Source organism: Diuraphis noxia, unplaced genomic scaffold, assembly GCF_037042655.1.
Source record: "Diuraphis noxia isolate RWA-SAM2 unplaced genomic scaffold, SU_Dnox_SAM2 contig0003, whole genome shotgun sequence".
Taxonomy (NCBI): Eukaryota; Metazoa; Arthropoda; class Insecta; order Hemiptera; family Aphididae; genus Diuraphis; species Diuraphis noxia.
Genome location: NW_028301713.1, coordinates 10,177,757 through 10,240,285, shown reverse-complemented (window position 1 = coordinate 10,240,285; position 62,529 = coordinate 10,177,757). Strand labels below are relative to the sequence as shown.

Sequence of the window (62,529 nt, the reverse complement as noted above, 5' to 3'; positions counted from 1 at the left end):
TATTAACCTTCGAGACTCGACTTTTGAGTTTTGTTTTATTTTATTTTTAGTGTTTTACTATACTCTTACTGTTTTTACAGTAAATTATTCTATTATCATTATGTTTAATGATCTGTTGAATTTATCTGGTAAATATAATTGTTGATAATATATCTGTGCATGTTTTTAGTGTTCTATTAGACAATTAAACACCAACACAAAACGCATGTGAAGTATAAGTGGACAGAAAATGACACATGCTCAGTGTTTATAATTGTTTTCATTGTTTTTATTTTTTATTACGATAATCTGTATCATAATACATGTGAAGACAAGAAAAGGTATAGTACATACATACGTATTACCCAAGATATAATATAATATGTTAAGTAGGTAAGTAAGTATATCTATACCTAATGCACTTACTATTTTGCCAAGCGCAAGGTCTGTTTAAATTGCCGTTCGTAGCAACGGGTGAGATCTCATTTTCAAACTGTATCGTTGATATTTGCTCAGGTGTCTGATAGATGTAATTTTTGACAGGACTGGTATTTTCTAAAAAAAATACATACTATTAATTTCATCCGATAAATAAATATGTATTGTATAGATTGTGTAAGTATTGAGTACGTAAATAGCCATATTTAACTAAAATATAGTTTTTTTTTCTAAATTCATGTATATTATACAATATTCATAAATGTTGCTTATTATAATATATATTATAGGTATTAGATTATGATTTAGGAGAAATTTGGCTTTCAAAATTACATTGTTAATTTATTAAGCATGGTAATGACCAATGATATTAATTAACTAAATATTAATATAATCCAAATATTAAAGTAACAATATAAAAATATTAATTTAAATTAAATTAAATTATTTTCAAAAAGTATTTATTTTCATCCTAGGTAGTCAAAAAATAAGAATGTTATTTTATATTGCAATATGTGTATTTAAAAAGATAAAAGTAATTTCATTCATTATAGTTATTTAAGTATCTACTATTCACGGGCATTTAAATTTTTAAGCAGCGAATATTTTACATATTTAAGTACTGACACACATTGCATTTATTATAATTTATACATAATAATATACGCTTGAGTTATTGAACTTAACATTAATTTTTAACACGTATAAGGTTTATAATATTTTATGCGTCATGTTATTTTTACTTTCGAATACTCTATAAGTGTGAGTTACGCAAAAGTATAATCAATTATCATTTATGAACACGTATAATATAGATATATTGTATTTTATAGTTAGATTTTTATAAAATGATTAATGACATTTATTGATATTTTTTCTTTAACATTTAAATGTTATTTTACTTAGTTATTAAAATACTATCTTCTACATTATACAGCGAGGATATATGGAAACGTTTAACATTAAGTAATTTATAATCTATAATTATATTGTAGACAGTTTATAGCCTTATAAGGTGATAATTAATATATGTACAATACATATGTATAGTATAGATGGGAATATATTTTAGCAAATGGCAATAGGTAATTAATTAAGATAGATTAAACTAGCGAAGCTAGATGTGCTTAGGTGACACTAATTTACAACGGGTTAAGTATAATAGATCCTTTTTAACATTAAATCCACCATCCAGTGGCGTAGCCAGGGGGGGCACAGGGGCCATGCCCCCCATTGGCCGTAACATATTTTATATAATATATAAAAAATAATAGTAAATTAATTAATTTTGGAAATGTAGTATGTACCGGTTTGGAGTTTAAATTTAATATTTTCATGGTATATAAAAGTCAATGCAAAATTATTAAATTCCATTTTATTAAAGATGATTTAGACTTTGAAGATATCGAAAAATACATTTTACCAGCTTTTATAAAGAGATCTCCAAGAAGGGTACAAATATTGGACTGGACAAAATAAAAATATTTAAAAAATAAAAAACAGTGTTATTTAAATGTTATTTGTTTATTATTTTTTTTTTGCCCCCCCCCCTTGTAGAAATCCTGGCTACGCCACTGCCACCATCCGTTATTGTATGTGAGCATGTGTGTCGTGTGTTTAATGTTTATATTGCATTTTATTGGTTGAACCTATATATATACAACGTTATCAAAAATTGGGAGAAAATGTGCGTTTCATAGGTGGGGAAGAGAGGGAGGATAAAAATCAAATTAAAAATCATGCGACGATAATGAGTGCTTGTGGGTTGGTACTTCTAAGAGTACATATACATAAATACCTACACCTAAGCTACAACTGCTACAACTAGGCACGAGTATATTTGATAATAATAATAATAATAATGATGATGATGATAATAATAATAAAGCTGGTGTGTATATTATACGAGGAAAAGTCACGGAGTTAATTGTCCGACATCACGCGTCGTATATATTGTTATTATGATATAAACGTGCGCCGAGCAGGATAAACTTATATATATATATATAATATAGTTAAACAGGAAACGACGTATTATTGTAGAAGGTAGTTGTTTTAATTTACACTGCCACCAAATTACGTGTTACATTGTCATCAGAAAATAAACAACCACACGGGGTGGCGCACCAATCATTATGATACATATTATTATTGTGTATACCATAAGTACACAAGTTCAACGTATTGTGCATGTGGTAATTACTTAGTTTAGACTTGTTGAAATAGCGCTACGTAGTGTTTAATAGTACAATATTTATATACATTTAATTTATAAGTATGTTATATCTGATATTATATCAATTAATATTTGTTTATACAATATCTAATATACATAAAGCATATATTTTAATTAAACCTTTTATTTTGCATCTATATATCATGTTTATACTGTAAATATAACTTAACTTAATAGTATGGTTTACGATGGTTGAAAGCTAAATAATATCATTAAAATAATACTAACGATAAGACATTATAAATAATAAAGGTGTACTTAGCCTTGGCCCATGTATTGCACATAATGATTATAAATTATTTAAAAACATAATAATTCGTTGAAATGTAGGTACCAAAACTCCAATTGATATGAGTAATTGTAATCTTAAGTCTAAGCGATTATTAAATATTTAAGGGTCTCTATGATGCTATAAATTGTGTGACCTGACACGGTATAGTGTTTTAATGTGAGCCAGTTAATTAAAAATTATATCAAACTTTACCATCCATGCGCTTATAACTCTGCTTCTCCTATAAGTTTAATGTAAAAGTGTGTTTATTGTCGAGGGTACGATACGTACAAATAGACATTTCGAGCGCCACGTAAACATTACTGTATAATTACTTATGATAATTGCTATTTTCATCACCTAAAGCTTATAATTGATAATTCACATTGCAATGCATTTCTCTGAACTGCAAGATATGATTATTGACTTATTGTTTATTAAAATACACTCATGATAGTCCATTTAAATTTAAGAGAGTTTTTTATTTATAATATTTTAAATAACCGTTCTTGAGTTATACTGCGTACGCAATATAATATCCAAGATAATATCTAATATATATAGAACTTTCATCAACAATAATTATTATAAGACTATTTTTTGTTAGTTTTCGTAGCTCAAGTTATTTGTTGTAAAATATTTATTTTAATATCGAAAAACACAAATTAAATTAAAATTGGTAGTGATTTATCTTCATTTCTCCACTATAATAACAACTTTAACTAGTTATAAAACATAACTAATTAATAACTAATTTAAAATTTTATATTTATGTATTGAAATTCTTAGAAAAATATTCTGCTTCGATGCTTCGAAGTATAAAACTAAAAATGTATACCTTAATAGAAGTAAAAACTTTAAAAATTATAAAGTTAAAAAAGTATATAGATACAAGAGTGAGTCTTTATTTTATTTATAGACTTCTTAATTATTCAACCTCAAGCTTTTAATTTCATCTTATCATTAATCATTATTGTCACAAACGTATAACGATACCGCAGTATCAAAGCACACATTATATATAAGACAGTATTTATTTAAATTAAAAATTTAAAGCTTTTGTACTTTACTTTGAATATTAATAATATATACGACGGGTGATTTATGCGTAGACAACAAATATTATTTCTCTATAGGCCAAGAAAGACAAAAATGCAAGACATTTATTATACCTATACAATTTTTATCGATGTAATAAACATTACCTTGACACGTCAACAAAAGTATACCACCTACGAGCTACATGTTAAACCAAAGTTATTATATAATCATTTTGAATAAAAGAAATCTAATAATATAAACATTTGCAATAAATTGGAACGAAACAGCGTTTTGCATTTGAATGGCTACTAACCAACACAAAACGACTGTTTGAAAAATATTTTTGCTCGTCCCCAAGTATTATTTAACATGTTGGAGGATAGCCATCAGGATTAGGACTATATATATAATTATACATGTTATTCATCGATTAGAACATTTTTTTTTTGGCTAAAAAGCTTCTAATAATATTTACAATTTAATAAAGTAGAACAAAAATCCCTTGACATAACGAGATGGCTCAAGAACGATTGAATGAACAATGTTTTTTGACTACGTCTTCGGGTTTGTGTGTGGATTATCGACGTCGGACGAATATTTTACAATCAGTGGCGTACTATATTAGGGGGGGGGGGGCTAGTGGGCCGTAGCCTCTCTTCGAAATTACAGTCGTCGTAACTGTTAAAAATCCTCTATATAGGTGCTAGATCATTTTTTAGTTGTTATTATATTATATACTACAGCCCACCCCAAAAATTATTTCTATTTACGCCACTGCGGTCTACAACAATCTAACTAATGCTTATCATTATTGGCCTCACCTCGATTGACTGTCGTCAGCTCCGCCAGCCGCTGCGGCGACGGTGTCGTTGGAACATTGTCGTCGCCGACCGTTTTTGGCGGCGGTAGCGTCGGCGCCGCTGTTTCTTCGGACATTTTATTTTTTGCGCGGTCGTATGCTGTATTATTATTATTGCGCTCAGATGAGATTACCTATACGACGAAACTTTGCGGCGGCGGGTAGGCGGGCAAGGACTGCGGTCGTCAACGCGACGACGAAAACACTCGTCGGACGATTCGCTCTCGTAAAACAGAGCCGCTAATAGACACGGTGCGCTTCCATCTGCATTCCTGCGTGCGTGCGTGTGTATTACCGGGTACGGCCGGCGGCTATTTTATTATTACCTAATATTATTGTTATTTAAACATGGTACAAAATATCGTTGCGGATTAGTGCGATTTTATGATAGCGACGACTGCACATATATTATATACATGCCTATAGGTATTATTACGACGCCGGCGTAGTTGTATGTAGACCGATAAACGCTCTGTATATACTGCACGTGCGTACGGTTGTGTGCGTGCGTAAGTATACCACGGTCGATGGGCGGCACGCAGAATCTCGCAAACGACAAGGACTGCATATATTCGGCCAGCCGCCGTAGGTGCGCGCGCGAGTGTCGCCGGCTTAGCGTTCGTTCTATAGGCACGCGCAAACTCGCCGCCACCGCGTTGACCGCGCGCGCGATCAATTTCAAAGACCCTCTAGGCGCATTTGGGGCACTGCGAGGGGAGGGAGTCCGCGAGCCACCCGCGCCTCTCCGGCTCGTGATGGCGAGTAAGGGGGAAGTGAGTACTCGGTAGATGGGTGCATAGATTATATATATATATATATATATATGTTTTTATTTTTCAAAATGATAAGAAATGGACGAGATGAAAAATGTTTACGCAATCTGCAGTCCATCATAATCTGCATGATATGCTACAGCTTAAAACTATAATGATATGTCATAAACGTATATTATAGGCTTACGGATACTCGTGATATGTTGAATCATGTTATTGTGTGTGTTCGCATCCGCACGAAATGTTCCACTAAAGCCACCGATATTATACAATATATTATATTCATTATACGGGTATCTTAACTTCAACCAGTTCTCGTTCTTTAAATTAATTTGTAAAAATCGATTGGCTTTGATACAAATTTTTAACTAAAAGAAAAAAAATATACTTTTTTCAAGTTTTGCGGCCTAATTGTGGGTGCCTAGTGTAAAATAAATTTAATTTTTCATGGAAGTTTTTTTCTTTCCTATACAAAATCAGTCCACAACACTATATTATAATAGCCCTCTAGGTTAAAAGTAGTCGCCTGCAGAGGTAAATGTTGGTAGTATGTAATTGTAGACCACGCAGTCACCTTAGGGCTTAGGGTGTCGTGAAATTATTTCTAGTGTAAAGCAATCATCTATATTATATTTAAAAATGTTAAAAAAAAATTTATAAAAAATATAACCTGTATATGTTTAATGTAATAACATAGATTATAGGGTATCTCCAGATTTTAGAAATTACTTTAGGTTATCGTAAGTTAAAAAAAAGTTGAGAACCAAACGATGTTGCAGATCCTCGTGCGATAAGCGTTCAGTCGTCAAAAAAATATCACATTCGATTGAGCAATAATGTATGTTTCGATTCAAAACGTTTTACCTTCGTAATTTTGGTTTTTTTTTATACATATATATGTATATTATAAATGAGTAGCGCCCTAGTTCTTAAAACGGAGACAGTAACATATATTCCAAAAAATCAATGAACAAATTTTAATTTAGTATACCTACAGATTTTTAGCAGTATTTATGATACAATATAAACGCTGTGGGAAAAGCGACAAAATATCTTGAGCGTACACATCGCAGGTATATTATATAACAACGGTTGGCCACTGGCCGGCCCTGAAATGCAGATAACTGGACCGTCAACATATTATTATTATCTTAAAATCTGTTCGATTTCATATTACTATTATAGAGTCATAGAGATATAAAGATTTGGCGACAATTTTTTTTCTCTGAACCTCGTTTACCTTTTAATTATTTTAATCTTCCGGACTCTAACGGAAATCACTTGCCCACCCCTGTTATATATATATGTATATATATATATACATATATAGAATAATGAAGGTGGAGTAATATGTTAAACGCGAGGCAAGGCAAACATGGGTAACCATAATATATAATACGCGTCCATTATGATGAATGCGATTAAGAATCACACGCGTGTCGACCGCGAAGTTACGACCGTATAATATATAAGTCACACGGTCACTACATATATTGTTATTTATGTTATCAAATCGCAACTGTTGCTACGCTGCTTTACGATCGCATCACACGCGCAGTATTAAATGCGATTTTCTGCAGCGGTATGAATATCGTTATTTTAATATGCATTTATTTTTGCTAGTTAATAAATCACAATAAATAGATTACAAAACTAATATACTGATAGCGTTGTTGACCTGCATATTATATTATAGTAGGTATAAAACCCATTTCAAGCAAAACTTTCATAATTATTACTGTACTTTTTGTTAACGGTTGCTTTGTATGCTATATAGATAAAATAAACTTAAGAAAACCCAATAATAAATGGACATGCGTACCTACTTATTATGTATGCAAATCACATTAAAAACTGAATTCTTTTAATACTGTGATACCGATAAAAATATTATAATTAAATGGTCCACTAAAATGTATTGGATCAATCATTAAATGATAATTATAAATTTGTATCTAATATTCTAGTCATAAAATTGTTATGGTTATATACTGTAGTCAATGTACACATAAGGAGCGATTAAAATTCCTCGTTTGAATTTTTTTAATTATATTTAAATACGTGAAAATGTTTGTATAAAATATAATGTAGGTATTTATATTAATATTACACCCACTCCATGTACCTCATATATTGGAAACGTTTATGTATCTATACATTCTATACACTGTGCTCTGGATATGTTTGAGTACAATAATTTCTTCAATTATCTAATTTTTTTTTCTTGTTAGATTTTATTTAAAGATTCGACGCGCCTGGTACCTAAATGTATTTTGTAATAATTAATTGATAAATAATAATAAAATAAAAATAATTAAAAATTTATATTATATTCTCTTATTCCTCTGAAACCAATATTAATATTTAAAAACGTACTTTCTTATATATCAGATAGTTGTCATTTGTATATATGGACAATATTTATATTGTACATCGTTTTCCTATTTTTATTTATATTTCAATTTTTATTTTTATCGTTGTCTTTACATTGATTTCAAACGTTGAATAACTGAGTTTCATATAAACATGTTGATCGAAAAATATCATAAAGGTTGCTTAGTATTATATCAATTATCTATTGAAAAAGTATTTGACAGCAAAAATAGATAATGAGCTATTCAATATAATATTTAGCTATTTATTTGCACGCCCTGGAGAATAAACATTTTTGGATGTAAATCGTGTGCAAAGCTGACATCACGATATTTTCACGACAATATAATACTCGTCACTGTGTTACTTAAATTGTACAAAAAACACAACCATATAAGTGCAGTACTTAAACTATTTTTTTCTATGCGTTCGTCGAAACATAAATAATATGAGAATAAATCTATTGTAGTATTGTCTACTTACTTAGACTGTGGCTAGTTGGTAAGCATAATATTGTTGTATAGTAGCTATACATATTGACCGTTTGTATAGTTATTAATTTTACAATAGATTTTACCTACGTATAATATGTTAATATATGTAGATATTCAGCACAGTAACAAACGCGTTGAATACGGTTACCGTAACCTCGTATTAACATGTATTGTTAAAAATGTATTATGTCAACAATCATCGTGTCATTTGTATTTATATGTAATAGTATTCGATCAATCAATCGAAACGTTCAATTATTATTAAGAAATCCACGCACGGACTTCATAATATTATTTCAGCCATAAAAATAGCCAAATTATTGCAATATGATATTGTTGATTAAGATGAATATACTTCTGAATTGTTTTGAATTTATTTTTGTGTCAGTTAGTCAATTAATATTTGAATTTTAAGCTTGCCAATGACACTGAGATTTAAATGTTGAACAATGAAAAATTTATTTTTTACTCTACAGCAATGATGCATAGCTTGTGGTCCACTTATACATCAAAGTTGTCTAGTGGCCAATTTCACTTGAAAAATAACTCTTAAGGAACTATATTATACTAAGTACACTATATGGAAAAAAAAACAATGCAGTGATTTAATACTAATCTATAAAATATGACTGATTCCAGCACGAAGACATTATTAAATATTTAACTAATATAGCTTGCTAATTAAAACTTAGAGAAACGCTACGCTCTAACTAGAGCAAAAAGCACACTTTTATAGTTTTATTCACCTTATTTTAAATATATTTAGTATGATAAGCAACCCATTATTTTGTAATTATATTTATTTGTAATTATAAAAATAATATATCATTCTGAATCATAATTCGATATTTTCACAAATTATATCCACCTCTCATATCAATAAAATGAGAATTTTGTATTGAAAAATTCAATATTCAGATTTAAAAAAAAAAAAGTACCATATGTAAAACTAGACGATTATATTCATTTTTATGTTTAGTTTGTAACAAACTACTATTAATTTTATTAGTAATATCCACAAATTGCCTAACATTGATACAATTGTACACGTTTTTTTGTATTTTAAATTTTAAATTTTATAATTTAAGTATAATATTATTGTGTTTTGTAAAAACAGTAGTGTTATAGTTTTAAAGACTAGATATGAGTATTTGACAGGTCATATTACGCACCTAATTTGTATTTCATGAAATCAGTGATTTTATAGTTTTGACTAAAATATGATAAAATGTATTAAAACTCCTATGAAATTAATTAATATCAAGACCAACTTAAATTATTAGATTGTATAAAAAATTACTTTATTCGATCTGTTTTTAAATTTTACAATGTTTATCTACATTACGTCATGTTGATTTGAAAATATTATTGATAACTTTATAGTTGTTTTGTTACTTTTTTTTTATTGCATATTTTAGCGTATTCTAAAAAAATTAAATTCATATCTTAGGGACTATTTTATACTTCATGTAAATCCTGGTTAGGATAATTTTGTAATAATAATAAATATAATTGTACGTATCATTATGTCTGTATAGCGTGACTGCGTCTTACGCTTTTGTCGGTGCGTGTGCAATACATTGATGTCTAAGAATTGCATAAACGAAGCGCCGTGTTACGAGAGAAACCTAAGCATTTGTTATACCGATGTTTCAAAATTGGCACAGCGTCAGGTCTGATGTGCGTAACCTATAGTGTTTGGCCGGCCGCGATTCTAAAACTAAATCCGTCACTGGCACCATTGCAACTATTATATGCCAGTTGGGTAAAATATGAAAATAAAAAAATACGGTTACATAAATACAAATCAAAAACGAACACGAGCTCCATCATGACACGAGTTGGATGTATCAAAATATGAGATTTCCAATGCGTTATTATTATTTTATGTTTTATTTTTTATTTTTATTATTACCATTATCATTTGTTGTCGGTATGATATATTTAAATGAAAATATAACGAATTATTTTTTTACAAAAACATCGTAATAATGTTTGTAACAATACAAATAATAAACAATGATCGAACAACGAACGGACGAGCTTGGGTGCAGAAAACAAAAAAAAACAACAATAATAATTATAATAATAATAATATAATAATAATTATAATTATATTAATAATAATAAATAAATAATAACGTGTATTTGCTTATGTCGGAGCGATGCGCGTGTAGTTTTATAGTTTTACTTGTTGAACGGGTTGTCGTCGGCCGGTACGGGCTTTCCGCAAACTTTGGCCAGAAACGCTGAAACGGAAAAATACAGACATCGCCAAGTTTAAAATACGGTTTCATCTAAAAATAGACCAGCGCGTCGCGGGCAATTGAACGCTGTGGTAAAGATAAAAAAAAAAAAAAAACCAAGCAAAAGCGGGCGGACAGCGGCGATCGCAAAATGTGTGAGAAAAAAAAATTATTTATATTTATAGAGTCGCTGTCCGTTCAGTACTAGTAACGGCGATGGCTGCAGTTCACACTATATAATATCTATGGCGGTATTATATAACGCACCATTCGTCGTAACAATTTACGACGGACGGTGGTTTAAAAATAAAAGCGTTTATATTACATCATCGTCATAATCATCCCAAGCTGTTATATTATGGCAAAATAGATTATGATATGATTTTTTTTCTTCTTCGAGAACTGTGCGGCTCCGCTCTTCTGAGGCCCGCGAGAAGTCGCACACCGATAAAATATTATCATCTTTACACGCCACCGATCGATGGGACAAAACAAAAAAAAAGCCAATAAAGCTCCTACGGATGCAGCAGTGTAGGCAGAGAGTAGTATCTCGTATAATAATTATTTTGTCAAAGCGTTTAGAGATATATTGCGTCGATATGTGTGTCCTGTGTCGAAAATAATATCCGAGCAATCGGCTCGAAACCGACGACGAAATTTAACGACTAAATTATAGACAATACAACTATTACGGAAGTGGCACGATATGTGCGTTGAACAGATAAGCACGCAATGACGTCACAAAAGCGTATCGTTTCAAAACGGTTTCTTTACACTTACGAATAAATGGTCCGGGTAATTAAAAATTTTTAATTGTTTTTTTTTTGTTTTGTTTTTTTTCTGTTTTAACGTTAAACGCTTAAAATGGAATTTATTTCATGTCGCTCAGGCGAACCATCACTTTTTTTACGAACGCTGAAAAACATTCGATCAAGGTGGTTTTTATTTTGGCGCAGGTAGGTAGGTACATGTAGGTAGGTATAAGAATAGTATATTGGTGTATGTGCGAACGTCGCCAGTGGGTGTACAAACTTTCGTCCGACACCGTACTGGAAACGCGATTCGGGTGTACATGGTATAAATCAATTATTATTCATAATATTTAATAGGTATACGCATAATATATAAAATATAATAATATCGAATACTCACGGACATAAGGGATCATACCGTCCTCGTCTTCGGGGTCCATGCAGTCCTTGACGACTTCGTCGAGTTCCGCGTCGGTCAATTTCTCTCCTGTGAACGTGAATCAGACATAAAAATAAAAATAGGACATCAGCCGCCTGCGGTCAGGGGGTCATTATTGGCGGGGCGTAATGTTATCATACAGCCTTACCCAAGGAGAGGAGGATGTGTGTCAGTTCACCGCCGATCATGTGACCGTCTTCGGCTTTGTCGTACAGTTTCAGGCACTCAATGAAATCTTCGTACACTCCTTGGTCCTTGTCTTTGATCACTTGAGCGAATATCGGGTAGAACTCGTCCACCATCAATTTCTTTTCGCCTTTTCGCGCAAAACGCACAACCACACGTAATTAGTACAATATAATTATGTACAAAAATTAATATAAACCTTTCTAAACTCACCCTTCTTTTTGGTTCCACCCAATTTTTCGATGGTGGCCAATGTTGGGTTCATTTCCAAAGCGCGGAGCAAATCTCCCAAGTAGAAAGCATCGACACCTTCGTTGGTGCTGTCGTAGATGCCCCAGACGAAGTTCACGCCTAAAATGTCGAATAATCGTTAATCAATTGACGGACGGGAATAAATCACCCCTATTCTTATTATGTGTCAACCTGTGCTACATTATTATTGCGTATTAATTTGTGATTGCTATTATTTTTGTATGTACTTACGTTCAATATCTTCTTTGGACAATTCCTGAAATGAAAAAAAACAACAAAAAACTGTTAAAGCGATTACTGTGCAAAAAGGCATGTTTTCAAATCGGTGTTAATAAGATATACCCATAGAAATTTTTTGGAAAAAGTTTATCTTACATAGGTTAGGTTATACCTTATACGAAGAAATATTTTAAACGTTCATCTTATAAGCGTTGTCGATTCATAATAAATACAATTTTTAGAAAACCGCCTAAATATGGTCCATACTTTAATACTTATACACCTGAAATTACTCAATAGGATAATATTCTGGAACGGTCTATATTCGCCCTAAACATATTGGTGTTCACATTTTGTAGTATTGTAGTCCTCACAGGTTTGATTTTTTTTTAATTATAACTATTTAGTTTTAAATCAAAAAACGATTAAATATTTCTAATTAAATTAATAACGATTATACTTTCTAATAAAATGTTTTCGATTTCGATTGAAAGAAAAGAAATTTGGAACTTGTACAAACTATAAAGCAAAGGCTGAAAAAACGTAAATATAGTTTTAAAATATTATAATAATTTAAAAAAAAAATCCCGTCTGCATTTAAATGATAATCTTCACTGTTTTCAGTGTGAAACAATAATGGATTGGATTAACAAAAGATGTATTTTTTCCTCGTAACAGTTTCGATTTTTTTCTCTTTAAGTGAATCCCATTTTTTCTGCCTACGACGATAATCAAACCGACACCATCGATTACACCGGACAAAAAACGCCATGCCCGGATCACAGTTCGAGTCTTCCGTGGACGATTTACGTATAGGATATAGTAATAAATTAGCAATAAAAATATATTAAACAAGTCGTAGTTAATAATATGTACTCACCATTTTGATGAGTGAGTGCGCGTTCGGATCGTGAATGGACTGTGTACGGTTCGCACGTGTCTCTTCGGAAAGCGATGCGAACGAATATCGACTGAAATGCACCTTAGCTGCTGACCCGCTGCTCGGCCGTTGCAGCCACCCCTCCACGATTTCGGTTCTATTTATAGACGTTTTATTTTCGAAAGCATTCGCCGCCGTTCGCCAATATCATGTTGCAACTAAAACCGTCCCGTTGTACTTTTATGGGGAAAAAAAAAGGCCGCGGCACAATGTTAGGTATTATTATTTTATGCGCTCGCGAGCACCATCAAAGTAGGTAAGTATATGACATGTCACGTCGTCATTATATATAAATATTATATAATAATATTATGTTGACATTAGTGTACATAGCTACTAGGGTATCTGGTTATAGGTATAAGGTTGGCTGAAAAATGGACTTATGAATAAATTCAAATCCTCAAATCCATCCAACACTATATAGGTATAAGGTGGTTACACAAAATACCTATCGCGATCGTCGAACTGCAATCCAAAAAACTTGAGCATTTTCATCCCCGCCCAGAAAACTTATCGCATTTGCACCGAAAGTTTTCAAAAAATTATGAAAGAGGCATATTTCGGAATTTTCGATGTATAGACATAAGTGAAATGCCTTCCTTTTAAGTATGGGTGTGACGTGTTTTTCGCTCTCTTCTCTAGATTTACCTACGAAAAAAACCTAAGTAAGACGCCTTCCTTCAGTTTTCACCTTTTGAATTAAATCAAAAACTGACACTGCATATAGCACATACTAATATAAAATAGAGGCACTATTGTATTACTATATAATAATACAATATACTATTATGTCGTTGTAAATGAGTAGTTAAGTACCTACCCTACTGCAATTTAAAAAATGGGCTCAGCCCGTTTAATCTGAATAAATAAATACATTTATATAGACACTTTTTATATGGTAACTGTATGAGAAAAAAATTTTAAAAATCGTAAATCATAATAAAATACCAATTATAGATGAGTAACTGCACGGAAAAAAAATCAGTTACTATCATCATGATGATACAAAATATTTGGGTAACTCCCCGTCCATCGTTATTTAAATCTAGGATCTATAGCTTTCTCTGTTGGATTCAAAACATGTTTTTGTTTACTTAATCATAGCCTAGGTATTTGATGGAAATACCAATGTCATAAGCGAATCTACAGGGTTTGCCTGGTGTACCAGGGCACACCCTGCGACTTGTATAAAGTTGTGTAGGGCCCATAATACTCATTTCAGCTACAATGGTATAGAGTCTAAACATTAAACAATTTGTATTTTAATTTTAATACATTTTTATGGGTACAAATATTGTTAATAAATATTATAGTGATAAGCATAGTTGATAAAAGATCAGCAATATTTTCAAGAAAAGAGAAAACATGCCTGTTTATTTATAGCACGGCTATAGTCGTAATTTATAGCCATAATCATAGTTATTTTATGTAATTTAATTTTACCAATAATTATAATTTTTATGGTTATTGACAAAATAAAAAATACTTTATTTTATTTAATCTTAACCGGTACATAGCCAAAATTAATAAATTTACGATTATTTTTTATATATTATGTGATATTATATGATACAGCCCATGGGGGGCATGACCCCTGGGCCCCCCTGGCTACGCCACTGCTAGTTAGGTACCTAATTTTTTACCATGACAAATTAGTCAGATCTTTTTTTAAAACTATGATCGAAATTCGAGCTAGTATAGGTAGTTGCTGAAGGAAATTTATCAACTCGTCTGAAACATCTGAAAATATGTATAGATAATATATTATACTAAATATTGACTCCTCCAGCTACTATTCGAAGTATAATATGTGTCTATCGAATCCGTAGTCTTAAGTTAAAAAATTGTTTTTGATAAAATAATTAATTTCAAGCCATAATGTTAATTTTTTGTAATAGGGACAATAGATTTATAAATTAGATTACCCTTGCCTATCATTAGTTATATTTATACTATACAACGATATAAGTAGATTTACAGCAAATTTAGAATTTAATTAGCAGGTAAATATTTTATTTAGAATGAAATATATAGATAGTTCAAAATACTATTATACGTTACCTAACAAACCAACACTTCATAGTTTACAATTTAAAAGATGTATACGTCATAAAATTGTAATGATAGATAGTATAGTTGATACAGAATCGGGGGAAACAATATATTCAGTTCCCAATTAATCTAAGGGCCAAGAATAAGTCCATGGTGACAGATTGTGAAAATATGAATGTTTATGATGATGTTAAATGTATTGTAATCAATATTAGTTTATAAATATTTAATATTTTTATATGTTGCTTTTGTTTTTTCGTATTTGACAGATATTGAGAGATGGAAATGATTTGAGAACTTTTTTGATAAAATAAAAATAATATAAATGTTTATAGGTACCTCAAATATTTTTAGTCTTTAAGAGAACACTACACACATATTTACTGTCTCCGTCATACAAGTGCATAACATGGAAAATTTGCGCTTAGAAGATCACGTTTAACTCTGTTAGTTTAAAAATTTAAGTAAATTGACCAATTATTATGAAACTTAATGTTAAGAACATTATCTGAGTTTTTATGAGGGTAATGAGAATTTTTAATTTACGTTTTATTTTAAACGAATGACTTGTAACAAAATTGGACAATCGTAAAAACCCACACACAAACATAGATAATGTTCTTAATATCAAGTTTCATTATAAATTGGTCGATTCGCTGTGATTGCTGAGAGTAAATTTGCTAAGGGATTTGGAGGAGAAGTAATAATAACAGAAATTCCTACTCCGGTTCTAGATACCACAGGGGAAAAAATGGGACAGGGACTAAAAATTATATGGAAATTCACAACAACTTTTTTTTTAAATTTATATAATTTTAATTTTAGTCAAAATATAAACGATGTACAATTTGTACAACACACAAGAACATATAAACTCAATACAAATAGGTACAATTAACATCAAACAATAATAATAATAATAATAAAACAAATTAAACTGCAACGACTTACTAATCTAATGAGGTACCTATAGAGTATAGATAGTTATTTTATGTATCTAACGAGTAACTGCAATCAAGAAACACAAGTATAAAACTCTTATCCAAATACTACAATGTATTAAATAATGGGATTGGTAGAATATTGAAAATATAATATACATATTACAATAAGTATTAAAAAAAAGATAACATACGCGTTAGATTCTTACAAAAAAATTTGACAGCATTATTGCTTCAGGGTGAAAAGTGTTGCAGAAACCAAACTCACATAAAAATATTTAGTTTATTTAAACGCGATAACAAATAATTACAAAATAACAAAGCTGAAAAATTTTACAACAGATTTTATTCTTAGCAAAAAAAAATTATATCAATATACATCAAAATTATATTTTTTAACAGACATTGAAAAAAAATTTGTACTATTTTTTCTCATACAAAACAGATCAATTAGAGTTGAAAAATGTGGAGCAAGTATAATATAATATACCTATGTTGACTATTGTACAAAATAATATTCCAATCAGATTTTCTTTAATTGTGGCAGTCTTCACATGTATATAATATGATACTTATATAAATATATTTTTGTATGAACACTATATTATACAAAAAAGTTATTATAATTTTAAATTGAAGCACCTTAAAATATGAGCTTTTCCATACACTTAGAACTAGTTACCATAAATTCAAAACAGTATACTTTTGACGAGCTACATAAAAAAGGCCCTGAAAATGTTTAACTTCCCTAATAGCTACCATATAAAAATACGTTTAAAATGTACCAAGATTTAATAAAAAAAATTTTGTTCGAACAAGAATATAATACGTCTATTGGTATATATATATATTTTTTTTAAACAAACATAAACTTAAATTTAAAATGCTTTAAACATCGCAATATATTTATATAATAATAAAATATTCTGACAAATTGTTGTTTGTATAGAAATAAAATTGGCCAAAAGTACCAAAAGAATATATATTTATATTGATTTTATTTTTTAAATTCCAGGTTTGTTAAAGAGCACCAAAATAGGCCATTACATATTTCACTGAAATTATAAAAAAATTGAGTTCAGCTTGTACACATTTAAACACAGCTATGCTATTATAGCCATTTATTATTGACTACCTATGATAATTAACAATAATAATCAAAAATATACAAATACCTTGGCTTATTTTTAAAATGTTTACAAATAAATTAGCATAAAAGTGTATTATTATTATTATTGATTTTTTTTATTGTGAATAGATCTCTCATAAAGATTAAACACAATTTACAAACGTATATAAGTATGAGTTATATTACATTTTTAATAAAATTATCAGGTACTTGTGAAGTATCATTATATTTTACAAAATTATAACCATCGTTGTAATGGAAACAATAGAAGGTAGTTTCATGATCACCTCTTCAGTTCACTCATAGTAATATAAATTTAATAAGTAGACATGAAAAAAACTGCTTATTTCATAATTGCTTTTTTGAATGAAAATGTTGGCAAGTATAAACTTAACAATGAAATAAATAAATAAAAACTTAAGCATTGTAACTTAAAAAAATATTTTGTACCTAATTCTTTAAAAGTAACAAAAAAAAAAACTAATAATAATAATAATAATAAAAAGTATGTATAAAATATACACTAAGTACATAAAGGTTGTAAAAATATTATCAGAGATTGAAATAAATATAATATATATATATACACATGTAATATTGTTATGCATACATACATATATTTATATATATATAAAACAAGAAAAATTAATCACAACCTGTTTGGAATGTGTTAAAGGAATGAATATCTATGATAATGTAATTGACTTGTATGTGTAAGGTTAATACAATACATAAAAGAACTTTTTCAATTGTAAGCGCCATTTGAGATCCTTTATTACATCTCTAAAGAAAACGTTCCATTATAAGTATTTCTCTTGTTCAAAATTTAAAGTATTTAGGGGAATAGGAACTACATATATAATATATATATACATAAACAATTAAACCAAAAAAAATTAAACATTAATTATAATATAAAATATACCAGCAAAACTGCTAAATTACGTTTAACTTTTGTAATGTAAGAAATTAATTTTGTTCACTTAACTTTTATAATTTATGATTATAGTAATAACATTATTATTATTATTATTATTATGAACAATGTTCCGCTTTATATTCTAAAATATACTAGTAAACATTAATGTAATCAAAGTGTTTGGCAAGCTATTGGCTTGTAATTAAAGTGATGAACTCAGTGTGTATGAATAGCTTAAATTATGCAGAAAAATTTAACAGAAAAATATACAAGAATAGTAATAATTATTTGATACCAAAATCATTGATAGAATTCAAAATATAATAAACATTAAAAATATATATTATTTGTACTATATTTGTGAGGTTCAGTGAAACCTAATAACTAAATACTCTAAAAAAAAATAAAAATAGATTTAATATTCAGGAAAACACTTACCAACTATATTAACAATATTTTAATAATGTACGTAAGTATCTCACTTTTTTGTGATTCTTAAAGAAAAAAATAATTTTAAAGTGGTAAGAGCTGCAGGCGGTATTTTATAAAATACATTACATCAAATTTAAGGGATTAAAATTTCAAAAAATCAATCTAAAATTACACATCAAAAGTTAAACATAATAGCGAACTAAATAATAATAATATAAGAAGAAGACACAAAACAATTGTTTTGAGTAGTCATACATAGTCATTCCCAATATAAAAAAAAAAATAATAATAAAAATGTTTAAATAATTAATGTAGCTTATATAAACTTTTCAGGTTGAATCCAACATAATTTATGTTATTGATATAACAGGCGTAATGTGATGTCAGTAAAAACCAGATTTTTTTTATTTATGGTGATGTTTGTTAAAATATGCATCATTTAAGTATAAAAAAATAATATCAAATTTAGTGAATTTCAGTGAATACATAAAAAATATTAATATTCTTTGGCACATCATTTATACCATTACCTATACACCAACCAACGAACATTCTGATTAGCTTACAACATGTTCGTGAAATCCATCATCAACCACACTGGAATCACCACCACCTTTATGGCTCTTAGCCAGTTGATCACTGCAACCAGACTCTTCAGTACCCGCACCACCTTCAGCTGATTCGCTTAATAGACTGTCCACATCATAACCATCAACATCAACAGTACACTAAAATATAAACATAATATAAAAATATTAATTTCTGAATAGGTATTATGATAGTTTTAAGCAATAGAATCATTGTCAAGTATTATTAAAATTATTATTTACAATAATTGTAATGCTACAAAGTAAAAAACTTACCTGCGGGTTTTCAATGATGTGGACATTTGTTATATCATGATCTCTTGGATTACTTTGGTCAAGAAGTGGCAATGCCATACCAGACATGTTATTTGAATATCGACTTCTTCCGTCAATGTGCCGAGTAATGTAATTTACATCATTTAAAGGAACACTCTCTTCATGTTGATCATGATCAATAGTAAATGGTCGTAGATGTTGGGCACAGAATGCCACATCAGTACCTATTGAGTTTTGATGGGTATCTCGTACTCGTTCAGCTTTCACACATTGACGTTTCAATACAATACTTGTAGTACATATTAGTATGCAACAAACTCCAATCACACAACCGATGACTATACCTAATAGCTGCTGATCTTCCATATACAACGCTGGTGAATCAGCGGGGTATTTTGAATTAACTGGTGGGTTAATTAGTGTAGTTAATGGAGTAATGGAAAATATTCCACTTTGTGGACCAAATCCAGCATCAGTAGCAGCACGTACCATAAAGAAGTATTCAGTGTTATTGCTTAAGCCATACAACTATTACATAATATTAAAGACAATAATAAGAATTATATATAAAAAACTAAGTTCAAACATTAAATACATACATCCAATGAATTTTTATGACGAGAGATATTTAGTTGTTCCCAGGATGTAGGTGGTATGTGAAGTTCAGACGTATATGAAACATAATAACCCATAATCACACCATTTGACTTTGTTGGCTCTACCCAAGTTATGCGAACAGTACTAGTATTTATCCATTGTAATTCTATTTGCTCTACTATACCAGGAACTGGAAAGTAAAAAATAATTAATTTTAGAAGTATAGAAATATAATAATAGATCGGCGCATTTTTATTTGTTATACCTCCTTGAAGTGTGCGTATCTGTATCTTTTGACTAAATTCGCTTTTTCTGTTATTTTGATCTTGAACTGCTATCTTGATTTCATATAAACTATACGGTTTAAGCCCTGATAATTCAAATGAATATACACCCCTAAAATACAAAAAATAAAAAATAATATTATGTTCCAGAAAATTAAAAACAAAACATTTTTTACTTACATATCAGTGAAAACAGTAGTGGAATTCTGAGAAAAATTAGATACTGGATTATAGGTAATAATAAACATCAAAGACAATGGATCAACAGAATCTGAAGGAACCCATGACAAATTCAACGTCTGGAGTGACGTAGCAACAGCTTCGATCTGAGATGGCGGTGACAATATATCCGATGCTACTGCTATAGTTTTAGATATTGATTCTCCTTCACCACTTTCGGATATACAATTTAACAATACTTCATAAATATCCAAATCACCTAAAAAACCAAAATTATTGACAATTCAAAAATGAATTATGTTTTAGAAGGTAACACCCTTAATTTGTGAGTGGCACACTTTTTGTTTTCAAACTCTCACGCACACACAATATAAAACAGATTTGCTTGCCGCAGGATAAATGTTATATTGTTGTTATTACGTTTTAAATTAATCTACATCACAAAATATTAATATTTTAAAATTTTTAAAAATTTTAGTAAATAAACTTCTCAATTTGAATGCTTTTACCATCAAAATTTTCTTTATAATCAGATTTACAAATAGACTATTTTGAAATTTTCCAAGAAATAAAAATGAAGCAAAATAGTAAATACTTTATAAATTATCTATATACAAAAAAATGTTAAGTATTGATAATAACAAATGTTATTACATTAGTCAGTTAATAATTACACACTGTATACAAAATATGTTTACATTAAAATAATAAAATACAAATTCTGTAAACTAAAATATAAATGAAAGCCTATAATAACACTTGTATGATAATACTCTTAATTTAGTATTATAATGTGTCAATTAATTCTAATATTTAAGCTAATAAGTAACAATACGAGATTCTACTGAACTCAATTTTGATGTGTGTGCGTGGGTCAGAAGAAGAAAGAAAACAAATAGTGGATCAACATCCTCTTAACAAAAAATCACTTACTTGTATAATGTATCATATGATTGTTTGTGTCTGGTCTGAGTGTGTGCAGTGACATCACTGATTGGTTTGTTTGGCTTGTAATTCGATACATTAGTTTATACGAGTCAAATTTAATTGATTGATCATTGACAAACCAAAAAAGCTGTAAATAATATTTAATAAGCAACAGATGAATAAATTGTTTTTAAATGTTTTCTCATTTCTTCAAAATTAATCGAAATTAATCATCAAAGAATAATGCAAAAATATTACAATTAGGTATTTTTTAAACATTAAAATACAACATACCTTTATAATTGATTGGTCAATGCTAAATCTTAAAATAGGTATAGGCAAGATAGGATTAATATTGGGTAACTCAACTAAATGCCATGAAAAATCAATGTTGGGTAAACCATTTTGTGTTGCACCTAATACTTGCACTTCATATTGTTCTCCTGGTTTGAGTCCTAAAAACCAAAATAAAAAATAAAATTATACATAAAAAGTATATTTATAATGTAAAAAACAAAAATATATACTACTTTTTTTAACACTTGGTTAATGATAGACTTAATTAAAAGCAACTTCATTTTTCATAAGAGATGATTTCAGTAGTTTTAAAAGTTATAAAAGTATTCTAGTTCCAACAATTAAGAGTAAATTTGTATAAGCTATTTTTAAAAGGTGTTTACAATTACAAAAATTTGACGTAAAATATGCTTTTGAGTAGTAGTACTAGAATTGAAAATATAGGGATATTGTTCAGCTCATGCATCCAATTTCTTCATTCAACGCGAAAATAAAATCATAAATTAAAATTTGTTAAAAGTTGATTACAACATTTTGAACATTCTACTTCAAAGTAAAAAAAAATTGAAAATGTCATTGTGTATAAAAAATTATATATTAAGAAACAGAATTATTTATATTATTTTGTATATTGTTTACATCATATTTATTATTTACACATTTTAACATGCATTGCTTCCTGTAGGCATAAATAATACATATTTAATAATTTTACAGTGATCGCCGCTTAAAGTCATCACTTTGGTATTGGACAAAATGAATAATATAAAGCAACCGATAATAGTAAACAAAATATTTAAAAAAAAGTAGTAGTACAGCTCGTACTTACACTTTTTGATAATAATACATGATTGATAACATTAATTGTGATAATAATAAGCCGCGACCACTGTATATTTAATTTACATTCATTCATTAATCATTTTATTTTATAGTCATAGTAGTCATACCAAATAAAATGGTGTTCATTGAGCTGAATTCTAACAATGAAAGGTAGAAAATAAATATGCAGTAACTGATAACAGTAATGTGATACCTTTTTTTCATTAATTCATTGTAATTTTAGCATAGTGTATAATTCTAAATATATGTAAACGTGGGAAACGCCCTAAACTTTTAGGTCAGCAGACTCCTTCCCCTTCCACAGGACCTAGTGCAGGTGGATGTAAATTTAGCCCCACCAACCCAGAACAGTTAGTTTTAAGGAAGAGAATCCAACACATGATGCTTTTTGTTGATTTTATGAGAGCTTGCTACTTTAGTGCATAAATATTGGATTGGATCTGTATCTCTACACACACTATAAACATAATCAATAATTCTACTCTGAGTTGAATCATAGAACTGTCGTAGTGAGGAGTTTAAGTAAAATAAGGTGTGGTAAAATAAAGTAAAGTATAAACATAAGTCATAAATTGTAAACACATGTAAATACTTGTAATAATTATAATGTTCACTTATTTATATTAATTTCATGCAGGCTAAAGACCTTTGATGTTGAAGCCTTAATAAATTTATAAAAAAAAAAAAAAAAGTAAATTTGAATTCAGTATAAACATTATCTACTACTCATTTGTTTCTAGAAAAATGTGTATCTTTAATATTAATTGATAAAAATCATGAATTACCTGTTATTGTGTATTGTCTGGCATCATTGTACAACAAATGTATGTAATTAGAAGAACTATGTAATCGTTTCCACATAACTTGATAATGAGTAACAGCCCCACTAACCAAATTTATGTTAATTGCAGCCCATTCTACATGTAATGATATTGGGCTAAGAGGAGTAACTGTTAATTCTGGAACTGTTTGTGGTGCTATAAAAAACAAATACATTTTTAATTAAATGAGTTTAAAATGTTCAAATATTAAGATTGTTACAATAAATATACAAACCTCCATCTTGAGTTTTACAAGTAACTTTTTCAGATTGATCAGATCCAGATTTGCCATTGTAGACTCGTACATAAAAAGTGTAGTTTTTGTATGGTTTCAATTTTTCTACAATAATAGAATGGTTTACACTAACTTGTTGAGTTTCTTCTCCACCATCTGCAATTTAAAAAAAGATTATATTCTGTATTTACAGAAATATTTAAAAAATTAAAATAAAATAAAATACCTGTAGGCATGTAATGTATAGAATATGCCCTGGATACTTTATTTGCAATATCTGTAGACACAGTATCAGATGATGATGATAGCACACCACCGTGAGAAGAACCAAGTTGTGTAGAATCATCGCGAATAAGGATAGGTGGATCATCAGGGATATCAGTAGGGGACTTTCGCCAAGATACTTGAATTTGAGTAGGAGATAATGTACGGCAGCTGATATTAATAGGCGGTGCTGGTTCAAACGGGGATGAGCTAATATTAAGCATTGCTCCTGCCCATACAGTCCCATATTGGTTAGAGGCAAAACATTGATAGAAACCAGAGTCATTTGATACTGTATTACTAACTAATAAAAGTTGTTTGCTCTTGGCCTTTATACGACCTGATGTAAAATAAAACAATTTATTGACTGAGCCAATTTACTATCAAATCTTTATTTACTTACCATTTAACTTCAAACGTTGACCATTGTGATACCATGTTATGTTAGGAGTGGGATTACCTTCAGCCACACACCTAAAGCGAATAGTATTTGCAATAGGCATAGTTTGTGTTTCTGGTGGAATACTGATGTAAGGAGGTGTCATAACTTCTAATCGAAAATACTATAAAACAAATAAGGAGCAAACACATAATAATTCACCTATGTAAATATTAAATAAATTCAAAAAGCTATTAAATATAAAATATATTACTTGAGAATGTGGCAAATCTGGCCATCCTGTTACAGATTGTAATGCATGACATGTATATGTTCCTGAATCCTTAGAACTTACTTTAGTCAAACTTAATATATTGACAGAAGTTCCTTCATCACTAAGCATAGTATTGTGTTGGTGTCCTAAACATAATAGCCAAAATTGTAATAATACATATTTGATGAAATTGTTTTTTTTTTTTTTAGTTCACCTGTAGAGTTTATAAATGACCAGTATAACTGAGGAGCCGGAACACCAGAAGCAGCACATTCAAATGTCACATTTTCACCTTCAGTCACATACTTAACATTCAGGTTCAAGACATTTGGAGGAATGAATGCTAATTTTTGGATATTAGATTGTGATCCAGAATATCCTTTAGTGTTTATCTTGTTGACGGTCAAATGACCAATTTCACTGTATTTTGTTTTGTTCAATAGATGGTTTTTTCCCACACATCTATGTTAAAAATTTATAAATTTAATTGAGCGATTTCATAAAACTTTTGATTAATATTTTTTAATTTACCTATACTCTCCAGCATCATTCTCGTTAACTTGTTTAATATATAGTACACCAGGAACTTTAGTTACAAACCTATGGAAACAAATACATTTAAGAATAAAAGTCAATTTATTAATATCATTATTTCTTACTTTTTATTGTTACTGGACAAGACAACTCCATTTTTTTGCCACGTTATAGTAGCTAAAGGAACAGAATTCACATGGCAGTTAAATCGAATAACAGAACGACTAGCTTCTGAACTAACTGTTACATTGGAAGGTTGTACATCAAAGTCATAAATAACTGAAAAAACATATTAATTATTTAAATAAGGTGATATATTAAATTATATTGTAGTATATCATATTTTTACGATGGTAAATAGATTCATTTATAGTTACTAATAAAAATTATAGATAAATTATCTTATATTTATAACATTCTTATTCAAACAGATAAATTGACATGTAAACTCGTTTTATATTATAAATAAAAAATAAATTCTAGAGTTTGGACCATAAAGACTTGACACAACATTTCCAAAATATTTTAGATTATTCCTCATGTAATTTGTGCAATAAAAGAAATAATAGGTGTGTAAATTGTAATGTAGTTTATATTTTTATAAAACAAAAACAATATATTCCATCGGACATTGCAGATTATTATTTATCACTGTCGTTTTTTTAACTCAATAGTGTGTCAATGGGTTAAAAAAATTCAGAACACCTTACACTCGTAAAAAATATTAAATAAGAATAAAAAACGTTAAGAATTCAGAAAATTCCATAAACGGTAATTATAAACAAATGCATAGTCCATTACATTAATCTGTAATTAGAATTCAATTAGAACAGCCATATACCGCAAAACAGCATACGTCTCATTATAATACACGTTCCTACTCATATACAAACTGTCACCGTGTCACGTACATTAAAATAATCAAGCGAGACTAAGAAAAATTGTTATTTGTCGAAAATGGGAATTTATTGAATTATATTTTTACGTGACTAAATATTTAGCACTGAGAGTCCGCAAGTTGAACGTGAAAAATAATTGGAAACATACATAATGCGTCAATCACCAACATCGTATTATTACGAGTCACGTAAAACAGCGAGGAAAATTAAATTCGAATTTTCTTGTCGCATTCCAAGAATTGCTTTGTTCAGCAGCGCTGCACATGCGCTTCAACTACCAAGAATTCAATAATAATAATGAAACCTATGCAATCAAAATTTCAAAATGTATTTCCACGTACAGTAATAAATTAAATCAAAATTTAAAAATCATCCAATATCGTACTATTTAGTACTACATTATATAGCACATAGTAACAACACCACCTCATGGGTTTGGACTGGAGTTCAGTGTCTCGGCTTATTTAAGGGTCCGTTAAAATAAATTTGTGATTTTTTAAATTTTTAAATTATGATAGGAATATTTATTATAAATATATATATATATGTATATCAGACGCGGATCTACAATAGATTTACGGTGAGAGGAGGCATCTTGGATACAATTTCGCAATCGGTTAGGTTTGTTTACAATGTATTTTATCAGGCCGTTGAAAACAGACATTTTAGAATTAGCTAGAGTCTACGAAGGGAGAGGGCATCAACCCTTGGATCCGGGCCTGATGTATATTATTATAGGGCCCACCGCCCACAATAATATTTAGTATAGACTATATAGAAACAAAATTTGATGAGGGAGGGGGGCTTGTGTAGTAATAGCATAACACATAATACCATATAGTGACATACTATATAATATCTTACTATCTAGGTACCTAAATACATAGCATAATATAGCCACATACGTCGCGATAGAGTTAAGCCAACGAGCATAATAAAATTGAAGCAAAAAGCAAACAATCGTGTATAAATTAAAAAAAAAAAAAATTTAAATATTTACCTGCAGTGAGCAATGTAACTGTTTTTGAGGAAACTGCACCGAGGGGCGTTTGTACTATACATCTATAGGATCCCGCATCGCCCCCTTTTTTGTTCTTCACCTATAAATTATAATATTATATTATATAAACATAGACAACTCGTTTATGGCTTATAACGAATTCCAATTATTAAGCTAAATATGAACAATGTACAATAATATAATATCTGCATAAAATAATAAAATAAACAATCTATGCTAGAAGGGGGGAATTAAATTATGTACAATTAATGTTTTATCGAAATGCATTACCCAACACAATAACTTATATCACAGACCATATTAAAAAACGTTATACTTGTATATAGTTAATTTTAACCATTTCAAAACTGAAATTTTTAAATTTAGTCCATGCCCTTCCACCACATTAACCATGCAGTTGAAAATGTGTATAATAATATTTTAATATAGCAAAAATAAAATTTTTGGTAGGAATTAAAAAAATATTTTATTTGCAAATTGATTTTTTTAAATATTATTCAGTGTTTAATGTTCATGGTTAGTTTGTTATGACTTGTCTTTTATGTGGTATCGACAAATTGAAGTGGCCAATTGTGTTCAGTTATACAAAGCGGATAGGGTTGTAATGATTGTATATATATATATTATATATATATTATTTATTTTCCGTACTATGCGTCAGATACTCAGATAGCATAGTTATAATTATTACTATTACATATTATACATTATTATTTATTATGAATCATTAAACAATATATTTTAAGTAATTGACCAAGTGTACTACTGCCTTTATACCAGTAAGTACTTACCTCCTACATAGGTAATGGATATATATTAATCTATAATTAAATACAGAGTGATTCATTAACATCCTGTACTCATATAGCCATATAGTTCTATATATCCTAATATTGACATGGTTAAAGAATATAGATTATGGAATATAATATAAAATATTTAATTATAATTACAAATTATTTTATTATTTTATAACGTTTACAACCTCATATTTTAGTAAATTTATAAATCCTCCATAGGAAAACGCGTAAATAGAAGCTAAATCAAGCATTCAAGCCCATAATCTCCCAAACAAAAAACGTTGGATCACTTACGGTTTTGAAAAACAGAGAGCCGTTGGGAAGAATCTGACGGTGCGAGTCGTTGACTAGATCCAAGGTGCGATTATTATACATCCATAAATACGTAGCATTCGGCAGGGATGAATGACATTGTAACGTGTAAGGCTTACTGCGGACCGCAATGCCAGCATCTGGTGGATCGGTGATCCAAGTTGAGTCTGGTCCAATGTCGGTCGTCATGTCCGCTCGTGCTGTTCAATAAATAAAAACATAAATTATACAGATATAGATCATGGTATTTTGTTCAATATACGGTATAATATATACACACACTGACCTATCATGAAATTTCCAATAATTATCAAAACACAATACAATTATTTTTTAGCAAATAGAAATAATTAATTTTTTTATTATAAATCTAAAAAATAAGTATGAAGCTTATTTCGTTCATTGCCAATTGTTCACACATTTCATTGATAAAAATACAGTTTTAATTAGCACCACAGAATAACGTAGAAGTTCATACATATCAACGAATATATAAAAAAAGAGCAGTTATAATTGACTACAATAGGTAAAAAAAATCGAATTTAATGACTATAGTATTATTATAATAAACATTGTTTAAAACAAAAACTTTCAATTTTTAATACAGTATTATCATTTTTAAGAACACCCTTAGAAAAAACAAAAAACCGTTCCCAACCTTTAATTTATATAAACGTATAGCATGTAAAATATTATTTTTATTGACTAACCTATTAATAGATTCCTTGTCTTTTATTATGTATAAGCTAAGTAGTTTTTGAGGGACAAAGCCCAATAAAATCCACTTTGTTTAACATATAGTAATATACCTACTAATATGTCATAGATGTAAACTGGATGAGTTTTTAAACTATCAATAATTTTTAAATAAAACATGATTATATAACAGGTCAATTAATTTGACCTATTATACAGAAATAGGTACACGAATAATACACAATCAATGGTTTACGAATGGGACACATATACCTATATTATATTTGATATATACCTAGTCTACTAGTAGCATCCAAAAAAATATATATGTTTACACTTTTACAGTGCAAAATAACTGCAAATAAAATAATAAATTCTTCTGATGATGCATAGAAAAAAATCATCATCACTGTTTTAATTATAGTACCTACCTACCAAGTCATATAGTTCCAGAAAAAAAATGTAGGTGCAATTTATTGAAAAATAATTTTTAGTGACAAATTTTTAGGTACCTATTACAACTTAAATTAAACCATTAAACAATGATTTTTCTTTGTCGCAACACTCATACCTTTACCTATATAATAATGATAGGTACAACTAATAAAGTTGAAAAACATCTTTACAATGGACATAAAAACTAACGAAATAAAATTATACGTTTTTTAGATGATTCCGTTACCGAAAGACTTCAATAAATAGAAAAATGCAGTTTATTATTAATTTCAGATTCATTATTGACAAAACGCGTTCAAATTTCAGTTAGAAATTCATAAAAAATTTTCTTTTCGTACTTACATACGAGATATTTTTAATTATTTTTTAAAATTGTTATGCTTGTATGCTAAGATGATACAACGCCTCCATCCAGAATCGTTTTTAATATGCAATTATTTAAAATGCAATTCAAATATAACACATCCAATTCAACAACATGCTCAACAACTACTGTATAGCAGAATCGTATACCCACCACCCACTCATCTACATTCTTATATTTATAAATAATAAATATATTTTTAAATTTTAAAGTAGGAGTAACTTGTATAGTGACTATATAGATCTTTAAATATTAATTTTATATTATATAACTAATTTAGGAGTCGAGTAAAGTAGGTAATTAGTGGAAGCTACCTAAGTATATATGTATCTACTAGATTTTCATAAATCGAGAAATACCGAATGAAAGGAACAAGTTAAATATACAATAAAGGGAGATATTTTAACAAAAAATTTACAACGTTGAATATTTAGTTAATTTAAATAAATTAAAATCGAATAAAACTTATTGATCGTTAAACCGCTTTTAATGCACATATTTAATTTTAGTATATAGGTAACTATATCATTATACTGTATGGGCACTGTTCACGTGGTACGGGCGTACAAAAATTATGATTAAAAATAATATTTTATTAAGATGTAAAAATTTATAAACAACAGAGAACAATGCAGAGGTGTCAATGATAGTTTATATGCCATGAACTAGAAACTATTAAGTATACTAAATAATATAAAAACCTAGTAATTCGAAAACGATGAACTCACAAGTCCGGTGCTAGTTTTTAATTGAACAAACAGTTACGACTTGCAATACAGGAAGTACACTGCTTTGCTATATTTTTATTTTTATCTTTAAGGTTATAATCAATACGAATTGTATACGGTCTTTATTTTTTTTTTTTTAGATTTATTTCAGTCCCACGTTTTATTTCGTTTTAATAGATACTACTACGCAGTTGCCCCTGACATGGAAAAACAAGCGTCATGCGTTAAAATACGTACAATTTTTATTTGACTTAAGGCAAATACATTCAGAACAAAGATTCAATGCTGATTACTGAATATCCGCAGTTACAAAAATTATAAACCAAACAATATTTACCAGTACATATATGATCGCAAAACAGTTACGTAACCAGAGTTTTGGAATGGTTTGTTTGGAATGGGGGGGGGGGGGAGGATCAAAACCAACAACAGTTATAACATCAATATTATTAATATCAAACAAATTAAAGAGATCAACACTACGGCAAATAATTTTCAACAGCTTTATGCTGATTATTATATGTAAAAATAATACAGCCAATACGGGGGTAGACAATCGCCACCTGATGGATACGCTGTCGTTAAAAATACGTTGATTTATACATCATCTAAAAATAAAATAAAACGAAGAACCCTGTGGCTTATATAGGTTACGATAGTGGTGAATCATAAAAAGTTCTTAGGAAATCAAAGGGGCAAATATGAACTAGGCCGGATCAATGAAAGCACATTAGCGGGAGAAGTGCGACGGTGGCGACCCTACGACGTCCCGATCCAAAAACATCAACTACGACGACATTGTTTAGAAGTATATAATATACATATTGTGCACAGTAAGCCACGTGCGTTTGATTTGGCCTTCTTCCATATTATATTCACCAACCTTATCTCAGTCCATATGTCATCAACGACATCGTAGAATAATAACAATATGATACTGATGAATGATAACATTCATATACATACCTACTCGATGCTATACTTCGAGTCAAAATCACTACATGTATTTTAAAATAAAGTTTATTATAGGTAATATAATAATTAATAATACATCGAATCATATTATGTAATGCGTCCTGAAAGTTGAGAATTCTGGTATCTCCGAGGAAAATCAATATATCTTATTACAGATTTTCAACAGTTATTTATTAAAATAATGAAATTTAATAGGTAGCGGTTTTTAAAAAATATATTATATTTGTGGAAATTATTTTTTTTTTTTTAGAAATGGATATTTTTAATCTTATTTTCCATATAATTAAAAAATGATTGTAGATAATTGAGTTAACATTTACAAATATTACTAAGTTTTTTATAATTACGAGAATAACATTATTAGAAAAAAAACTGATCGCATTCGTTTAATTAAACCTCAAGAGGCATAAGTAATGAGTAGATTTGTTAGTACGATTTAAAATTAGGCCAAGTTGAAAACCTGTAGTTATATGTATTTATAAAGACTATCATAATAATACTAAAATAATTTGTTAGTAAGAAATTAAATTTTAAATATATATTTAACTAATTAATTAAATTCTTTAAATACGTTGATTACATATTACAAATAAATTAAGATTGGAAAATGGCTTTCAAAGATTGCACCACAAAAATATTTATTTTTAAATTTATGGCATTAAAATGGAATTTCCTTAAATTAGTACTTAGGTACTGTTAAGAAACCTTTAATAATAAATAATGAATAATATACATATTAAATTAATACTACAGAGATCAAGCGCGTATACATACAGTGGTTAGGTTAGGACCCCCCCCCCCCCCCGTACTTTTATTCTGTGTACGTGCCTGTAACAGAGATTATAAGCTTGAACATTAAAAATAGGTACAGGACTTTTGCGACATTACAGCTGCAGGTTGGGTTAGACATAATATGTTAGCATATTATGCTGCAGTATAATATGGGCTAACCTCAATTAAACCGCTCTACTTATCATCATTAATATAATAATATTCCATAACCCCTTCATATTTTTACAATTTTTAACTTAACTGAATACATCCCATACCACCAATTCCCTAGGGAGCGATTCTTTGTATCGTTGTTGTCTGCACTCTTCACTCTGTAGTACGTGTCCCGACCGACCAACTATCTATTTATCTATATATCTATTCCAATAGATATATACTAGTATTATAAATATTAATTAATAGATATACCTACTATATATCACATTACATCGTAAAATAAAAACCGTTTTAACTCTAATTCTTGTAAAAAAAAATAATTTTCTGTTCATTGCGAGCTTGTTTAATTAGAACGGAAATTACGAATTGGGATGCGTCATCATCGAGATTTGTTGAACATTTTAAATTACCTATATTTTTATTTATTAAATTATTATAAATACTATATTTTATTTAAGCCTCATTATTCATTAATCAGATAGTGAAACAAAGTTAGAACATAGGAATTTTTTTTGGTCCTGACACCTTGGACCCTCCCCGTAAGTACGCTACCTACTGATGTAACACGCTTAGTATACATTTAAAGTAACTAATGGCTAAAAATAACTAATACCTATATCAACTATTAATATCAAATAAAATTAATAAATAAAAAATTGATAATTTATCTTAGAAACTATATTAATATACACCCCCCCCCCCCCCATTGATAGGTCCACAAAAACAAACAAAAACCGTACTAATAATCCGTCTGACGATGACCTCGAGTGCGCGCAGCATCAGTAAGTTGTTTTCGAGTGGACTATTACGTATTTTATCGTATCAACCGCGTGTTAGTGTGTACCATCGCTGATGGATATTTTCGAACTCTCTTCGTCGTCCTGTTCAAGGCCAATGCCATCATCATTGTGGAGTTTTTATTATTTCTTTACAAACAGGCGTTAGCCTTTTGTCAGCGTTATATTATAACACCCCTTCTACTCAACTACACACTACCAAAAAAAAAATAATAATAATAATAATAATAAAAATCCCTAACGGCCAAACATGTAACGGGTATATTAACGTAAAATAATATTATTTTGTTATTTCGTGTAAAAATGGAGTCTTTTATACATATTAATAATATTATCTACAGATACCAATAAATTATATAAATATAACGAAAATCGCAGTACATATTATATTCGAAATCGATCGCAAACCACACGCACACATACTTCACATATTTCACAGTAAAAACATCGAATATTGCTATAAAATACCCAGGTTATTACATATTGAGTATTCGGCAGGTGAATTCGTTTGAGGCTAAATAATCAATGAGGGCACGCGTTTTTATTATTATTATTGCGCAAACCGGTTTATTTTTTTTTATTCCGACGGTCGTTACCCTACCGTAGGTCGGCTTTTAATACAAACACACTCACGAAATAATTTCGGATTTCTGGAAACTCAAATTTATGATAATCAAGCTTCTTTGTTTTTACCTATATACATCACAACGCGTGATGCAATCGAAAACCAGCGCGGATTTTAATTTTAAAATATTCGCCGATTACATGTTTACGTTTTTATATAAAAGAAATAATAGTTGTACACAAGGAAATTGTGCGATCTAAATGTGAATTTATGTATATTCTCTGCGATATAGCAACGATTTCTTTATTGCTTTTTTTCTTGACAGAGTTCAAAATTCAGCTTGTCCGATAACGGTTTTGTGGTTCGCCGCTATATTACTGCATCGTTGTACGATATAATATTATATTCTAGTTGCTCACGAAAGGGATGTTTTTTATTGTTATCGACTTAAAATCAGAGTCAAAGATAATATTTTTAATCATTAGTTAATCAAATTAGAAACATCTTTATTTTTTACATAATAACGTTATTTAAGAATAGAATTAATAATTATGTTAGGTCATATTATAAGCTTCTGAATACTATTGGAAATTTGAAAGTCGTGTGTTTTAATACTAGAAAAATATACATTCGACGTACACATTAAATATATATTTTTGGCAATTTTGAATTTTTATATTTTTATTATTTATTCAAGATTTATTTTAATATAATATGTCTACATCATAATTCTCGCTATAATTCAAAAATCATTTTGTTATTATTGAACGAAGATAAAAAATTTTATGAGAACTTATATAATTTTTATTTCTAAAATGTTACATAATATGCTATAATGACTTCAAATTAAAACTACTAAAAACAAGAAATATTTTTTTAATTATTTGAACCGAAAAGACTTAACTGAAAACGATGATGTATAATAAACTACCCTGCAGTAGATACACATAGATACCTACCGTCTGTCCGTCTATATTAATTATATTCAAGTACCTATCTACAAAAGTTTAAAACATATAAAAATATTATTAAGCCAACGCTAACTTAACTTATACGGGAGTAGATCCAGTCAAGTTATGAAGGGGGAACTTTAAGAATTGTTTTTTCATTATTGTATATTTTGTACTTGCACCTATATAATTTCCCTGAACCTAACATGTTTAATATAATAAAATAATTTGAATACAAGTATATACTACAAAACAGCGTGTATTACTGCATATTAAATCCGTAATAATGAAGTTGGTTGTTATTTTGATACGTATGTACTTGTGAAATTTTAAATTTAAAATAAAATGTATTAATATTTTACATAAATACACCTATAAATACATATTATCTATGTTTTTTAAACCATGCAGAATATCTAAACACATTTGTATTTATTTAAGTACTCTTGTATTATTAACAATAATAGCTAGAATGCTGACCATCATTAGTAAAAACCTGTGAGCCATCCATTATTTACCAGTACCACTTGAATCATAATAACATTATCGATAAAACAGAATATAGACGTTAAGTATTAGCGTACCTATTACTGCAATACCTAAAAAAATATTTTTTATATCCAATTCCAGATTAAAATTAATTATAACTTATTTGATTCTGTATACACTTATTATAGTGTGAATAGATTATTTTATCTAATATGGATTAAAAATATAAATGCAATAGTACATTAAAAATTAATATATTACAAAATATTAACTAAATCTTTTAATGCTTTTAATTTTAAAAGATGATAAAAATAAGATTTCATTTAAAAGCTTATAATAATATAATGTATAAACATAATATATTATTGTTTTTTTCTCGAATGCTGGTTTCAAAATATTCAATACAGTGTAACTATTCTTTTATTCGTCAACCGTTTATTATTTAACATTTCAGTAGGTAGAAAGCAGGTTTTCATTTTAACACGTCGTTGTACACAATATTTTTTATGTAGATACATACAATACATTTTTTTCAATTGACCATTTTATTATATTATATCTATGGACGAATAATGAAAAACAATGTTTATACACGTTATACGTATTATAATTTCCGGTCTTTTAAACACGAACTATATTTAAATTGTATTTTAATTTACTTTCATCCCCTTTTCAATAAGTGTTTTGCTATGTTTGCTCAATACACAACCGAACACACCCCTTCTGACAGATGATGAGAATATGCACGTCATTTTTACTTAAACATTTTAAACTGTACAAGCCGGACGAAGTACCACACTACCACGACTGGTCGGTCTTGTTTCTTATATACATGAGAATAACGATCGGTGAATAATCTCAGGAATAGCAGTCGATTCAAATATTATAGGGAGATTAAATGTATACAGCGAAGAATTTAAGAAAAATAGGTCCTTTTTTCAAAGTCATTTTTTTTCTTGGGCTTATTTACAGTTTTCTATTTAAATGATAACTTCAATTGTCGCTGAGGAAGGATTTACCAAGAAAAATCAATGGTATACGACCGTCGCGCGACACAAGTTACGCCCTGTAATTATACATAGGTATAACATCATTATATAAAATAGAAAACAATAAACCTAAAAAGACTATTAAACACGAGATTGAACATTAGTGCACTTAATATACTATCATTATAATTACAGCATAAGTATATTATAGCATTATCAAAGGGGAGCATGCCAAAAACTAGATACATCACAAATAACAATTTTTTTTTTTAAATAAAAAGAACATTTTACGTTATTGGATATTTGGGAGGACGTTATAAAAGACAGTTATAATTAGTACTTATCACTATTATGTATTTAATATTAAGCACTTAATTAAAATCGTTGAGTTATAATAGTTTATACTTACTCGAAGTTAATAAAAAAAAAAGCGGGTAAGTCGTGGATGTCGCTCTGCTGTACAGTAGGTTACAAGTGGGTTACTGTAATGGATGGAATTAAATTTGAATCCAATGATATTATATCATTGTATACAAAAAACGATTCTGAGCGAAGACAGTTTATCTGTCTATAATATATTAAAGATTATTAAAAATTTTCAAATCTTAGATTTAAAAAGAAAATTTTTTATGAATTTCTAGTTTAAAATAATTTGCGAATTTTTGTGATTTTCATGATTTTTACACATGTTGTCAAAATTCAAACTTTGAATGCTTTTAAAAAAAAAATTGTGCTAATATATTTCTTTTATTTTTCACCTGCTATTAAAGCATAAAAGCTATAAAAAAAACACATCATGGTAAAATCAATACATTCATCGCTCTGCTCAAAATCTAAAATAAGTACTTCAGTAGGTATATGAAATACCTAGGTACTAGGTACATAATAAATCTTTGTTAAAAATGTACAATTCAACAAATACATTGAATAGAAATTAATAATATACTAAAAGTTAAATTCTAAAATCAATCACAGATGATTATAAGATGTGAATATCGATAAAATTAAAAATTGCTCATACTAACTTAGTAGGTAAAAAAATTACAGCAGCTGTTACAAATAGATTATTATATATTTGTAAATTAGTTAAATAAATAAACTTAATTAGTTAAATAGACTATTCGTAACTAAAAATCACTGATTCTAACAAAAAACTTAACATTTCAATCATTTACACCACGTGAGAGCCCTCTAACTTACATTTTGTTCAATCAACTATTTACATAAACTATAGAATACAAATTATATGACTCGTAATTATGTTACAACAATCTAACGTACTAATTTACTTACTGGAGAACGGAATAAATACCTAATTGACATAATATTAGATGTGCAAAACTAAAAAGTTACTTAAATTATAGTATAACTTATCGGAAAACCAACTAAAATCCAGTAAACTTTATAAAAAAATTTCAAAAATGTATTTATTTACACAGCTTGGTTTTAGAATATCAAAATTGAAAACGGATATAAGTACAATATTATATGGCTGTTGGAGTATTGTATGTTTCGGACGAATACGATATAATGGAATAATGCACAAGTTAACAATGATATTATAATGTGATGGCGAATGACAGTTGATATTTGTATAATATATAGATGATTTGCATCATATGAAAAAATAAATAAATGCAATAGAGATAAATATTATGTATTGCTACGTTATATTATGCATAATGTGAACTGCTGTTCACCCTTTCTTCTACTATAATCCACTGTCGGACAACCATCACAAATCATTGTTTGTACACCGCCATTTACTGACCTATCGACTATCATTATATACACGGAGTTGTATAGGTTAGTTATAATTATATATGCAATTGTAACAAGAGTGACTTTGGAAAATCACAAATGCATGTTTTCAATGAACGGCCATTATAATATTGAATTGAATATAGAATTATTAGTTGTTACCGGTATTATTATGTAACAATTATAGTTCTACCGATCGAATAATATAAAACCATAAGTATAACAAACCACAAGTATATTAAATAAATATAAAAATATTGTACATATTTTGAATAATTAAAAACCACTTAACGAGTTTGATCATGTTTTAGACTCTGAGTTGAGTAATGCATGTATCTATTAGTTTTGCAATGATGATTTTTTTTTATACCTTCACGTTTTGGATCAGAAAAAAATGCTTTAAACAATTTTTAACTTTGAAGATGGTTTTTCGTAACGAATTGTATTTGGTAAATACTTTGGAGGAACGCTAAAGTAAAAAATTCTTTATAGGTACTTTTCAAAATAATTGAGAAAAAATTTAAAATTTAAAACGTAGTTAATAATTATGATAGTACAGAAAATTAATTTTGTAAAAAGTTTTACGTTAAAGTCATGAATTTATTAATTATTTTTAATTTTAATAAAAAATTCTTTATAAGTTGTTTTAACTGAAATATGAAATCTAAAATACATATTGATATTACACATATTTTTTAGACATTGAAGCAGGTACTAAGTAAATATATTTATTTACAATTTTAAAAATAAACCCAATACAAATCATAAAATAATTATTTAAAACGATGTTTGATGTATATGTACATATACAGTAGGTGATTATTGTGGTGTAAAAACAGACAATATAAATTGTTATTTCAGTAGAAAATGTGGTAATGATATACTATAAAAAATAAATAATAATTCCATAGAACTTACAACCGTCTTACCTAACTCCTAACCATTTAATATTTTACTACATATATGATTTTTTTTTTTTTATTAGCTTCTGGAATAGCTATTATCTTGACTATATTATATAGCTCAACAATTATACAACAATACCAATTATGTAACGACTATAAAATAAAATTATAACCGAAAACAAAACAAAGATAGAGTATTAAATAGCATAACATACAATAAATTGATGGTTTGAACATACAACGACATTAAGGTCTATATATAAATATAAATATAAGATATGAATGCACAGAGTATAAGATAATTAATATTTAAAAGACAAGTAATGATCAGATAGTAAACAGAGGTATAACGTGATTAACACGATTTGATATATTTAAATTGTTCATAATTGAGACTTATTTAGAATGGAAGTAAGAAGGAAGAGGAGAGGTTTTATGATATTAGAAATTTCGGAGATGAAGGAGGATAATAAAGTTTCAATACTTGAAGGAAGCTTAGAATAATTTTGACCAAAGGAGGAGGCTTGAGCATAAGAATGCTGATTGGTAACAAAAGAGGTTTTGGTAGTATTGTTTTTTGGTGAAGGAGTAGGTATGGAAGGATCTCGCCTAATTGGAGGAGTAACACGTTTCAGTTTTTTTTAATCGTGGCAACCTTTGTAGTTGGTAATCTGGCTGCCATTGTATAGGGCACATCTGGCTGGATAGTCGCGTGTGGCTTGGTACAGGAACCTAAACCGTGGTTTTCTCCACATTTTACACAACGTGAATCGTGATATCAATATTTTCGAGTATGACCGTAAAACTGGCATGTATAGCAATGTCGAGGGCTTTTTGGTGGATGTGGTTTTTCAACAATAATTTTTTAGTTCAGAAGAAACTCAATCGTGAATATATCTGAAGTAGTAGTTTTAGTAGCTTTTTGGATATCAACAAAGAAAAGTGGCAAGGGCGTTTTGTCCGAAAATCGCTTAATGTTGTGTATGTGGGTGACGTGGTGGCCCATTTCTGAAAGGCCGGCGATGATGTCTTCGAGTGCAGTAGTTGGGTGGAGATTTCGAATAATTACGCGTAGCGGAAGCTTAGAATCTGGCTGATATGAATATGATAACAATAATCATTCTCCTCTAAATGCGTTAATAACCGATTGTAATGTTCAACAAAATGAGTACAGACGATAAGAGAACGTGGGTTTACAAATAAAATCTGTAGTCAAGTTTGGTCAAAAGACTAGAGATGAAGGCGGATATGTTATACCCACATTTTTAATGTAAACTGGAGGTACCTTTATTTTCTCATCGCTGTTGCGGATTTGAACGTTGATTGTAGATGTGTTCGCGTCGACGTCGTCGCACTTAGAACGGAAAACCGATTTGGACTTGTGATTAATTTGTTTTTTTTTCTTCTGCATTTGGCGAGAGAGAAGAAGCAGAAAGATTTCTTTTGTTTCTATTTTTGGAAGAAACCGCGCTAGGTAGAAGTGACATAATAACTTGATTATTATTATAAACGAAGCAGTGAAGGAGGGTTACGATTAGATGAAGAGAGCATCGAACATACTGCATACTGCTAATAATGAACAAACGTGCGCACATTACGACATTCGGAACTGAAGTGAACATTTATGATTTTTCTATATGTGTTAATCAGCTACTAAGGTTGATTAAAAGGATGATACACAGGTATTTGTTGTATTAGTTTTACAAGTGCATATCATAGAATATTTTACGATCAGCAGATCACATTTAACTCCATTAGTTTAAAAGTTAGAGTGAGTTTACATCTTATAAAGTTTAAAGGTAAGATTATAATCGGGGCATCTTATAGGCTTTTTATTATATTTTTATTTTAAAGCAAGTTACCTATAAGTATTTTAAAATTGTTTGTAGGTACATCTTAAAATACTCATAACTCGCTTTAAAATTAAAATAAAATAAAAATACTATGATGCTTTGAATGATAATAGTTCATTTAGATTTTATAAGAGATCAATTTACTCTAATTTTTAAACTAATGGAGGTAAACGTAATATGCTGATAATAAAATTCGCTATGTTACGATGTTAGAAAACGGAGGAAACAATAATATTGTCCGTGTAACGTACTTTTAATAGATTTAACATAATTAAATACTAAATGTAAATTAAGTCAATAAAAATAATTTGGCAGTTACATAATTACACACTTCATTTTTTAATCAATGTCATAAGGGACTTAAGTACTCCCCCCCGCGCAAAAATTATAAAAATATTGTTTATGGCGATGTACACTACATACGAGTATAAGATTACTGATAATTGACAAGGCACATTCGAAATATACAATAGTATGGTAGAGCAAATTCCCTGGTTTTCAAAGATATATTTAAAATTACAATCAGAAAGTAATAAGTTAGTTTTAATCCAATTTTAATAGTATCAGTGATCACCTAACAATAAAATTAAATAAAAATCCATTAATCACTGTCAATATCACAAAGTGAGCAAACAAATTAGACTTAAAAAATATTTCATATCTTATTGACTACCTATAACATATTGTATTAGTCACAAAATAATCAAGATAAAACAAATAGGTAAACTATTTTACTAATAAAATACTATCAAACAGTTAATTTTGTAAATAATAATATATTATGTATGAATTCCTTGATTTATTATTTAAAATGTATAGTTTTACACTTGAGAATTAATTTTAATAAGTCAAGCATAATAATATTTTATCATGATTAAAAATAAATAGTTATTACGCAAATGTTTACAATATTTATTATTTAAACAACTTCAAATTATAATTTATCTATGCTAAGAAGTAAGAATAATAGTTGAACATTTCAGTGAATTAAAATAAATAATGATAATCAATTTTCAAAAGGAGAAATAAGTTACTTAATTATTTACCAGGAATGAGATTATTTATCAACACTCATTAAATAGAAAATATTCTATAGATTAAGTATTTTGTGACCTACAGTAGCAAAACTGTTATTATAATTAATAAAATATCTTAAGACATTCTCTATTGCCATTAATACACTCTAGCTCAACAACTCTTCTCAAATAACGAGAAAACAATATTTCGTAAATAAACAACGAAATATAAATGACAGCTACAACATTATTATAAAAAAAATAGATAGTATTGATGAGTAAAAAATTGCTGAATTGAAATAGTTTTCATACGCATTGTCACATTCCATCAGACACGTAGAATTCACATAACATAATGAGAGTCAAAAAAATACATACCGATAGCTGTGACTAACTGAGAAACAACACGTATCCCACTAACCTTTTTTCCGCGAAAAACTATAGATGAACTTTAATAATGTTAACGTTACCCCTTTAAAATGAAGACAATGAACTCTTCTGTACAAGAATGTGTTTCTATTTTTTTTTTTTGTACTATTTATAACGTTAGGGTCTATTGTTCTAGAACAAGGGTAAATCCAGAAAATAGCCCACAGAATTCCTGTGAATGATTACGAAACTACAAATTTCACAATCGTGATTTATGCATTATACAGAACTATTCAAGTACTAAATGTTCCGTGATAGGTGAGTTGATTCTCGAGACCTATTTTATGTCATAGTTGATTCCCGGGTCATTATTAGTAGGTATATACCGAGGTATATACGAATTGATTACCGGGTTGAGGTAGTAGTTGATTCCCTATAGTTGTATAAACTCCTCGTGCAAAGTTCGTTGAAATTAAACCAATAAAGAAATGGCAGTTAATTTATTCCCACTAAAAATAAGTATTTTTTATTAATCTACGAAGAATTCAACAATTCTAAGAACAAGATTTTTATTTTTATTGTTGCAAACAAATTTTCACTTCAAATTCATTAACATTATAACCACACTGAAGATATAATTTAATTTAATTAGGATTAAATTAAACTAATAAATTGTGTTTAATAGCATTGGTTATAAATTATAATATAGTGTATTTATAATCAATGTTAATAGTTATTTTAATAACTACCAAGTACATTTTGTTCATCACGTGATTATAAGCATTTTGACCTTTGTTATTTTTATTCAAATATGTTTTTGTAACAATATTCAATAATATTTAGTAATATTAAATATTTAAAATATTTTTACATTTTTATTGATAGATTAGTTCTGATATAATACACTCTATTTTCATTTGAATTAAATCCGTTATACAAACGATGCCCTGTACGGAATATTTACATTTTTTACTTTAATAGGTAATTTACATTATGACTTTATGAGAATAGAAATATCATATTCAAAGTTAAATTATAATTAATTTATTTGTAAAATAAAAACTTTAAAAACGTGAAACCTATGCGAAACAGAAAAAGATAGAAAGAGACTAAAATATTTTAAATATTTTCTATAAAATAGACATTACTATGAATACCGGGATGAATACTAAATTATAATAAATAAAATTACTGCCAAAAAAAAATAATATGACTAATAGCCACATACTATAAGGCATAACCTTATCAAAAGATCATAAATTTTTAGATTTGTAAAATTCAGGACACTATACGTAGCGAACATAAATCAGAAAATCGGATACATTTCTGAACAAGAAAAATCATGAAAAAAAAAGATGATGAAATAAAAATGCGTTTTGAGTCATCAATATAATTTTAATATTAATGGTATAGAATGGAGTGTTCACTGCAGATTAAATATACTGTATAACTATAACACAATATTATTGAGTTGGCATCTCCAGTAGAACCCAACCCTCGCCACCAGTCATACATAACCTTTGTTAAGTCCCACACCCGTGGTGAGGTATAGGTGGCCTATAACACAATATCAGAGATCCAAAGAAACCAGTTTTCCATTTGGACCAACAATAAATCGTTTCTTTTCAGCAGATCTATACCGGTGCGCATTTTGCCGACAGTTTTATGCAGCTGTTCTTTTTTTGGCAATAATAACAAGCGCACACGATACAACCTCCGGCAAAATCCCTCGAGAAGATAAACAAATACCTAACTCTCTTATAAACGCTACTACATTGGCTACTGCGTTACAATTTAAATGTTCAATATCACCAATGTAAAATATAAATTTTAATGCACAATATTTTGTAAAATATGAAATAATCATATATTTAATGTAAATTATTTTTTAATGATTTGGTTAATATTAATTTGTTGCGTTAAATATATTTTTACAATTTCATTTACACCTCAAAAACTATTTGTAGAGATAAGTAACTATTAATAATATTGGTACTTCATTGCCAACCAACTAGAGGGATTATAATTCTATAGATTATAAATGAATCTTAGAACAACAAAAAAATAGTAAAAATACAAAAAACTATGATTTATATAAATTTAATATGACGTGTTAAAATTTTTAATTGATGTTAAAATAATTTTCTATATTGTATATTGTACTTCTAAATTAGGGTTTCACGATCGTGAAAATAAACTCGCCCTTTAAGACGCTTTACTGCTTTAGTATTATATCCACGACGCGCGACGCCTTAAATGTGTCGTGTAACGTACAACATTGCAAATTTGAGTTTAGCAGAATCAATATTGTGTTAGCTTGAAGTTTTATAACAATTTATAGGTTAATTCATGATATTCAAAATGTTAACAACACAAAATTGATTCTGCTAAGTAGACGTTTATAAGATACATGCGGATGAGGCGTCTTCAAACTTGGTAATAAAATTAAGTGTTTAGAAATCTCTACTTCATTAATTATTTATACATTTATATAGTTAAAACATTTTTCATTTAAATAAAAATAAATACAATTAACATTACCATCCGGGATTATAACAGTAAATTAATTGTTTTAAATATGGGAATTATTTAGAAAATATTTGTTTTCTTATTGATTATCTACTGCACTACTATTTTTTATGACACTATCTTTATTCCAGTTTTCAGGTGATAAATTCATCATGTATGGCTCATTGTTAAAAGTATATTATATATTTTAACTTAAGAAAATTTTTAACGTTAGGTATTTGTATTTCGTAAAACAACTCACCGTATACACTATATAATCTCCAAAAATGTTCACGTTTATTTTCTTGGTATATTTAAATAATTTACTTTAGATTTTTCGTGTGAGAGAGGATTATAAATTATAATATAGCTATAATATACCTAACCTTTATTTTTATTAGTTCAATGCTTTGAAAAAATTATAAAATGATCAAGTTGTGCATACTATGTAAATGCAACTTAATGTCAAAGAAATACTTATATTTAAATATAAGACATATACTTAACCTTCGATTTGTCAATAAAACCTCAGTTCAGTTATTGATTAAAAATGTAGGTACTCCCGGCAACCCCCGCCAATAACTATAAGTAATAAGTAATAACCCCCCAAGACAACCATTATACATAGTAATATGATTAGGTATGTATGTTTTTCAGTAATATTATTCGTTTGTTGTTAAATTCTACCTATACCTAGTAATATTATATGTATATGTATAAATGTTATATGATAGAGCTTTTTTTATAATATTTAGGAACCAGTACCACTAAATAAAAATATTTACATTATTTTGTGCATAAAGTCATCATGTACCCACCTAACACAGCTTGGTTGGACTTTGAAATATTAGAAATTCGCAAACATTGAGATAATACTATGTTTGAAGAGGAAAAATACACAAGGAGACCCTGCAAAAATAATAATATATACATGGATAACAGTCTGATCCCTGGGGAATCATGCTCAATATGATTAGAACTATTACATAAGTATAATATATCTACGAATGAGAATAAATATCACTTTTCAAAACATCAAACAATATATGTAAGTTTTGTGGTAAAGCTGATGACCTCAACTAACAATGATATAATAACATTAAATTGAAGAACAATTTATGATGTAAAATAGTCATGTTAGACTAGGACACTAGGTAACTCGTAAAGTCGTAACCCTAAGAAATTAAATATTTGTTGGAGGTATGTAAATACGGGATTTTCTTAACACGAGTTAATAAATGTACACAGTTTGATGACGCAATCGTTTGCAATTTGTAAACTGAAATCGACTAGTCTTTGTATACATAATATTATTATTATTATAAAACACGTATTAAACGGCAAACGGTGCTGGATGACGACAATTTATTGTCGTCTGCGGCCTGCGTGCTGAGATAACAGCCAACCTACTAACATTTGAACATTTCAGTCGAGTAATCGATAGTTTATTGAATCGTTAAAAGTTGGAGGGGGGCGGGGGAGGAAAATGAATATAGGTAGATAGAGCCGATAGAGGTGTATATTCAATATTATAATTTATAATATCGATATCAGATCGAAAAGTCCAATCGGCGGCAGGCCGGTCGCGCAGACTACAACGGTAGGAAAACACGTTGAATTACTACGAGGGTAAACATATTTCTTTCAGAAGGCGATAACCGAATAATGGAATACCGCTGCAACAGACGGACGATAAGTGACGTTTTACGAATTTCGACATTCCTAGACAAACCGCATGGCTCGATTATGGTCACACTACACTTGGCCCAGCGCCGTTATCACGTGCGGCTGAATAACAATAATAGTAATTATCATTTATCTCGCGATAAAGATTCATTCAGTCACAGCGTTCTATACTCGGGAACGGGATGATAACAATATTATTAGATAGGCATGAGCCCATCGTCGAACTGAATACCGAAAGGCCAAGTCATTTCACCACGAGTAGGTGGCGTAAGACTAGCTGGTGGCGACGACTGCCGTAATAATATATTATAATAACATGTTATCACGCAACGTGATTCTTATGAATTTATTTATACACTTTAGGCTCAAAATCTTAACAGAAGTATTATTATTGACCGCTGATGATAATGATCTTTAATCTTTATATCTACAAACAACGTGATTAAAATCGTGTTTGAGTACTCACCGACACTGCCGATCGTTGACAAGTGCAGCAACAGGACCAGAACGATGACGGCGGACGTGGTGGCGGTCGCCATGGAGGCACATCGGACCGACTATCTCTTGTTCACCACCTCCAAAGCCGAAGGGACGATGACGGCGTCGGACGGACGCTGACGTCGAGACTTCTGGTACCACCAGCGTTCCGCGGACTCCTGCAGTTGTAGCAACCGCTCCACCAGCGAGTCGTCCGGACAGACACGGTCTTCACTGCATCGACGTACGCCACTCCGAATGGTCTGGGACGAGGCCGTCGTTTTGGTCGTCTTCGCTTGCCGCCACTGAACGAAACTACACTACGCGTCTGCTCCGGATCACTATATCGTGGTCGCGCCAACGAGATAAGGGTCTACAGTTAACTGGGGGATTTCACACAATGTTTTTTGACGCTCGTCGGATACGGCTGACGATGGGCAGTGAAAATGATCGGAAAAACGTAAAAATCTTGACTTTGAATTTATCTTGTTTAATTCTGTTAATATATATAAAAAAAAAAAAAACGTGCACCGAACGGACACTACGGTGACGACCGATGCGCGCGCATTCACACACTGTCACGGCACTACGGCAATAATATTATTGTCACACGCGCGCGCACTCACTCGCGCACTCACACACAAACAAGTGCGCACGCGCACACGGCTATAAACACTGTCTCTGTGTACGAGAGCAGCGCGTGCGCGCGCACCCTACAAACCATGCAATACCCCGAATATTATTATTTATTATTAATATTATTGTTGTTGTTGTCTGAACGTTTGGCAGCGGTGAGTGGGAGGAGGGGGGCGTTCGAGAATTTCGCAAACGACCAACGACGAGCGAGAAGATAAAGAAATTGCAGGTCGAAAACGACGTGATCTAGCGGTGATTTGGATGCAATTCCGATATCGGCTTTGTTATATGGGATTTGCGACGTCTTCCCATTCCGAATTCCGATACGCGCGGGAGGGTTTCCAATAATTTCCAAATGTCAACGACGTCGATTATGTTTTTGTATCACGCTAAAACGATGCATTCACAGATCACAATTCACGAGATTTTCACAACAATAGAAAAAAAAATGCGAAAAATACGCACCTCGCAGTATATAGTACCTACTCGCGTGGCTTAAAATATTGTACTTAAATTTAAATAGTTCAATGCTATAATAGAATATATTAAATAATATGTATATACTAAAATTTATATTTCAAAACCACAGCAGCAGCTGCCTAGCTCCATTTCGATCTTATCACGATACCTTATTGTGTGATAAGATAATTCGATGGGCCATGAACTCGGCATGTTGTTTATAACAATGCAATGGGTTGTGGGTACACCAAGGTCGCCATACGAATACAAACGCATGCGCACACCACTCACACTGCACCAATACCCAATATGATTAAAATGAATTATCAGGAATTCAGGACTATCAGGTACACAAATTAATAATCACATCATAATAACGCATGGTTAAATCGTATGGACCACAGAGATAAGGTGGTACGCGACCAGCTGCCAAGGAAAATAACTTTTATTAAACTTTTATTAAGTATACTTGATCAATGTCCTACGTTCTAATTATATTATAAACAATTTGAAATCGCGATTCTACTCAATAGATGAAGCCGCATACAATCGATACCGCTATCAATAATTATTGTTAAATAATTTTAATAAAACGAGATCGGATGCAGTTAATTCTTGAAATATTTTAAAATACAATTTAAAAAAAAAAGCAGGCAAGTGGCACGTGTCTGCTGTACAGTAATATGTGTCGAATATGTCACTATGCATATTTTATAATTATAATATTATAATTTGTTACTATATTAAAGTAATTTATTTTACTATTAATAATCAACAGTATATATAATTTAGATTATTAGATTACAGTATGGATTGTTTATGAAAAATGAAAAAATAATTTGAAAATGTTTGATATTTAATGAATTTTGTCAATATTTTAATTTTTAGTGCTTATGAAAAAATCATGTCTACGTGTCTTTAATATTTTTTTAACCACAATTAAAAAATTTACGATGAACTTTGTAATAGATTTTTAGACTGTTTGCCAAAACTGCAAAAGGAACATATTTTTATCAATATTTATAGACAAAAAAAATGTTAATTATTACAATTTTGTATTACAATACATGTCAATTATACGATGTTATAAAAAGTGTATATCGGTAAATAATTATGTGTGTTTAAACTATATTATAGTTCTATATCACGGTGATCGAAGATGCGTTTTCTACAAATTTGTTACAACGGTGATGACAGGTGAAGCATATCATGTATGTTCGAGGGTTGTCGTTTATTACGCACGAAAAACGAATAATGAGAATTTGTTCATTTAAAATATTATAATATTAACTTCAATTAAGAAAATATTCTTTACAAAGCACTTTTACAAAAACAATGTGTTAATAAAGGAAAATATAACAATTATTTTTTCAATCGATCGGAAAAATTGAAGATGATTTAACCTTCCTCTGAATTTCCACCAATGAATTAACGAAGGTAAATTACATAACAAGATCCCCTGTGGCCTATATATTGTTTAAAAAATTAATATATTTCCGAAGACTTGGCCTAAAAAACATTCCAAATAATTAATCAAATCCTATTTAACATTGTAAATAGACGACGGCGCTATGTGTAGGCAATTTAAGGCCATCATTAGTTTATCGTTTAAATTTTAAATAATATTTAAAAAATGTGTGGAAAATGTCACGTTATTTTTTCTCAGAACAAGTATTGTCATTAGTGCCAAATTACCTTTGGATAATTTTATTCTATGATCTATCTATTTGTGTAATCGCTTTTCAATAACATGACGACAAAATAGATTGTCCTAAATACATACGATTTGGTTTGAGAGGAGGTAGGCGCCTACACTGACACATCTCCGTTTCGTCTTTCTCTATATATTCTCCGACAGGTGATATATTGTTATGCTGATATTTAACCTAACCTTCGTCAAATTTCAACCGATGATTAGTTTTTGGCTATATTTAGAATGTAATCAATTATAAATATTATACTAATGTCAAGTCGAAAGTGGAGAATTATTTATTTATTATAACATGTCAGACTTTTTTGATGTTATATTTTTAAAACAAAATATTTTATAATAAATAATATGTATAATACCTACGCGTCATACACATATAATATAATAACTCTATTAAAAGATGTCAAATGTGATTAGCTAAGCTTAGATGTAAGTTTCCAGCCCATCTTAAAGTTTAAATTAATTTATTTCCATATTTATGGTTTTAAAATAACCTAACTGATCTAAGCGTAATTGCTATGTAAAATTTTGAAGCAAAATCGTTAAGTATTGAAGATATTCTAGATAATTTTGCACAACAATAGAATGTTAAAAATAAATTAAATGTATTATATTATTATAAAAAAATATCCCAATTTTAATAAACTATTATTAGAATGACAAAGTAATATCATTATTATAATTCCAATTAAATTAATGCGTTTCATTTTTATCTTATAAGTATTGCATTTATTGTTTTAATAAAAATACTTGCCGTGTTAGTCTGTTGTTATTTTTAATTAGTATTACAAAATATATTTATTGTAAATTAAACATTTTTTAAGGTTTACATTACTTTATAGTTATTATATATTTTATATCAATATTAATTGCATGCTTATTTTTTGGTGTAATTTTAGAGGATGTAATAAATATAAATTAAAAATGTGTTGGCCTCAACCTGACCCACATGGTGCAAAAATTATTGCGTTTATACTATTTGCGTATAATTTAAGTGCTTTTAAAATTTTAAATCTGGGGCTATGCCAAAAAATTAAATTCTAAAAAAATCGAACTACCTACCTAGGAACAACAAAATATTTTGGCTAATCACAAGCACTCCTTTTTTACGGTAATACTTTCAACAACAGTCTATCTTTGTGTCGTACTGTTATATGTTGACGGCTAAAGGTTAGAATGAAGACTGACTTAAGTCTTGAAAACTGCACCTTTGTATATACTTTTTTTATGGGAAACCCTGGTGCCGGTTGGCCGGGTTTATCATGAGTAACGAGGGAATGTCGTACCCACTCGCACCTTAGCTATAGTGCGAGTCATTGTTATTTATTTTATCATTTATTGTTATTGTTACTTACTAGGTGCGTTTTCCCCTCATTAGCTTCTTGAAACTTATTTCTTTACAAATCACCTTTGCTAGTCAACTTTCTCTGACAACAATTTGTGATTATATTGTCAACGTGTTGTTTCGTACGCAGTGTTGATCTTGAGAAAATCCTTTATAGGCGATTCTGTGCCGTTACAATTCACATATCACATAATATGGATGTACAATTACAATTCCTGGTAACATTTTCAGTTCGTAATCTCGCTGAAATTGATATTTTTCAACTGGTAGTGTTTTCCAAAATAACATGTTAATCTTTAGTATATAAAAATCGCAGCTTGCATACCTACCTCTAATTGAAGTGAAACATCTTCATTTTTCAATTTCAACTGCCATAAGATTATTAAGTTAAAAGTTAAATACATTCATTTGATGACGTATCAGTTTACCTTATTCAAATTGTTTTTTAACTCTACAGTTAATTCATCTAAGTGGGTAATGCAGTGTTCAAAATTAAACACTTTGTCAAGTGCTCAAGTCTCAAGTTCAATGTTTATAACTTCACAACACAGATAATGCATAATTTTCTTTTCAACAAATACATTTTTAAGCACTTCCAATTTTTTTACCGAATCCATCTAAAAATCCAATAACTTGAGAAGTGAATGTAGTACGAGCTAGATAAAAAAAAAATGCGGTAAATGGATGACACCCACTGGCGGCCAACCAGTTTGCCAATATCTATAGAATATAAACCAATGAAAATTGTTTTCATTCATAATAATTTGTATGTTATAAAAATAGAATATATAATTTTCCAAGTATTATATTATGACAGATTTATCTATGAAAATAATTTATTGCTTTAAGTATCTAAATCAATGTAAAAATTATAATAAGTTTTGAGTATTAATACATCTATGAAAATTTCAATATTCGAGAATAAAATTTTTCCAATTCAAACAAGAGCATGGCAAAACACCCTTGAATGTGTTTCAGTAATTTTCAAAGAAAGTGGCAAATTGCAATTTAAAATAAAATAACGATTAAATATACAAAATAAATTAATTCCTTTACAACATTGCAGGTCTTGTCTTAAGCAGTACTGGATAAACGAACCAGAGCAGAAGAAGTTATTAAAATAAATATCGATAAATTGCAAATACGATGAAAGGATATTTTACTTGTCTTTAACTTGACAGTAAAATTTTTTAAACAGCTATTTAAACAATTAACTCGCAACATTAAAAAAAAAAAACACATTTCATTGAAAATCAATAGATTAAATCAACAACATTTTATATTTAGTTAAAAATTTAGAAAAAAACCATTAATGTTTCATTTTAGTCATCTTTGAGCTCTCCATTGAGTTATTTAAACAAGAAAAACAAGTTACTTTGTTTATAAATTTTTAAGTCTCTTAGAGTTAGCTATTGAATACTTGAACATTTTCAAAAATGGATTACTGTGAAAATTAAATATAAGATTTAAGAAAAATAAATAATTTATAAAAATTTTTTCTAGAAATAATTAAAAGAAAATAGTTAGAGTAAAATAATGTTTAAATTTAATTTTAATTTTTGAATAGTAGTTATCTACTCAATAAATGTTTTTAAATAGTTTAATAAATGATATTCATTATAATTGTACCATACACAAAATACAATTTAAGGAAAATATAAATGATAATATACATTATAAAAAGTATTTAAATATTTAAAAATATAATGAAAAATAATATAAAAACAATACATAATCTTAAATAAATTATATATCATTCTTGCAGATACATTAAAACTATTTAAACAAAAATATTATTCTTAAACAGAAAATACATATTCTAACAAGCTTATTAAAAAAAAAAAAAAAACAAAAAAAAATTATACACATAATAAGTAAATATAGGATTGACAGAACATTATATCATAAAGTATGTTTGATATTGTCAACTTATCAAAATAGATGAATGTTAAAATTACAAACATAATTATTGAATCTATAATATTTTTTTTACATATATCAATATTAATAACAAAACTATTTTTATAATTATAACAATTATCACATGTTAAATTTATTATTATTATTTTAACTAATACCAGAAAACAAATCATTAAAATAATTTTAAGTATAATATATGAAAATAATTGTTAATGGAGTAAGAATAAAATTTGAAGCTGAGCAGTCTGTTTTTTCATTTTTTGTCTAAGTTAATAAATTGTTTATATTTATTACCAAAAATAATTTATATGATTAAAAAACTTAGCAATAAATCAAAAATCTATGAAAACAATATTTTAACTATGAAAAATAAATCATATTTTGTTACTATTTAAAAGCGATGTGTGATTGATAAAGTCAATAAAAAGAAAATCAAACTTTATTAGGCTTTTTGTTGATAAGCTATTTAAACAATATGGTTTTGCACATTTGTTCTACTTGGTTCAGTGTTGTTCATCAGTTCTGGAGCCAAATTAATTTCTGAATCTGGCATAAAAATATAAATATCAAGTATAAAATATTAAAATATAACCACATTGTTTTTTTCTCTTACTTGACAAAGATGATGAAACCGCTTGGCGGGCGGCTGGTGGTGGATCATACAGATTTTGATAATCTGATAACATTGAGTCTGATGAATCTGTTTGAGATGAAACTGTATCATAGTCTGCATTTGCTACATTGATTGATGATAAGACTGGAGCATGCACTTCAACAGTGTTAGCAGATCTACCGCGTGTAAATATACGTCCCTGTAAAAACAAAAATTGTTGAACATTGTTTATCAACATAAAAATGATTGTTACTTACTCGGAAACTACGGAATGTACCAACACCTAATGAATTTGAATTATTAATACCAGGCGAAACTAATGGAGTCCTGTCATTGGGTTGTTCATCACTATCAGTGTCTGAAGAATATGCCACAGCATGTAGATCTTCATTATTCCCATATACTCGACGTTTACAGATAGGACAAAATCTTCGGTTACGTGTCAACCATGGATCAATACATTTACAGTGATAAGCTATGAACATTTAATGAAACAATTTTTTTATCAAACATAAAATATAAGAATTAATACTTACCATGAGCACATGGCAAAATTCTGAGTTTGTCTCCATCCATATAATCATCTAAACATATGGCACAAGTATCATATGGATCACCTTTCACAAACGTTGAGATCGGAATTTTACGTAGAATAGATGCAGGTAAACGATGTCTAAATGCTCGTCTACGATCTTTAATCCATTTAACTAACTGTAAATTATTCATAATTTGAATATCAAAAATAGCCAATAAAGCAATACATTTTGTTCTCAAACTATTTATAAAAATGTAATGAAATAAACTGTTATTGAAAATTTTATGAAATTTTACTGATAAAATTGTAAATTATTGTAAGTAAACAACTAAAATTTAATATTAGAATTAACTGCCAAAATAATTAATCAAAATTAAATATCTTATTATTTTAAAAATAAAATATGTGTATATAATTATCAGATGTTTTTTTATTGATATAGCTGCAATATTTTATGAGTATTTTGATAAGTGAGTAGTACACCGCAGTGAACACAACATCAAAGACTTTAAAATGCCCTGGTCAAAATATTCACAAGATCCCATTTAAATCAAATCGTTTTGAAAATTTAATACAAATTAAATTTGACAATAGTTTAAAAATTATTTTATTATTGTTAAATTTTAATGTATTTCAACTTGAAATTTAAAAAACTAAAGTTTGGTTCGATTTAAAAAATCCGAGTTCGACCCATCACTAATTTCAAGATAATGTGTCTATGGGTCTCACTGAATAAGCTTGTCTATTTGTTTTTACTATTTGACTATATTAATAATTATACTTTTTATGATAATCTAGTTAATATTTATCCATTAAGGAAAGAACTTATAAATATATATTACCATAAACCCAAGCATTGCGAAGAAACATACCGCAACAATCACAGCAAATGGCAACAATAAATTCAAGTTTATATCAAATGGGGATTGACTGTTGTCTACAATCACATAAAAGCTAAAAAAAAATATATAAATAATATATGTATTATTTAAGAAAAATTAAATCATGCCATATTTTATTAAATATTAATAATGAAAAACATATACTTTCATAGTTTCAAATTATTATATTTTGGCCTGCCGAAAAAATCAAACTTTCAATTTTCAAGAGCCATTTAGTTTTAATACTTAGATATTAAACAATTACAACAAATTGTTTTACAAATGATAACTCTCATAAGTATAAATGGTAATTACATGTGACAATTGAATACAGATAGAGTTATCCTTTAGTTTTAAAATAATATAAAAGTTTGATTTCTAAATAATGACTACTGTACATACAAATTAAATTGAAAGAATCATTATAAATATAATTATTTTATTTTTAGCATGGGTATCATCATTATAAAAATAGGATTTTTCTATTTTTTTTTAGTGACAACCTAAAAATACTTATGTTAATACATTAAAATAAATAACTCTGTGCCCTTTAATATTTTATAATATAATATAAGCTACAGATATCTTTTATTGCAACATAAGAAAAGAAGTTTTTATAGCAATTATTGAATAATGTAAAATTTTGATAATTATCATAAGCTGTATATTTAATACAAAGTTTAATTTTTTAGGTTTTGATAGACAATCTATATCTTATGTTTTAATAGCATTAAAATATTACTGATTAAAATTAAAAAAGCCTTTTTAAACCTGCAATGGTCAGAACAAAATTATAAAGTACCAAGGACCAGGAACAATTTTACATTTTTTAAACAAATTTAAAAAGAAATGTGACTTTGATGTAGCCACTGATGTTTATAAAACTACTGTCAAACATTAGAAGTCATATAGAACTTTAAAAAATGCACACCTATGATGATATTACATGATCAAATTTTGGTTAAAATTCCCAAAAATACTCTTAAATTCCTTTTATCAACAAAAAAGTAGAATCAGAAACTTAATTTTATGAAATTGAATTAATTTAAAAATAAAACCTTATTCACTAAAATATCATAATTATTACCCGTTGTTATAATCATAGTAGTCTCTCAACATAAGCCCAGTGCTATCACCAACAAAAACTGATGGAATCACTATATCACTAGTATTTTTACCATTCATTGGCACTAGTATACAAAAAAGTAAAAATTGATTAGTAATCAAATTAAATGTAGTATTTAGTATTTAGACAACTTGAAATTTTTTTAATTTACTTTCTTAAAGTCTATTAAGATGGATAAACAACATTTTTTTTTAATTTGTCATGTAATTTAATTTAACTTAATAACTTAATAAAAATAGTCGACTCTCTATAAATCAAAACTTTTGGTAATTCAAAGTAATTCCCTTTAAAATCTCACAGTAGTTTGTATAAAAACAATACATTTAGGTACTCTCAGTTAGTGCCGGATCACACTATGCGTTTTGTCGGTTGCCGATAAAACGCAACCGATCGGTAAACGACTGCGACATCCATAATTAACATTAAACCGCATTATCAGGACCAGACTGACCGATTCGGCGAACTGATTTAAAATCGTCAGGAACCGGCCGCAACATGTTGCGGTTGACTTTGCCGATGCGTTTCGGAAAATACCCCAAAACACTTTAGTTAATATTGAGCCGACCACACATGCGGATCATCGGTTGCGGTTTTTTAATATAAATTATAATTTTTTTAAAGTTTAATTAAAATCGGCAACCGATAAAACGCGTAGTGTGGTCGGTCTTCTCGCTTGCGGTTAATCGGGATACATTTTATCGGCAACCGACAAAACGCATAGTGTGATCCGGCACTTATTCATAGTAATTTTAGAGAAAACTAACTGTCAACACTCAGCAATTCAAAGTGTATTCATAAAAATGTATTCCTTATAAATTATAATCTTATCGTAAATAATTCATTTTAAAATTGCGTATAAATATCAAATCTAGATTATTAATTCTGATGACTATCGAATTATTGTCGTAGGTACAATTTTTTTTCATAACACAGTAAATCAAAATTTTTAATAAATCCTATCAACTTCAAAGTATCGAGAGTCGACTGTATCACCATTATTAGTGTTATAAGATTATGTATTGTTTACAATGTTTACATACCAATCAAACTAGAGTTGACATTGAATATAATGGCTAATGTGTAGTTGCTATTTTGAGCGTTCCTCACTTTTACGTCAAAATTACAATTTCCTCTCCTAATTAAGGCAAACCAACTCCCACTTTGGGGCGGAGATTCAATTTTAGAACAACCATCTTCAGGGTTAGCAGCCAAAATGTAACCCTAAAATAATATAAAAATTAAAATAAATATGCATTTAGATTTTGAGTTCATCTATAAATAATTGAAATACTTTAATGCCATCTGAAGGTATATCCGCTCCAAAAAGGGATGGCGCATCAGAAAACTCTAAATCTAGCTGTTGTTGTTTTCTGTTATATATGTTGATTTCACATTTTATTGTAGACACAAAGGCTATTAAGGCAATAAATGCCATTTCCTTTTTAAACATTTTTGATAAAAATTGTACAACATCTGATACGCAACTAAAACAATTAAAAATAAAATAAAGACTTGCATTTTACCAAATATACAGGATTAATTATTATGAACTATTACTTTTTAATATTAAATGAAAGAGCAAATAAGTTATCATTAAATCACAATTTTTGGAGGATTAAGTAAAGAATTAAAATACACAATGTGTCCCTGGAGAATTGTATATGTATACACATTTATAAACGTTATTGTTAGTGGCCAACTGGACATGGAATCTCTTGTGGTTAAATTGGAGAAGTTTATTGAATATTTAAACTTTCAAATTTTTGTGTAATGATGCATTTATGATAGACTAAAACACTGCAATAATCGGATATAGACAGATAAATTGGAGTTTTTAAATTTATGTAAAGGATTGATGCTTAGGTTTTACCCCATTTTTTTAAATTTTGAAGACATAATTTACCTTATAATTGTATTTTATTATAAATTGATGTTTTTAAGGTTTATTTCGGATTTTAAAAATGAACATAGTACTGCAGAAGGAATAGTCAAATTTGTTGAATTATTTTTCAATCTGTCTTGTATGTTCTGAACCCATTAGTCTTTTGTCTAATATTATTCCCATGTATTGAGTAATTTTTTGAATACGGATTGGTTTATCATACTAGATTTTTGGATAGATAGGAATATTCAAAATATGTTTATAATAATTTATTTTAGGATTTGTATGTTGGTATTCTGGTCTTGTCTTGTCATAGTGACTAGCCGGTAACTTAACTTCACAAGCTGTACCAATACTTAATTGTAGAGATGTTACGAACCATAATATTTAAGGTCAAACCGAACAAAACTCTTCAAATATTTTATCGAACGCAAACCGAACATTAAAAGTTAAATTGGATATTATTTTATTTAATATTTATTTATTTATTTATTTATTTATTTATTTATCATTTAGCCACCATACCACAGAATTATTGAATAAAGATTTTACAACTAATTACTTAAATACTTTAAATACTTTAATAGTTAATAATTATTATGCATGAGATTTTTAATTTTTAATTATTAATATGATGATAATACTGATAAGAATAAGAAAAGCGAAAAACATCAATATTTAAAACAAGTAAACATTAAACAACTAATATTAATCTATTAATTATTAATTATTTTATAATAATTTATAATTTTAGCTGTTACTCCGACTTTTATTTTTATTTCTCTGGTTCGAATATCGAACGGAACTATTAGATATTTGGTTCGGTTCGATTATTTGGAATTTTCAGTTCGGTTTTCAAACTGAACCGAACACCCAGAGTTTGGTTCAAAAATCGAACAGTTCGTAACATCTTTACTTAATTGTAAATTTTTTCTCATAAGGTTGCAGTATTATTCTTAGTTCTGTTAGACATAATGACATATTCTTTATTAAAACATTCTGATTTTTTCAATGTTCAGTTGTTCTTTAGTAAACTAATAAGTAATAACTTAAATGTTTTTATGTTTAGTTTTAATTTTAAGTTAACTACTCTTTGGTCATTATTTGCCATTTTGTCATCTTTTTCATCCCTAGATTCCTCTCTTTATTATTGTGGCAAGGTGTTATAACTGTAAATATATTGTTTGTTTTTTTTGTGTGTACTTTTAAACAATAAAATTTTGAATATTTACAGCAGTCTATAATATTTTGATCAAATCGGATCGGTACAATAAGTATAAGTATCAATTGTATTACTTTAATTTACTCTAAGTTAATATATTATTTAATTATGCTGAGTAAATAAATTAAATTAAAGCTGCTTTACTTTAAATATGTACACATAGTATCCCAACCACTTAATAATTAGTACTGATGTACCGGACATGTTAGAATTTAATTCATCTAATCTAAATAATTAATTTAAAATTATCCAATATTATACACAACAATTGTAGCATTGATTAGAATAATAGCCAATACCACAGGTTTCCAACCTACGACCTGCGAGTAGGTTTTTTTCTAACAAGCTTTTCAAAATGGCTTCTGCCAAGCTAATTGATGGTTTTAAAATTAAATAATTACTAAAAACAATCTTATATATTTTAAATTTGATTAAGTCTCAATCGCTATAAAAAAATTTAGCTCGACGTAAAAAAAGGTTGGAGACCCCTGGATTATATTGTTAGTGTTATATTCTTATATTATATTCTATACTTTAATATGTTATCTTATCAGCTAATCATATTTTTTTAAAGTGCAGTAAAATGTTAATATTTACATACTAAGAAAAAGTAAGTTCACTAAACCACATTGAGCAAAATTACTGGATTCTAACATTGATGGTGTACTCGATTTAAGTCATTAATATGTAATCATTTTTTTTTCTTATTCAAGTTAAAATACTTCTATTATCATTTAAAGCTTCAATGATTGGCAATAATGTGTAGGAAAAATATATTATTCAATATTAATTGTCAATGTGACATTATTGCGCTAACATTGCATAGGCCAATAAATTTAAATTAGACAATATCATATAAATGTATTCAGAAACCATTTATTTACTTATTTTCTGGCAAATTGTTACAGCAATTCTAGGCATACAATTTGTAACTGGCAGTTGAAATAAATCTGACCTTCTACGGAAATCATGATCTGCGAAAAAAAAAAAATGTTGTAAATAATCGACAAAGATGTCAGTAGTGGCGAGCATAACTGGGACCAGTATTTCTGTCACCGATGACAATTGTGACAACTAACTCTTAGCAGTAATAATAACAACAACAAAGTTTGACATTTTTACAAGATGTCATCGAATGTGGACAATAGCTCTCGTAGCTACAAGAATATCACGGTCTGCAGCTACACACACCACCAGCTGAATGCAGAGCTAGTATTGTCCAAACACGTTACAATAGTCGTGCACGAATATTTTGCCGAAAAAATCATTGATCGTGATATTATAGGTATTGTAGGTGTACAAGAAACTGACCTTGACTTGCAGTTCGAATCACTGAAACCAGCGCTCGACAACGGGCGCTCGTACTGAAAACTTAAGTCGGTGCGACGTGTATGATGTCAATATTTTGGACGGCCAAAGAGGAAAATCGTACGTGCTATCGCAGTGCTGCGGTATGACGCTAACATCTACGGTATACATACAATACACTATAAAATCTACACGGAACAAAAACAACGGACAGAGGCGATAACAACTACTAGGATGGACGGCCCCCCACCGGGCGAGAGGAGACAATAAACGTTGAAACGCAAATCGAAGAAAACAACAGGACGACTAGGACGAGCAACTTGCTGCGGTTGTCGATCACGCGAATAATAATAATTATAATTAATAAAAATATATGTTGTATATTATTATTATTGAAATGATTATCAGATAATACAAGTAATAATAATAATAATAATAATAATAATAATACAATATATAAGTAAATAGGCGACGTTCACGACTGACCGAGTTGTCTGTTATCACATCGTCGAGCCGTAGTGCGCAGCCGTGGCTGCAGTCAATGTTATTGCCTGATGGTACCTACCATTTTCTTTAATCATTATTTGATTCTGCCTTGTGCACCGCATCTGGCCATCTGGATATACTTAATATCTATGCGTGTATGCGTCTGGGTCTCCGGGAGCCTAATCATAAACCTAAATGCCTTTTATAATATTTTGTTCCGTTTCTATGATTTTATCAGCATATTAGACTCCATTGTCTGGCGTGGTTAAGTGGGTTGCACGTAATGTGCATAGACGATGGACGTAATATTTATTGTAAAAAAAATGACTTTGGACCGCGCAAAGACAGAGTAATCAAAATATGTCGATGTCGAATATTATATAAAATATATTGTCGAGCAATTATTATTGTTATTATTACAAATTGGACAGAGCTATCCGATGTAAATCTTGGAAGAAGCAATGGTTCTATTCCATGACAAATATGTTGTCATATGTTGACAACCGGCGTTTTAAAAATATAAAACTCAACATTTACTGCACTGATATTTCTTTGATCTTCAACTTTAAAGCGTGAACTTTAATTGGAAACTTTCATATTACTTTAATACTCTTCATCAGTAATCAAAGTTTTTTTAGCCATGTTTATACAAAATCATGGTGCAATATTGCAATGTAAAAGGCTGTAGCACTGTAACATCAGGACAGCTGGGAATTGAGATGCACAAAAATGTTCAAGTGTTTTTTAATGAATTATAATTATATGTAAAACATAAAATATTAATAGTTTATTATTACAAAACTTTTTTGAAAAATGTTGTATTACATTTTCAAGTATTTTGATCGAACGAAATATTTTGAGAACAATAATTTAAAATAATTTAAAAAGTTTGTATGTCTATTAATACCTTAAAGGCTGAAAATGGTCGCAATATTGCGAAAATTGTATGATACATAGAAATCGCAAAATTTTCTACAGTTGGCACATTTAGTGAAAATTTCATTAATATACGGTAATTTTTTTAGAGTTATACAAAAAAACAAAACTGATTTTTTTTTTAATCGACTTTACGTAAAAGTTTTAGTTTTTCTTTAATATTTTGTTTATTCTTCCACCGGTTTTGAAAATAATCGGACATTTTAGATTCTGAACGAAGTGTACAGCATAACTAGTCGAAATAATGCTTCGATTTAAAACTTTGGGGGTGGTTTCCGATGTAAAAGTGAATATCCTTTGTGCAACATAGAGGTCAAAAGCAAACATTTTCCAACAGTTTCAAAAAAATCGAGAAAAACAAAAAAAAAAAAATGACAGAAAAACGGGAATTTTTACGCAAGATCAGTTTTCGACCAAATCGATTTTTTAATATGGT

The 62,529-nt window shown here is 28.8% G+C and overlaps 3 protein-coding genes across 4 annotated transcripts; all 3 read right to left on the bottom strand.

The window, feature by feature from the left end:
* Nucleotides 1-10,544: 10,544 nt before the first annotated feature.
* On the bottom strand, nt 10,545-13,574 carry Mlc1 (Myosin light chain alkali). The gene is made up of 6 exons (XM_015515021.2): nt 13,439-13,574; nt 12,571-12,595; nt 12,301-12,438; nt 12,050-12,217; nt 11,863-11,949; nt 10,545-10,713 (listed from the first exon to the last, which is right to left on the bottom strand). The coding sequence occupies exons 1-6, from the start codon at nt 13,439-13,441 to the stop codon at nt 10,652-10,654; spliced, it is 483 nt and encodes a 160-aa protein (XP_015370507.1). The 5' UTR covers nt 13,442-13,574; the 3' UTR covers nt 10,545-10,651.
* Nucleotides 13,575-16,342: 2,768 nt separating this feature from the next.
* Nucleotides 16,343-47,640, bottom strand: LOC107166379 (protogenin B-like). The gene is made up of 18 exons (XM_015515019.2): nt 47,023-47,640; nt 28,484-28,701; nt 27,369-27,468; nt 25,595-25,748; nt 25,467-25,535; nt 25,150-25,397; nt 24,936-25,081; nt 24,686-24,845; nt 24,245-24,622; nt 24,019-24,174; nt 23,748-23,939; nt 22,117-22,277; nt 21,829-21,970; nt 20,896-21,154; nt 20,697-20,827; nt 20,434-20,621; nt 19,835-20,362; nt 16,343-19,699 (listed from the first exon to the last, which is right to left on the bottom strand). Exons 1-18 carry the CDS (start codon nt 47,093-47,095, stop codon nt 19,529-19,531), a joined length of 3,474 nt encoding a protein of 1,157 aa, XP_015370505.2. The 5' UTR covers nt 47,096-47,640; the 3' UTR covers nt 16,343-19,528.
* Nucleotides 47,641-52,425: 4,785 nt separating this feature from the next.
* Nucleotides 52,426-61,075, bottom strand: LOC107166383 (godzilla E3 ubiquitin protein ligase). Of its 2 annotated transcripts, none has more exons than XM_015515028.2 (10): nt 60,675-61,075; nt 60,248-60,337; nt 57,551-57,743; nt 57,300-57,480; nt 56,221-56,323; nt 55,095-55,206; nt 54,254-54,428; nt 53,975-54,192; nt 53,718-53,916; nt 52,426-53,650 (listed from the first exon to the last, which is right to left on the bottom strand). In XM_015515028.2, exons 3-10 carry the CDS (start codon nt 57,707-57,709, stop codon nt 53,571-53,573), a joined length of 1,227 nt encoding a protein of 408 aa, XP_015370514.1. In that variant the 5' UTR covers nt 57,710-57,743; nt 60,248-60,337; nt 60,675-61,075; the 3' UTR covers nt 52,426-53,570. The 2 variants fall into 2 exon arrangements, with proteins under 2 accessions (XP_015370514.1, XP_015370515.1); XM_015515029.2 differs by lacking the exon at nt 60,675-61,075 and adding an exon at nt 60,399-60,620.
* Nucleotides 61,076-62,529: the final 1,454 nt, after the last annotated feature.

Excerpts from the sequence above, each read along its gene's own strand:
- Mlc1 (XM_015515021.2), bottom strand. Across the intron at positions 12,439-12,570 it reads GTCCAAAGAAGATATTGAAC|GCGTGAACTTCGTCTGGGGC; the intron begins GTAAGTACATAC and ends TCGACATTTTAG. Across the intron at positions 10,714-11,862 it reads CGGTATGATCCCTTATGTCC|CGTTTCTGGCCAAAGTTTGC; the intron begins GTGAGTATTCGA and ends TTTCCGTTTCAG.
- LOC107166379 (XM_015515019.2), bottom strand. The coding sequence starts at position 47,095 with ATGGCGACCGCCACCACGTCCGCCGTCATCGTTCTGGTCCTGTTGCTG. Across the intron at positions 20,363-20,433 it reads GTCATAAAAATTCATTGGAT|TTGTATGGCTTAAGCAATAA; the intron begins GTATGTATTTAA and ends ATTATGTAATAG. Across the intron at positions 19,700-19,834 it reads ACATCATTGAAAACCCGCAG|TGTACTGTTGATGTTGATGG; the intron begins GTAAGTTTTTTA and ends TTTATATTTTAG.
- LOC107166383 (XM_015515028.2), bottom strand. The coding sequence starts at position 57,709 with ATGTTTAAAAAGGAAATGGCATTTATTGCCTTAATAGCCTTTGTGTCT. Across the intron at positions 57,481-57,550 it reads TACCTTCAGATGGCATTAAA|GGTTACATTTTGGCTGCTAA; the intron begins GTATTTCAATTA and ends ATATTATTTTAG. Across the intron at positions 53,917-53,974 it reads GTACATTCCGTAGTTTCCGA|GGACGTATATTTACACGCGG; the intron begins GTAAGTAACAAT and ends TTGTTTTTACAG.